Source organism: Cygnus atratus, chromosome 2, assembly GCF_013377495.2.
Source record: "Cygnus atratus isolate AKBS03 ecotype Queensland, Australia chromosome 2, CAtr_DNAZoo_HiC_assembly, whole genome shotgun sequence".
Lineage (NCBI taxonomy): Eukaryota > Metazoa > Chordata > Aves > Anseriformes > Anatidae > Cygnus > Cygnus atratus.
Window position 1 is genome coordinate 132,563,445 of NC_066363.1, and position 72,089 is coordinate 132,635,533.

Sequence of the window (72,089 nt, forward strand, 5' to 3'; positions counted from 1 at the left end):
GATATAGTGATGCAATGTTAGAAAAATATTTTCCATGTCTAAGGCCTTAAAATACTTTGCTATAATTTCTGGAGAGAACCTTTGTAAAAAGCACGTGGTTGAAGCTGGGAAAATGCGCAGCCAGAGGCACATGGAAGAAGAACGAATAATGAAACTAGCTGTACAAACATTAATGTTTACAAAAGCAAACTGAGACATACTAAAATAAATTTCAGGTTGCTGCCACTGTACAGTCTGCTGTTCTTTCCACCCAGCATGCTACTTGCAGACCTTAGCTCTACAGGAAAACAGAAAAAATAGACTGGTGATATAGCGTGTTGTGCACACTCAGTATTGATCATATTGCCCCCCATCAGTAGAGGTGTTCCAATGACAAGCATGTGGCTAACATTTAGCATGTAGCATTTGTGGCACCATTTTGATGAATAAAAATGTTTGCAGAAATCACATTACTTGTTTTTAAAACAGTCTTGTGAGACAGGGAGTAGAGTGCAGAATTCTCTGCACAACTACACTAACGTTAACACCGGGAGGGGAGTGACACCACAGGTCCTCAGGGGACACTGGTGTCAAAGACTGGACTAGATTTAATTGCTTCTCATTTCTTGTCATATGCCTTTCACTGCAGTTGTGCTACACTGGAGGAATTTACTTTCTGAAAAGCTGGGAAATCTTTGCTATTCCTGTGTGGGATGTTAGAGAAATCTGCATATATTGCTTGGTTATGTAAACTGCTAGTACTGACTGGTTTGAGACTTCTTGCAGGTATTTCCTGATTTGCATTTTCAAATATTTAATCCTTATTTTTTATATTTCAGGCCAGCATATTTCTTCAAACTGGCAAATAAAATCTCCTAAAGAATTACAAAGGTTACCTTTTGCAGCCCCATTTTGCAGCAGTGAACTGATGCATCATTCATATCGTCAGAGAATGCACCTTAGTGTGCATTCTGAACACAAGGGAGTCATTGATTTTTGTTTCTTGCAAACCAAAAGCATTCCCAAAGTCTAGAATGATTGTTCAAGTCTGTTGAATGGAGAATTTCTTGAAATCACTAATACAAGGGAAACAACATAAGCCATGCATCCAGCAAATATGAAGAATCAAAGAGAATTATTTGTGTTCTCATCTGCTTTCCACAGTCAGAATCACGCTCTCCTATGATGACAGTGATTAGGATCTGCACCTGTGGCAATTCAGGGAGGATACACAAATACTACTGTTGTAAGGGCCAAAGTTTGTAGTTCCAGGTCGCTTGTGTAGTCCCTACAGGACAGGGCTTGCATACTCCAAGTACTAGGTCCCAATCTGGGACAGCAGCAAGAATTTCAGTGTGCACTATTTCTGAGCTGTTTTATAATGTGTTCATTATAAGCCATGACCATTACGGTAGTGGCAGAAGCTGCAAATACCAGAGGGCACCTCTCAGTGTCACTCTTTGGTATGATGTTGCTACTGCTTCCAAAAAAGCAAAAAGTGCAGCACAAAATAATAGCAGTCACTGTCTTCATCATAAACATGAAGCATAATTTCCTTATTTGCATCTAACTTAAAACATCAAGGCCCTTAACAGCCTTATTTGCAGTTAGGAAGATGTGGGGTGTTTGTGCCAGAAACTACTCTGTCCTTGTCTAAAAATAACAGTTCCATGACACAAAGGGTTTCCTAATAGAAAAACCTCCACTAAAAGTTAAGTTGATAATATTGGATAATTTTAATGCTTTTATAGGTAGCACTGAAACACCTTTGAGGTCAAGAATTAAGAGCTTAGTTCTGCAAGGTTTTGAGTACTTTGGCTCCATGTCCCAAACATATTCCTGTACTCCAGCACTGCTATGGGTATGTGAGCAGAGTCATTAAAATGAGTATACGAGATTTGAACTGCAGAGTTTGATTGGATCTAGCATCAATCAGCAAAACAAAACATGAAGCCTTGGCATTGATTCAGGAGAAAAATAGTTTTCTTTTCTTTTTTTTTCAAAGCACATAATGTAAAGATGTGTTGGGCAACTAACAAATTTGTAGAGAATGCAGAATAAAACCATGGGGAAAGTTGAAGAAAAGAGAAAGGCTGAGGGAAAGAAAGACAGAATGGTAAGAATGGAGGGAAAGAAACTAAGAAAATCTTTTGTGCTGGGAAGTCCACTGCACTGGTTGAACTGGCAGATCAACAGCACTTCACAGTTTCTTATATTGCCAACTTTAAAGAGCAAAGGTGATGTAGAAAAACCACAGCCTGAGCTTAAGTGGTCATACTACAGAAAGTTGCATATTGTAGAGGAGCCCATGGAGACGCACTAGTTTAAATTCATAGAAATAGGACTTACAACACAGAGAATGGAATCTGAGGATTTTTCCCATATGACTGCAGCATGTTACCAACTGCAAAATGATGTGCTGCTCCCTAACTGCATCCTCAGATAGATTTTTAAAGATTGCATTGTAGGATCACTGCATATCATTCTTCTAGACTGCTTCTGTGGGGTTTCTTAAAATAAACAAACAAACAAATAAAAGCCTTTTGATATATTGCTAATTTCTTAAAGTGTTCTTCTGAGAATGCTAACATTTCCAGATTATAGTGTTTGTCAGTTACAGGAGGCTTTTGAATATCTATTTTTTTATTCTCTGCTGCTAACACTTGCTCTTCAATATGTGTTGCTGAAATTTGTGTACTTGACAAGCATGGGATTCCTTATACTGCCTCCTTTATAATTATCCACTCCTTACACTTGCTACACACACATAAATGTTTATACTTCTACACATCAAGTCATCTTTTTATGACCTACCAATGTTGTTTTCAAAGCTTCAAAGCGGGTTTGTGGTCTCAAAGTGAAATCTTGACTCCATTAAAGTGAAGAGAACCACAGGTGTTGATGGAAATGGGATGCTATGCTCTGACCTTTAGAAGTGCACAAATGGTATGGATTCATAAGGAGTAACTTTCTCAGGGCTTTGGGGGACATGCATCTCTCCAGGGATTTTTGGAAGATGATTAAGAGCTGAAATCTCTGCTGTCTGCAGAGGGCATATTTCAAAGGCTGAAAACAAATCCAATGATTTCCTTATAAAATTCTCTTTTAAGAAGATGTGTCTCACTGGAAAATATGTCTGAAGTATTTCTGATTTGCTGCATCATTAGCTATGTGACATATATCATTGAGATGTCTTTTGTAAAGCTCTTATGAACTCCACCAGCCTCATTTCAGCATTTCTGTGGTCTGGTTAGGACTGCTCTCAGGTAGATGATACTGCCAGAGTACCATACAAGATGAAGGTCATACACAAAACTCTACCTTGATATAAAAGAGTTGCCAATCTGCTGGAATTTCTGAATAGACACGTCCACAGCTTATAAAAGCAAACAGTATAGGTCAGATTCTCATACTTGGATTATTTCAAGTCAGACTGTGCCAGTGTGTATAAAAGTAGACAGCCCAGCTCAGATTTGGATTTCATTGTGAATGCCATACAAGCAAATTCCTATGAGAAAAACAGAAGAGTCATCTCCCTGCAGAGTTTATGCAGTTTAGTTTTTCAGATCTGGATGATATGTCTTTAAAAGGCAGCATGTTTTTGTGGTATCAGATCTATGCATGTTATTTAGTAAATTTACTAATTTATTTATTTTTGCTAGTGATATTAAGTCCATATTAATTTTAATTGACTGACACAAGGAAAACTTAAGATCCTTTTGCCAAATCTGAAGTCTGGTTTACTGTTTTCATGTTGACTGCCCCTCATGGATTAAATACCAAGTTCTGCAAATGGTAATGTAAGTTCTGAACTGTAGCAGGAGAATGATGTAATTTTTCAAGCAAATTCCTAGAGTACGAAGACTGCTGAGCTATATCCCTCCTCAAATGGAAGTACACATAAAAAATCTGCCTAATGCTTGTCTAGATGTGCTAGACTGTGTTTTTCAACAAATAAAGTAATGTAGCTAAATAACTTGTTCTGTATAAAAACAACAAAATTGAACAAATATGCTTCTCTTTTTCCTTTGGCAAGTCTTCCAACATAGGTCTGGCTGTTAATGGGGGTTTCCATTCATGCCTACAATGTTTTCCATAGCATGGCATCTCAGTGAAATGGAAGGCATATGACAATTTGGCTTTCTGGCTACCGCATGCCACCATGGCATCCCTCAATCAAAAGCACTGAGTGACATACCTTTTTTGCACTCCCTGGCACACAATGTGCAATATGTTAAAAAAACACTGTTGCCCCTTCCATATTTTGTATTATCGGATTCCTTTCTGTTGTATTGTTTTCTTCCACAAGCTATTAAATATAGTGGAAGATATTTTATATTTAGATTGGCCACAGGGACTGAGTAAATGCTTTTGCTTATTTAACCATGTGCTCATCGTGGGCACGTTCTGTGCTCTGTCCGGTAAAGCCCTTTGCATGAAATCACCCACGGGAAATAGCCCTAAGCATGGTGGAACCTGGAAAGCTTAGCTTTGAGCAGGGGAATTCTTGAATTACATCCTGCTGGCATATTTACTTCTGTGTGTCCCCTTACAGTCAGCCATTCCTAGCTGTCATGCTGGCCTTTGGAGACTGCTGAAAATCAGCATACTGAGGTGGGACAGCACTTTGGTTGTTCTAGTTATGTCAAGGTATTGGACATGCCAGCCATGGCTGGTGGGGTCCAAAGCTTGACAAAGTAAGTCCCTTTTCCATGCATCATTCTCCTGTGAATGCTTTCTATGCCCTGGATAAAGCCATGGCTCTGAGCCATTTTCCAAACTCTGTTTATTTCTCCTTTCCTTACCAAAGAAAGCATCTTCGACATCAGGTGAGGTATTTCCGTAAGTGAAATGAGCTTGATTATGCCTTTGGTTGGTCTGGCAGAAGCAAACATTGCATCTGAATTGCAAGTCCCTCAGAAAGTGTCCCATTGCTATAGCATATTAATTAGTACTGGTCCTTCTCTTCCAGTCTTTCATTTAGGAGACAAAATCCTCTTTTGGACGAACAGCACCTGCTTGCTTAGGTATTGAACAGGGCTACTGTGTTTTATTTATTCAGACAAGATTTTGAGGTAAACTGTATCCTGTGGTTGGGTATCAGCTTCAGACAAGTGTTTCTACAACTGCTGTGTGGGGTAAATTCTTTCACTTCTGGTCACACGTCATCCCACTGTATTTTTCTTCAGTTACAGGAAGGTGTGATGCAGGTACTTGTCTACTTTGCATACGTGATTTTATTAGTGTAACAGAAAACAAAGATTGCTGGTTTATATGCACTGGGATTGGATTCTACTTTTTGATATTATGTATTTACAGATACAGCAGGGATAGGGAGCTGTCTGGCAGCTATCTTTCAAAGCTAAAACATCAGCAGCATTCTTTAACAAAATCACTTTCCGTGCTATGTCACTTGCTTTTTATTTGATTAAGTCCTCACATCATATGTGCTGTATTCCTGGACCATTCTATAAAGACAGTTTAAGAGAAGCCAAATTTAGTATTTATTCAGCCTGCCCTTACAGTTCACCTTGAAATCTCCTATCAATGCTCAAATCACTTCTACCTTCAAGAACAAAATCAGAACACTTGTAACAAACGCACAGCTTTGCTTCTGCAAGTAAAATCATGACTTTACTAATAATGACTTTACTAATATTTTTTAGACTGAACCACTAATGCTGACGCTGAAATCTGCCATTTGCTTCAGTCGGTTTGATTCAATTCCCTAGTCTTTTCATCTTACTTTTTCTTCTCTGATTTCTCAAATCTTTATTTTTCTGATGAAATAGATATCAACTTGCTATGTCATACAGTGCTACCACTGAGTACTAATGCATGCAGACACGTTCACGAGTAAGCATTACCTGATGAAAACATACAGTAAGAGACTATTGGATTCCCTGCTTTTTTGCAGTCCTCTTATGTACTCACAGATAAATAACTTCAGTGAGATTTTAAAAAGTGCTTAAGAGATGTAAGACTACTTTTATGGATGGCATCCTTAAATATTTCACACCTGAATAATTTCACCTCTAAAATGGTATAATATAATTTCTTTTCAGAAGATACTGTGAGGATGCGTTCATTAGTAGCATATTGTTGTACTGCCGGTGCAGTACACATACTGCAGCCGGGTTCACAGAAATCCTGAAGTTTTTCATGAATGATATAGGTTGATTTTGTTGTACTCTCCCCTTCACTATTTCAGATGCCTGATGGCTCTCTAGACATGTAAGAAAAAAAAATAATATTAAAATTATTGCAATGCAGCTTTGAATGCACTAGGAAAAACTGTTCTTAAATGTTTAAAATTGTGGGCTTTTCTTAATTATAATGGCTTTTCTGTAACAGATGCATTTACTTTCTGGAGGAAGTGATGTTATTCAAGTTAGATGATAATGAATTTCTGAGCCAATGTCAGAAAAGAAAGATGAATATGAAGATAGGTCCTAAGGGATGCTAAGAGCATTTTATTGTGATTACCTTTTAATGTAGATAAAGCTACTACAAATTCTTCTTGCTCTACCTTTGATGATGAAACCTAAAGGAAACGAATAACAGCACCACAACATCAATGAAACAATATGATATGACTCTGTCTGGGGCTGACTCCAAGTACCTACGTTGCTGATCCTAGCATTTTTTTGTCACTTACATGTGTAAGTCAGTGCCTTACATGTGGAGAAGGTGTGTGCAACAGGACCAGCTCACTGGAAGATGTAAATATGAAGACTTTTGCTGTCATCATGGCACTCCTTAATAGAGAAGATTGTGCAAAATGTCATGAAGAACAATGAAATGGAACACTAGGGAAAGCACTGACTTGCACTTTTTAGTGTGTAATACAAATCATGTCCATTACCTTTATAAATGGCTCCAAAAAGCACTCCTTGTATATCTGAAGTTGATTAAAAGTCTCTCTGAGCCATCAATAGACAAGCCTACTAAAGCTGTCTCCCTATACAGAAAGAAAATAAGCTGTTCCAATTAGAATTTCATGAGCTCACAAATGTTTCTCTCTAGGAAGATAAGGTAGAAACCATTTGAAAAGGATTAATGTCTAAGCTTTCTGAATTAAAATTGCAACAGGTGTCAATTTTACATGCCTGTCCTTGCAAATGTGTCATTATCCATTTGATTGATGTCAGAGTAAAAGATTATATTTTCTTTTGTTTCAGAGTTCCTTTTTTTTTTTTGAAAGTGAAAAGATATAATTTTCCATCCCATTGTTTCTAAATCAATTCCCAGTATTTTCTTATTTTATTTCTGTCTAAGAAAGATAGGAGGAACTACATTTTTTAAAGGACACTTTGGTTATGAGCACATCATTGTATCTTTAAAGGTGCTGATAGGTACACCTCTTATAATACTGTATAAGCTTCTAAGGTTTCACAAGTTTTAATCTTCTCTAAAGATACATAGAGAATATATAAAGATCTATATGAATCTTCTCAGAAGCAGATTCCTAAGAGAAGAGATCTTGTTCTACCTTCCTCTCAAACAGGGGATATCAACTTATGATTAACCTCAGAGCAAGAAGAATTTACTAAGCAAGAAGAATTTACTAATTAAGTTTAAGTAAATCATTGTAGTTAACCTGAACAAAGTCAAAATTTAGCTATTTATTAACCCAGCAATGTAAGTAAGCTATGTGTGGAGACTTTATCCTCTAGCTGGTTGTGGGATGTAAAATATGACCAAATTAATTTTATGTTCTGTATACTGTAGCTTCTCAAGCTCTTCCCTGTACCTCACCAATTCAAGGGTTTTACAATTTTTACCATCTCTAAGCTGCAGTTTTTTATGTTCATTCTACTTTCCAGTGCTGATGGGCACATGCTGCATTTGAGCAACCTCCCTGAAACTATGTTGGAAATCTCCGTGGTGTGCAACACCTCTTGGCAGACCCCCAAACATTTATCTTGAGATATTTAGCTTGAGGTATGCAGTTTGAGATAGTATTTAGCAGGAGGCCGATATGGTTGTGGTACTGCTAACATGGAGTGACAAAGTCATGGGAGATTGTAGTCAAGGTGGCATTTGAAAGAAAACCTTTGAGCATTCAACAAAAATGTAGGGAGAAAGCCAACTATCACCATAACGATCACTGACTCCCCATCATCTGAAAAACAGCTGTTTTCCTGACCAAAATATAGATTGCCAAGTTGCCTAATGTGGCAAATGCTTGCTTTCATTTAGAGGCTGAAATATGCAGCCTCTATTCTGATTTGTCCCAATGCTTAACAATAGTCTATGAGATACTCAGTCTGAATTTCAGCCCGTTAGGCCTCACCAATGCTCCTTGTTGCCAGTGTTAGCAGAGGGTAATAGCTGTGGAGATTGGAGGACCGGCCTTCGGGTGTGCAGCTTTCCATAGAATCACATCCCCCCTACCACCAATGTCACCCACTAAATCATGTCCCTAAGCGCCAAGTCCAACCTTTCCATGAACACCCCCAACGACTGTGACTCCACCGCCTCCATGAGCAACCTGTTCCAATATTTGACTACTCTTTCTGAGAAGTGTCTTATAATTTCCAACCAATTTCCTTCTAATTTCCTACTTTTTGGTAGGCCCTGCATACCCAAGCCAACCGCGGGCTCAGCAGCCAGCAAATGCATGGTCTTGCACCCCATCTGGTGTAAGGCTCCCTGTGTACATGAGAATCGAACGGACAAAATCAAACTCGAATTTGACCAAACTGTAAGGAATAGGTTTATATTGCAGCTGACAAAGGCTAGCTTTGCATAATGACATGGCTTTTCTCCGACTATGATACATCCCTTCAGGCATATAATTGTGTCTTTTGGGGTTGTTAATATGGGACCATGTGTGAAACCAGTTTGAGACAAACCCCTGAGGTGTGCCCACGCCGTTACCTCGCCCAAGCCCACAGCCATGGCTTCCTACCCCAACCCCACCGCCCGCCGCCGCCTCCCCCCTTCAGGGCGATGCAGCCCCCTCAGGTCTGGCGGGGCGGGGCGCGCTGTGCACCGGAGTCCCCGAGGACTCACAGCGTCCCGCCGCCAGCCCCCTGCCTCGCGAAGGGGGGACGAATATCGCGTTTAAACCCACGCTCGTGGCTGGGCTGGGGGACGAAGGGCACAGCCCCGGGTCTCACCGAGCCGCCCCCGCCAGCAGCCCGGAACCGTCAGAGCCGCTCTCCCCGCCCCCACCGCCCCCTGCCCGCCTCCGAGGGGGGGGACATGAAGCGGCGGCCGTCTATAAAAAGCCCCCGGGAAGGGAGAGACGGGACCACCGTGCCGCCAGCGCCGCAGGGGGACCGAGGCAAACGACAGGCAGCGACACCATGGCCCAGTCCGTGTGGGGCTACGACAGCGACAACGGTGAGAGGGGCCTCCCTCGGGTTGAAACGCCCCGGGGGGGAGCCCGGAGGGCAGTTGGGAGTCTGGCTGGGAGGTGTCGGTGACCTGCCCTTGTGTTTCCACCCAGGACCCGAGCGCTGGCATGAAAACTACCCTATGGCCAAAGGTGACAAGCAGTCACCCATCGAAATCAACAGCAAAGATGTGCGGCACGACTCTTCGCTCGCTCCTTGGCATGCCAGTTACGACCCCGGAGCAGCCAAAACCATCCTGAACAACGGACGGACCTGCAGAGTTGTCTTTGATGACAGTTTTGATAGATCAGGTCAGCTTTTGCTTTGGCTTTTGGGGGTTGTCAGGAATTAAAGCTTACATAGTGCTTGTAATCAAAACACATCCCACCGTAACTAGCCCACATGGAAGAAGTTATTTGGGTAGGTGAGGTGTGGTCCAGAGTTTATTTCTGTGCATCCTGCCTTTTTTAGTTTGAGCACAGGTTGGGCAGGGAGGCTGCAGCTGCATGGACACCCCTGTCACACAGATTCAATGGAAAAGGGAGACTGAGTAGCAGCTAGGTATTACTGCTAGCAGTTCCCTAAAGTAACCTTCTGCATGGACACCAAGTCCTCAGGTGTTGTGTAAAATGAGAGAATTTTATCCAGAAGGGTTTAATGTGCTGTATTAAATGCTTCGTAAGCACAAAACTTGTATGTTTTCACAGGCTTTGATCTAGATTTCTTCTGTTTGGTTCACATCCTCGACAGTCAGGTTGATGATTGCTCTGTTTAGCCATGTGGCTATTTCAGATTTTGAGATTCACAGTGTTCCAGTATATTTGAGCACTTAGACATTATGGTTATTTTTTCCAGGGAAGGTATCCAATTCACACTCATTCTGTGTCTTAGGTATAACAGAGAAACTTGTACATCCTTGTCTTGGCTACTTTTTCTAGTTCTGCAGACATCTCTACTACATATATTAACATTAAATCGCAAAAATCAGCCTTTGAATCTAGAACTTTTCTTGGCAAAAGTTACCTACATCATTTTCGTATGAGCAGCTACCCAAAACTGAGGTTTTACTGACTTTTCCAGGTTGGAGAAATGGATGTAGTCAAATCACAAATGCTGTTACTATTTCCCTTAAGAATTTGCAAATACTTACTTCCTTGAATGCAAAAGGAAGCAACCAATTAAAAACAACTTGCTACAGCACCTCTTGCTGCATAGGACATTTTTCTTGGCTTTTCTTGATGGTCATGGTCATACTTGTTTAAACAGTGATGGACAGTCACTGAAGCTACGTGAACTAGAGTAGTATTATCTGAAAACAAGCATGGCAATGTTATTTTTGATAGAACAAAGCAGGTAAACAGAGCCCAAAGCCTGAATGCCTATTTAAGCAAAATGCCAAAGATGGAATTTTTAACTGTGTAAACAGCAGAACTACAACTGTATGTTCAAAAGGGAAAAAAATATAATTACAATTAAATGAAAAATCCCAACAGTTATCATCACTGCATATTCATGCAGTAATATTCAGTACATATTCTGCAGCACCAATAAAGCATTGCACCTACATTAAGTATGCTGCATGCAGACTACATAGCTTAGTGATTGTGACTATCTACTTTGAGTGGTAATTCCAAAACTGTTCAGCAAGTTCTGGAAATGTTTAGATTCTTTTGACTCAACCTTTGACATTTGATAATGATTCTTTTCCCTCTGCTTTGTAGAAGCCACTTCAGAAAAGCCATGAAATGGCTTTGCTATTTAGTTGAGAGATCAGTCTTGCATCTCGAGTTAAATTTTTCAAAACTGGATTCCAGAGGTGTATTAGCTTATAGTTCTGAATACAAACAGGCAGCAGCAGTTAAAGTTAAAAGTAAATTCACATACCATATAATGTGAAGACATCTCAAGAGTATGCAATATTGATATTGACTTCCTTCTAACAAGAAGGAAAACAAACTAATTAATGGAAAACAGTAACTTTCCGTTGCCTTTTTTTTGTTGTTGTTTGTTTGTTTTTTTGCATCAGCTTTGATGGCATTTTTACTGTGATTCTGTTCTTACAAAGCTATATAATTAATGATATATATCAATGGTATATTGAAAGGTTACAATCACTCCTGTTTATTCTGATGAGTTCATTGTTTCCTTGGACTCCTCTGTTTACGATTATAGCTACATGTTATTTTTCCACATCTCACAGATGATAGAATCTAAACTATTTAGGACAAGGACCATCTCTTTATGTTTTTGTGCTTTAATGTCAATTACTGTTATTTCTATATAGAAGCCTTAGAAAAATAATAAATTACACTTCTGTTTTAACATGGAATTCTTGTCCACAAGCATTACATAAAATCAATCCCATGACTTAAAAGCATATAAGGAATTAAATTGATTATGAACCTTTCTGGATGGATCTGATGTGTCTTCTTTGCAGATTCCTGAAGGCAGAAATGTTTAGAAAGAGGTGGCTCAGGAAGGTGTCTGCCCAGGGAATTGTGTTGGAGAAAGACCCTGATATGGTCAAGACGGGTGCAGCCCTTGGTGTAGCCCTTCCCGTAAATCATTTTCCCTCCCCATTATCTCTTGCTCCTCTGGACACCCAATGTGAGCTCCCTGCACCTAATTTTCTGCAGGCTGCTGAGTAGTAGATTTGTCTGTTGGAATCAAATACAATGTTTAACAGCTCTAAAGAGCCACAGGAAAAAGAATTTCAGAAACACTTTTTTGGTCTAATCTCTTGGAAAAATCTTTCAAGTTAAAAAGGTTTATGTTTATGCTGGAGATATCTGTGGACCCTTATGGAGTGCTGTTTCGAAGCACTACACGGTATTTGATTTCTCAAAAGGGCCATTGGTAAGAAACCACTGATAAATGAGTTTCTAACTCTGATACTGATTTAGCTTGTAAATGTAGGTTGAACACAAATTCAGCTCCTAAAGGAAAGTTCCTCCCTCACGCAAATTCCGGTGTAAAAGGGCAAGCAAATACTATTAAGAATTTGGGCCATAGAGTCTGTGTCATTTTTCCTATATTCAGAAGTGAAACAAGAATAATAATCAAGTGATATATCTTCCACTGAGGGCTCTATACAGTATTGAGTTAGTTAGGATAATTTACTTATATATTAACAAAGTCAAAAAAGTAAGAGGAAGGCATGCCTAAAACCTGAAGCAGTGCTTTGTTTCTGCCTCTCCGCGCTCTGTCAATGGCTATGACACATGCCAACTTAAAAGAGAAACTGCAGAGTTAAACCTTCTGCTCTGTGTTTAGCACGTCTTTTATCTGTAGGTATTCCAACACACGTGATATCAAGAATTAATTTGACACCATTGGATACAAGAGGTTTTAAATATGTTAACTTTGAACTTCAAAGCTATTGTTAGAAGTTCAAACTTGAATGCTATTTAAGCAAGGTCTTCTGGCACTGCAGTTGTGAACTGCATTATCGGCTTTCTGTGTAAGGAAACACGTCTCATTGCTGCCTTAGGTAATGAATGAAAAAATACATTTGAGAGCTTATCCTCTAGGCAGTCCCTGCTGAAAAAAGTCCCCAAACCTAACAGAAAGAACAGGAGTGGTGTTTTGAGAGTCAGGGTTTATGCAAATTGCTGATGTGTGGTAAGCATTATTTGCCTAAGAACATTTTTTCTTTTTAGAAGCATCCAACCACGCTGTAACCATAGTTTGCTTACAGACTAGTTTGTAGGCTGGCGTTGATGGAGATTATCAATTGCAGTGCTGAGAGGTGGGCCACTCACAGGAGCCTACAGGCTGCGCCAGCTGCACTTGCACTGGGGTTCCTCTGATGACCATGGCTCTGAGCATGTCATAGATGGGGTGAAATATGCAGCAGAGGTAGGACTGAGTTTTAACAGTAGTCTTCAGTACTAACTGGAATTTGGTTGTGCATCTGAACAGATTAACCGTTCTCCCTTTTACAAGTATTTATTTTTTCTTTAAAATCTGTTTATTTCGTTTCTTTTTTCTCTAAAATCTGTCTATGAAACTTGTGAATATTCATCACTGTGCAGTGGAATATGTTGCACCTGCCAACAAACAGGTCTTTACAAATATATACTAACATGAAATTTGCTTCATTGAATGAGTTTTTGCTCTTTTTCTATAATGTTTTAAAAATCCTTGAGGCAAAGTGATATGTTATTTCCAAATAGAAAGCTCTGTTTTCTGCTGATGCTTTGTTGGCTGTTAATAATTTGTAGCATAACTTGAATTACTAAGTTAGTTTCAGGAAGCGTTATGAGTAGAAAAAAGTGGCGAAAAGTGCACTTGATAAGTTGAAGTTTAAAATTAGATCTACCTTAGAACTGATTCAGGCTGTTAAAGTGAGTATGTTCCAACTGCCAAACATGTGTGCTTTAAAATCTGTCTGCTTTCAAGAACTGTGGTAAACAGATTTTTTTTTTTGTATATAAACTACTATGCCATTGTTGTCCAGAGCTGCTAAAACTAATGGCTGGTTTAGGCCCTGAAGACATCAACAGGTAATAAATGTGACAGAATTCACTAGTGATGCTAGGCAATTACTAGCAAGTTCTTCCTTAATTTCTTTCCTCTGTCTTATCTGAGAATAGGTTCAAAATATATACCTATGTCCACAAAAGAAGACTGCAGCAGTGTTTTATGACCGTAAATCACCTATATCCTCGAGGTGCAGTGCTTACAGGGGCTCTGCCCACCCATCATAGGAGAAAATTCTGGTAGATATTTTACAGGGTCAGTGTGCACATGTGTTGCAGAAATGACTGTGGGTGATGCTTTGTTTTTTTTTCCTCACATTCCTTAGCCACAGCCAAATTGCAATAGTATTCTACTTTCTGTGACTGACTACAGACAAATTCTGCTTCCTCGGGCTACTTTTTGGTTAGTTCAAGCACAGACTTTTTACTTTGCTTTTTTTTTTTTTCTTTTTGCAGTATTTGGGTATTTATAGACAAGAGAAGAATGCCTGGAATGTATGACATTTTGCCAAAATGTGGCCAAAGATACATGGCTACTCTACCTTTATCCTTAGCAATTATATCTTTATCCATAAGGGAAAAGAAACAGCATTACACAAGTTTGTATTCCGGGCAAGTTACTTTGCTGTTATTTAAAAAATAAATAAAATAGTTTAAAAGAAAAAGTTAAAAATTTGTATTCAAAATATGCACCAGACTCCTATTGTTTTGTATGGGACCATGTTCCAGACACTGCTTATTTTCAGACATTGCTGGTTGCAGCACTTGTAGCTAAATACAGGAGATTTTCTGGAAGGAGATACAAAACTTAAAGTATATCCTGAAAATAAGCATTGTTGAAAGCAGAAATAAGAAGGAACTGCCAGGTTACAATCTCTACTCCTCTCCGGTATGATGTGCAGAGAGCAGTAAGAGTTAAAAAACAATAACAAATGTACTAGATAAAACCCAGAGTAAATCCCAGAGCTGATATCTGCATAACCTCAAGATCTACTGGAATGAAGTGCATGTCAGTAGGTGCTTTATGCACTGCATGTTTGCATGTCACATGCTTGGGTTGAACTGTGTATAGCCAAATTGTCTGATGAATTTTTAAAAGACATTGTGTGGTAAAGTCCATTTTCTTTCCTTTATGCTTCAATCAAATGCAAAGTGGTATATATAGAAAGTGCGAGCACGTGGAAGCATGGGAACATGAACTGGAGATACTTATGTGTAGTTTCCTTTTTCATGTTCATTCCTTTACTTGCTGTCTAGTGGAAATTTTGTAATATGATGTAAGAGATCGTAAGACTGCACCACTGGCAATTTCTTGCATTTCTAACCAAGGTTTTATTGATTTTTAGTTACACATGGTACACTGGAATCCAAAACATGGCAATTTTGCTGGAGCTTTGAAACAACCTGATGGTGTGGCTGTTGTGGGCATTTTTCTGAAAGTAAGTGGCAAACATTCAGTTCTCAAATATTTTCTGTATTTACTGTCTTTTTACCTTTAGTTTTCCCTACACTGTATCGTTTTACAGGAAAACATTCAAAGTGATGCACAGACTGAAGTCACATATGTCCTTGGGCCCTTCAGATTGCATGCACTGACCCATTCAGAGCAGACTTCTGCCACCATTTGTGACACCAGTGGCACATATCACAGGTGGTATTGAACAAAAGACACAGAACTTCACGCCTGGGACACCTGCTAACTTTGTCCCTGATAGCTGGTCAGCTCTGTGCTGTGATGTGTACTGAGTGAGGAGGACAGTCTGCATAGGAGGAGTGTTTCCTCCTGCCCTTTGTCTGCTAACAGGTATTATATCTACCTGTTAGCAGGACTATGTTGACTGATTCACTCCCTTGATCTCTTGATGATCCCTACATGAGCTGAGAATCAAAAGGAGTTTAAGGAACCTGCTCCAAAAGACCAAGTACTTGAAAGAATTGATGGTAAAAGGAGTTCACTGAACATCTTAACTTTGAAATACAGCAGGTTAATAAAAAATATTAGAATACTGATATTTTGCAATTGATTTTTTTTTTATGAACATAAATCAATTCTAGTTTCAAACCTGTATGTGGTCTAGGACACTCAGAAACACTTACATGCAAACAACCCAGTAGGATAAATCATGCAAACTTCAAATATGTGGTTCTCATTGTACTCACAGGTGTGATCTTCAGGTTGAGCACAGTGTCAGATACATCCCCTTTTATTGCCTAATCACTGCTAATTTGCATTCATACAAATGTAGCAAGTGGATATAGTTAATTTTACAACAGTACCCCTGGACAGACTAAATCCAATGTCATTTTAATTCTGTTATACTGTGAACCAGCCTGACATTTTTTCTTGTAGTTGTTTTAAACTGATAGTGATAGAATTTCAGCACCTGTACAGATTCTCCCTTATGACTATGTAGAATCACAGAATGGTTTGCATTGGAAGGGACCTTAAAGGACATCTAGTTCCAACCCCCCTGACATGAGCAGGGACACCTTCCGCTAGACAATGTCCTTTGATTATTTTTCCTTTGTCATCTTTTTTGGTCTATTCTGGATTAAAGCTTTGTCTTGTAAAGCACAACTTACAAAGTAAAACATTATGTTCCTATTGACCATGCTAAGGTCAGCTAAAAAGTCTACAAAATAAAGTAGTATCGCTCTATCTTCCCTGGCCTTCTTTCATTTTTTTCTTGCTCTTTGACACAGGAGTCATTGTTCTGCTCTGGGTTTGTCTTGTTTCATGACTGGATTTTGAGTATTGCTAGAACAGAGATTGAATTATCTTCTGAATAATGGAATTTAATTTGTTTTTGTAAAAAAGACGTCATTAAAAGCATGTCTTATGCATACTGTCTTTACTCGTAGATGCAGAGCCATGTCAAAGCTTTTGGTGGTGCTAAACATCATGAACACAAGCAATAGAATGACCCCATAGCTTTAGGAGTTCATGACATGATTCTCATCATATGTCTTACACCAGATCTGATCTGACTGCGTATTTACGGCAGGATATTCTGTGTCTGTAAGAGCTCCATATGTTCAGACTACCAGCACTTTGCTGAGTGCCCATCTCACAGCAGTTGTGGGTTGCTTCCAAACTAGGAGCCTAGTTCTGGACCCTGTGGCGTCTAGTTGACACTGGGTGCACAGTTTGTTGCTCAGACAGTGGGAGATGCCTTGTGGAGTCTTACAGCACACTTTTGATTTACTAAGCCAGTTACTTGAGTCTTCTATTTTGGACGTTCTTTTAACATACACAGTTTTGTGCCAGTCTGTATTGGATGCTTTAAGGGTGTTGTCCATAGTTTGTGCCCGGTGGGCCCCGCCAATAAGCACACAGAGTTGGAATCCACACGGATGCCTTTTTAATTAAATAATTAAGCTTGGGACTGCAAGGGTACTGCTGCCTAACTTGATGGATGTGATATACTTCTACATACCGTGGAACACGATGAAAATATACTATACTTGTACTTTGCATTACAGGTTGGAAAAACTCCCAAACCAGAAATGAAGAGAATTCTTGAAGAAATAGATAACATTAAGACCAAGGTATCAAAACTCTTTCTTTTTTTTTTTTTTTTTGTGATAAAATGTAGCTGAAAAGCATCAGCAGTAGAAATCCAAAGTTGAGATTCATTCTTTTTAGCATCATTCTGGTACCTAACATTAGCACCGGAGGTGATAGATTGGACTGTAGAGCAGGACACTTTTTTTATTGAAGTAGGCATATAACTCTTCGCTTCTGTAATTATTCATGCTGTGGATGATATTTTGTCAATCCTTGCATGCATAGTTGATAATCTTATTGGCACTGCTGTGTGTAAATAAGCTAGTATACAAACACCAAGAAGAAATTAAAAGCTTTTTGAACTTGAGGTCAGAGGACAAAATGCATATCTAAGGACAAAAGTCCATACCTATTACATACATAAAACTGCAGAAGGGAATTTATTTGCAGAGAATTATGATGCTACTTCTTAACGTCATTATTTAACATAAACCTAACTCCTAGGTCTACCTTACCATTCTACTTCATGAAAAGCCTCATGATTCTATCTAATGATGCTAAAACTCATTTTTATATATGATGTTGAACATATCACCAGATCACTAGGACTCAATTTTGCAAAGTTTATAAACATTTTCTTGCAAATTTAGCAGAATTTCTTTCATTTACTTTAAGTATATAAATACTTAAAGCATGTAGGTTTGTAAATACTTACTGTCATTGATGTGAGGGTCTGCTTCTAAAATCTGTTATCTTCTCACTTAGTCTTATTAATTTTGTTTCAACCTTAGCTTAGCTTTTCTTAGCTTTCATTATATTTCATTTCTTTCTACTGAGGGAATTGAAGGTCAATTTTATGCCACCTACTTTGTCAATGATATCAATCTTAATATAGTTTGAGCTTCCTCTCGTAACCCTTTTGTCCCTTTTTGGCCATTTACATGCAGAAGAGCTTTGCTACAGTTGAAAAAAGTTTATAAATGGCCCTTTGAAACACTGTGTCTCATATAATTATGACGAGGTGGTAGTGATAACTACCCCATTACATCGTATTCAGGACTGCCTCACAGGCAGAATTTATGACTTCTAACTGCAAAACAGAAAAAATAGAAGAAATCTGATTTCCTACAGATACTGTTTGTTTTGATTCTGAGAAAAGCAACAATTCTAGAAAAGCAGAGAAAGATAGGTCATGTGCAGTCATACAGATCTTGTATTTTATTTCTTAAACCTTCTGTTTTTGTCATAACATACATCTTACTGAGACTTATTTTTCAGGATAGATTAATGGATGGTATCATCAGTGTATTTATCTCACATGCAGTCTCAATTGCTGTGATACATTACAGAAAGAGGAGTTTCTTGGACACTGTACTGTATTTACTGAAAAAGCACAGTTCTGTTTGAAGCTATTTGCAAACTCATCTTGAATTTACAGAATAATTTTGTCAGGAAGGCATTTGGAATCTTGATGCTATTCCTTCTGCTGGTATTTCGTGCAAGGATGTGTGGAAAAGATTTCAGTTCCTCCCATTACACTTTGTAGGGTAGTTCTCTGTTTCTATCTAGAGAAGATTCTCTGTTAGAGGAGCAGGAATTTGGAAGAACAGATTTAGTTTTCCAGAATTGCTTCCTAAATACCAGTAGAGAACTAAACTTTCTTGTTTAGTTCGTGGTCACCTGCAGGGGAGACAAGAAAATCTCATTACACTCCTGTTGAGATACTCTCTTGAGTATGCCCTTTGGTAGAAAAGAAAACCTTTTAGGAAATGTTGTCTGGTGTCTGCTGTTCTTCCTTTTCTGTTGATATTCACCTTTAGTAAAAAGGCATTCAAAGTCCTGTACCCTTCCAGGGAGTATTTCAATTTTTTGCTTTCTGTGTAAAGTGCCAACGAAAAGATTAAAAGTGTCACCATAGCAATGTAAGTAGAGAACAGGTTCAGGGGGAGAAAGATGCAGATTTATATTCCTTGAGATAGAGAAGAAGGATGAATCTTAGATAAGCACCTGGCCACTGTTCTATTGGATAAAAATGGTACCAGAACCTGCAGTGCCCTAACTTTTATCCCAAATGACCCCAAATAAAACAAATTTTGATAATCACTAATTAGTTTTGAGGGCACGGGGAATAGAAAAATATAGCAATGAATTTGCTTTGGTCCTGCACAATTCAGGTTGTAACTTCTCTTAATTTATTAATGGAGTCAAAATTTCAGTTGTTACTAATTTCAGGGCAGATACTTAACGAGACGAAAAGGAGGTTGATCTCTTGCATGAATCTTGATATTTAACTACTTCCCCTATAACATTGATGCTGGTGTCTTTCATGCTGTATATGCCTAGAATTACTTAAGAGATTTTCCATGTTTTTTAAGGGGAAAGAGGCTCCTTTTCAGCACTTCGATCCATCAATTCTTTTCCCCAAATCTCGGGACTACTGGACCTACCATGGTTCGTTCACAACACCCCCCTGTGAGGAGTGCATCACTTGGATTCTCTTGAGGGAGCCCATTGAAGTCAGCCCAGACCAGGTAAACTCCAGCTAGTGCTGCTACTCCTTTACTAGTTCTCAACAGTCTTGCACCATGTCAGTGTAATGTTCTGTAAGCCATATGTTACCTGGCATTTTTTTATGAGGAGAGCTGAAGACTGTGAAAAATTGGCTACAAAAAGAGTTAAGCTGAATTGAACTGCAAAGCTGACCTTGAGAATTGGGCTGTCTTCCTAGACATGATCTGGAATAGCTTCAGCAGGAGTGTTTGTGGGATCTTGGAGACCTGTGTAGGCAGAATTGCTCCAGAGGCACAAAAGTCAGTCCTCTCAGCAGCCTCGGTTCATTCTTTGTGCTTCAACATCAAGTGGCAAGTAAGAGTAATGTCTAGCAGGTTTAAGAAATTAGTGGTCCAGGAAAACTACTGACCTCCTAAAAGTTGTCAGTGAGAAGAACCAAACTAGCTAGAACCTGTAAATCCTAATGATAATACAAATTAATGTATCGGTTGTACAATTAAATTCCTCATCTGCCTCAGTGTTTGTTCTAGGCATCAAGGGACTGTTTCCAGATGAATTTACATGTCCGCTTTTTATTTTTCTTCCTTGCAGATGGCAAAGTTACGTAGCCTTTCCAAGAATGGTGAAAACGAAGCCATGAACCCACTGGTTGATAACTGGCGTCCACCTCAGCCTGTGAAGGGCAGGGTGGTGAGAGCCTCGTTCAAGTAAAGCTCTGTGGAGCCTGAGTTGAGAAAATCCCTGCATTCTAAAGCATAGTTAGTTTTTGCTCTCTACTGCTTTTCCACTGGATCGAGATCTGTGTTTCTCAGCTTAACATTCTGAGTGGTAAAACTGAATCTGATTTTTAAAGCAGAAGAAGATACTCTATGCAATCACTAACCTTATGAAGGAAGTGTGAAATACATGTATTCCTTGACCTCATGTTTTAGCATTTGTGATAGTGTTACTTCTCTGCCACGTGGTCTTGGAAGAAAAACGGGCTCAGTTCCAATACTTAAAATGAATTTCAAAGGAAATGTGCTAAAGGCAGAAAAATGAACCAGTAGCTCAGGAAAGCAGAAATAACAGTGGGTCAAACAGTACATGAACAGGAGCTAAAATGCCTGCTCCTACAGCATCTTTAGTAGATAACTTCCTCAGATGTCCCACATTGTGCAAGCATCCAAAGAGTAAACTCCTCTTTAATGTACCACATTTTTCTTTTCCTCTCTTGTTCATAGTTTGTTGTCCAGGATTCTGGGGATACAATCAGGCATGTTTGGCTTTTGTGTGTGAAGACAAAGATATACCTTGCTGTCATTGCAGCATTTGCTGTCTTTGCCATGTCCTGCAGCTGCCCATTGATCTTTCCTTGATTTACTGCTACTGTTACTTCACCCATCCAGCCCTAAAGCATTGCTGGTATCAGGTTGCCTTGTATTTAGTACAGCAGCTTTAGGATTGCTGGGGGGTGAAGTGCCTTGCTCCTGCTGCTCTACTGTTACCTCTCAGGATGATGGATTTTATCTTTGATCCTCTGCCTATTTTTTTTTTTGGCATCTTAGTCTACATATTAATGATTTCACCTATTAGGGATTTTGTTGCATATGGAGAGGGTCTTTGCTGATGACTCGTGTCATTTGTCTTCCCTGCTACTAAAAAAATCCAGATTGTCTCCTAAGTGTTTGTTTACTGTGACTCTGCATAGTTGGAGGCTCTAAGTGAAGTCTCTTTAGCGCTGTCACTTTCTGGGGAGGCAGTTCAGCTGGCACATATGATCTGAGCAAAGAATGACTGGCAGACAGAAACATCTTCCCCTGTCCTTCACAATGCTAAAATGCTATCATTTCGGCATGCTCCCCAAACAGTGTAACACAACTACCATCTAGGTTAGCTCCACATGCAGAATATGTGAGTAAATATCTGCTACTTAATATTGACCATTGGGATGACTTCTCAGCGTGGTACCAATCAGAAGACTGGGTAGTCAAAGCCATGGTGAGTAAAGTTTCCTGAAAATTAAGTTTGGGAATTATCTTCCTCTAACTCATGAATAGGTGGCAAAGAGAGTTCTAGAGATACTGCAACAAACATGTTCACAGTGACGTACATAAGGAATATGTCAAAACTTGAAAAAATCAGGGGTACAAGTGGCTAGAAGAGGCATTCCCAGTCACCCTTCACTATTTCACTTTTCATCTTTGCTAGAAAAAAATGTGCTCCAGTGGTGAAGTAAGGAACAGGCAATATTGGCTAAATTTTGCTGTTATTACCAGCACAATTCAGTGAGAATTCAGGGATAAAACTGAAGGTGGATTTTGATCCTTTATACTCACTTGGAATTTTTCAAATAATTTTTGAATTCCCACTGAGAATTAATATTTCAGTTTACTAGAAGCTTATTTTGCTTAGTATGAAACAATTTTATTTTAAAAACCAAGTTCGTGTCAGCAGAAACTGAAGTATTGATTGAATCCTGTTTACAATTGTTTTGCCATTGACTTATTATCAGAAGATCAGCTTTTGATTTTAGGAGTGCAGCACTTGCAACAGCATTAATTTTAAGAGTCTCTTAGATCTTTAAACTTTTGAGTCTGTACATCTCAACACATAAAAATGTTTCTATAGAAAGCTCATAAACAACTTTTTCTATTATACTGTGTCTTACATGTAAAATTTATTGTTATATCCTTATGCAGTTGATCTTGGTGTTGAGAAAGTTTCTACGTAAATAACTGAGACAAGAATTTGAGTCTACCTACCTAAAAGGCATTGACTGTGATGTTTTAATTTCTTATTATTGGGGCAATAAAACAGGATTAGTTGCCTGCACTTAAAATAATGGCTTTTGTGTCTTCCGAGAACCAATAAACTGACTTAGATAAGAAACTGATTTGTTCTGGTTTTATTGCTGATGCTGAGTGGTGATGGAAAATAACAAGAACTTACTACAAAACCTTGCTACTGTTTTCTTTGATTCATTTGATTGTAATACAAGGATGGACAGCCATTCTAGTAACTACCTTTTCATCTGTTGTAGTTCGTTTTAATATCTCAACATGGTTTCTGTGTATCCAATCAAACAGATTCTCAAAAACATGAGACATCAGATAAAACACTTTTGCCTTTTATTTTTATTTTTTGCCTGGACTCAAATAATCTGTTATATTTTTCCCAAGTTCATGCATTCATGTATGATCTTGAATATCACTAACTTGAATATTAATTTTGGTTTTCTTGGAAGAAGCACATGCACCAAGCACATGCATAGCTGAAATAGTTACATCATTTTGAAATTTCTTTATTCATTTATACTTTCTTAAGCACACAAAGTAAACTTTTTAAAGTGAAATAATATCTTAATTGCCCTGGTACTATGCAGTTGCTCCCCACACATCAGATGTCCTTTACTTTATTTCAGTATTACCTGTACTGCTCTTGAGTGGCAGACTAGACAGAAGCATATCAACTACTGGCACAGTAGTTGTGGCTCCTACAGCAAACACATGCTTTGTACATTGGCTCACAAGGAAGTCCTGCCTGAAATATAGGTTATTCCCCTGTGCATTTGCTCTCATTCTATTCTGTCTTCAAACTATTACTCCGCAGATTTACTAACTTTATTGCAAATATGCTTTAGACTTTGCATTTGTCTCAAAGAATAAAGAGTGCATAGTTCTGTACCATTGCCTTTCTCCCTTTGATGGATTGCATAGTTTAGTATTGATAACACTGGTTAACAAAATAAGAATATGTTTTGTGGACTACAATCCTGCTGTCTTTTCTACCTTAAATAGAGAAAAAAGCCTCTGGACACACAAATTTTAAAAAGTGTAAAAAAAACTATCCTAATCAGTACGATGCAGTAAATCCTTGATTACTTTTATGCATATAATGCATTAATTTCAGCGGTCCAGAGAAATTGCTGAAATAAATTACCATCTATTAGGTTTTGAGAGACATTGAAGACCTTGCAGCATCCCACACCTCACAAGAGCAATTGCTAGAGAATTAGAAGTTTATTCCTGCAGTTTCAAAGCTTTTTTACTAGCTGAAATAATTTCCCACAAGCTGTGGCTGTTTTTCAGTTGGGTGTGAATTCATAACTGTACCATAAATTCCTGGTATGACCATTGATATACAAGCAGCTATGGTTATGCATTTCTACTACAAAATGAAAAGAATATATATTATTTTTACTGTATCTCTAAGAGAGAGTCCTGCATGCACTTGCTCATATTTATCTTCTGAGTAATCAGAGTTAAAGAACGCTCATTTTGTCAGTTTAACAAAATAAATCAATCTGTTTCTTCCTGAGGCCTTTTGTCCCCCAGTAAATTTATCTATATCGTATGTGTTCCACCTCATCTATCTGCCTTTCTTCTCCATGAATTTTCCAATTTATCTTTGTATATATTTCAGTATAAAGCATGCATTCAGGAATTATTTTTATTTCCAAAAATGAGAATTTAATAGAATATATTATAACACTTTCCCATAAAAAGTACAGCTCATGTACAGCTAATGATGAATTACAGAACAAATCTGACTCACCTTGTCTTTAAGAATACATTTTATAAAGTGTCTTCAGTTTAGGGCTGCTGTACAGATCATCAGTATGATCTGCAAAAAAGTGCAATAAAATGAAATGGACCAGCTCAGGGTTATTTGTGAGGGAGAGACAGAAAGATTGTAAAGTTTTATGTTTATTAAAATTCAGATTAGAATACAGATAGAGATCATGTGATATTAAAAAAATGACATTACAAAAGGAATATTATTATGGTAATTTTTGACTTTCTAAATTTGGACTGGACAGCAAAATACTTGTATGAATATGCAGAACCCACTTAATCCTGTATGTAACAAATGCCAGATTTCTTTATCAGTTAATCATGATGGGATAATGTTCTATGCAATTACAGTGAGTAAATGTGCTTGTCATTTAAATTAATCTTGCATGGATTATTGCAATTTGCTTCCATTCAAATTACAAAGAAGAACAAATGAAAACGCATCTTCAAAGATTTTAATATCAAAAAGGCAAGATTTCAGTATTTGTGTCAAGACAAGTTAACTGAATGGAAACGTCCATGCACTTAAATGAGGAAAAGACTTGCTATTCCGTAATCAAAAATGCTTAGCAAGAGCATAGCCAGCAGGTTGAGAGGAGTGGTAGTATCCTTCTCTTCAGCAGCTGTGAGGCTGCTTCTGGAGTACTGGGTCCAGTTTTTGACTCCCAGATAAAGAGATGACATCAACAGAGTGTTCTAAGTCCAACGGAAGGTCAGTTCAGGGGGCTGGAGCACAACATGTTGCATCCTGATGCTGAGAGCTGGGTTTGTTACAACTTGAGAAGGTTGAGGAGACACCTTACAACAATCTGGAGGAAAGGGGAGAAAAGTTAGACACATCCCAAAAATGCACAGGGAGAAGATGAGAAGTGGCAAAATCTGGAACATGGAGAATTTTTAGATATAATGTGAAAAGAAAAAAAAAAAAAAAAGCAGAAAGGTGGTCAAATATTTACATCTATAAACCAAAGAGGCAGTGGCATCTCAGTTTGGAGATGCTCAGACCTTGACTGCACATGTTGTTGAGCAACATGCTCTAACTGGACCTGCTGGGAGCAGGAGGTTCCTGCTCCTGCTCCTTCACTGAAGGTGTCAACTCCATCAATTGTTTTTAGGCATGAAAGCAAAACGGTGCCACACTAATTTATTCTATTGACTTAAAGTTATGAAGAGAGAAGAATTACAAGAAGTGGAGGAGGCCTCACGAAAAGTCTAGGGAGAGTAGGGGACCGGATTGCTGGAAGATTTCAGCATTTTCAGAATTCATGGTAGGCTGCAGAAGAGTGGTGATGGAAGATGGAAGAGGAGAAAGAGAAGAGCCTCTGAACAGATAAGCATTGCAGAGCAGCTAAGCAATGGCAATTTTTTGCAAGTGAAAGCAAATAAACTGCCTTCCATGAGGTGAGAGCTTGCACACGTTTGGGCTAATAATTAATATCAGCTACTCTATATTAACCACTTACATACAGGCTTTTACTCCTTGACACAGTAATTTGCTTGCTTCCATTTGTTACCAAAAAGAGGCAAGCTATGTAACCATTGCTGCACAAAAGCCTGTCCACTGGAACTGGCTTGCAGGAACATTTTCATGAAGCCTCCAGTTCTGGGCTCCAGCACTGACTCACTGCATGTTCAGCAGCAGACATTGCAGGACCTATCGTGGAGGTGAGTAACCAAATGCAGGTGTTGGGAATTAGAAAAAGGAGGGTCTACTGTCTCTCTTTTCCTTAAACTGAGCACCATCGAAAGGCTCTGAACCCCCAAAGTGAGGCTCGTGACATAAAGCAGAACAATAGGTTTTGTTTGCTTGTTTGTGTTTTAATAGACAAAATTCAGGTATACTAAAGGCAGAGTAGAAATGTGAGTATCTCAAACAGATCTGTTAGGAAGGTACTCCCTTCAGGCTTTCTCTGAGCCAGGAAATGTCTGTATGATATGCTAGGCTGCAAAAAATAACACACAGTCCTGTGTGAGTCCCTTTGTAGCCTCTTTCCTCTGAAGTCCGGCGGTGCCTCTCCTCATCGCTCCCCACAGGACTGCACTGGTATGGCTTCCTGGGTGCTGTGGGCCTCTTGGCAGAGCTCCTTCCTTTGACGTGACCCACTTGGTCTCAGGGAAAGCGTTATTTCCAGAGGCAATGTGAAGCAGCCAGAGCAAGTAAAACGGGCAGTCTGGAGAAGATCCAGCTATGGATATGGTACCCAAAAGAAGTAACTGAATACTTTATGTACCTCTCAATACATATATATAAGAGAATGGGTTTTCAGCATTGGTACAGTATTAACTTTGTACCCTATTTTCTATCTTACCAAAGCCTGTTTTTCTGAGCGTAGCTCTCCCACAACCAGTATACCATTAACAAAAGGGCAAAATATTGCCGTATTTTCTTTAATTACACAATGTGCTTCCTTATCATCATTATTTAGAACTCCTTTAAAGTTTCTTGCTAGACTTTCTAATGTTCAGTTTTCATAGCCCACATGGTGGAGCCAGTTCCCCAACATTCACAGTGTCTGATACTGCTTGTAAATAACATGAGGCCTGAGCTACAATGTGGTCTAGATTTCCTCTGGTCCATCAGGAGTAATGAAATAAGCATTGAAACAAAGGTATTGAACAAAAAAGATCCAAGCATCCTAAAATTTTCTGGGGAATGTAGGATCATCATACCATCTACCTTCATCAGTGAAATTATACTTTTGTCTACAACAGTCACTCTTCCTCCATCTAGCCAAAGTGGGGCTCATTTCATGCAATGATGGTGGTGGTATATTCATGTAAAAACAGCTGATCATCTGAACATAACCGATGTGTTAATAATGGGTAGAACGTGGGGTAAGAGCATGCTATACAGTAATAGATACCATACACCCATGGCTGAGTTAAATTCCACATCCGATATTTTGATCTTTACTTCCTGCGTAGGCCAGTCCTCATTTCTGTCATTCCTGCCACTAGCATGTCCCCCATACAGTGTCCAAGGAGCTGGTCATTCTCAAAGCCTCACATGCAGCACCTGGAGGACTCCCAAAATAACAGTGGTACAGGCTGCTTTCTCCTCACCTAACTTCCCACTAAACACACCCTGACCCTGGACATGCCCCCTCAGGCAGAGAGGGGTACGTATGTGTTTATGTCTAACAAGGAGATGAATTCTTGGGCTATATGCTGCCTCTGGTTTACTCTGAGGTTTGATTACTTTGGATACAGAGGGCCACAGACCAAACCCTTCGCTGAGCGGTGCTTGCAGTTGAGTATCCTTTACCCCTATTGATTTCAAATAATTACAGAGAGTACCAACCTTTATAATGAGTTCTCTCATCCATAATTTCCATATGCCAAAGGTGAGCCAACAACACCAACAACTTCGCATTAGGCTGATGGTTGGTTGCATTAGGCAGTCGCCTGCAGAACAAAAGAGAAGTGATCCTTCCACTCTGCTCGGTGTTGGTGCGGCCCCACCTGCAGTACTGTGCCCAGTCCTGGGCCCTCCCGTACAACAGGGACATGGATGTGCCAGAGAGTCCAAGGAAGGGTCACCAAGGTGGTGAAGGGCCTGGAGCACCTCTCCTGTGAGGAGAGGCTGAGAGACTGTTCAGCCTGGAGAAGGGTTGGCTCAGGGGGAATCTCATCAATGTCCATAAATACCTGAAGGGAGGGTGCAGGGCAGAGCCATGCTCTTCTCAGTGGTGCCCAGTGACAGAACAAGAGGCCATGGGCACACACTGGAACACAGGAGGCTCCTTCTGAACACCAGGAAGCACTTTTTCAATGTGAAGGTGACTGGGGTGCCCACAGGTTGTGGAGTTTCCCTTGGAGATCTTCAAAAACTGCCTGGACACGGTTCTGGGCAACCTGCTCCAGGTGTCCCTGCTTGAGCAGGGGGTTGGACCAGATGGCCTCCAGAGGGCCCTTCCAAACTCAGCTTTTGATTCTGTGTGATTCTGATGGCGGAATAAGAGCTAGAAGAACAACAGACAAATTCATCACAGTGCCCATGTTGCTTCTGTGTCCTGCTGGTGACTGTAAGGCTGGCCGCCTATATCCAGAAAAGGGTGTTCATTTCAGAAATTTTAATTCAGGATTTTAAACTTCTGGTGTCATGACAGAAAAGGGAAAGGCATAGCATGAGAGGAAGCTTCCATGCTCAGTTCAAGGAAAAAATGACTGCTTGAGACTAAAAGAAATCTGAAAGGTAAGGCAAATGCTTCTTTCCATTGTACAAGTTTTATGTTTGTTTAGAAGGGAAGCAAATGGCTGCAGTCCTTGCAAAGAATTTTGTACGTGATTAGTTGCTAAGGATTGCACAATCCAAGGAAATAAAGGAGAAAAGATAGCACTAGGATCTCCCAGAAGGGAGTTACTGTGGACAGCTTTATGGCAAAGTGTGCTAAGATGAAGGTGTTCAATTTGACTCAGAATGGTTTTCCTTACCTTGACAAGTGTGTAATCAGTACTTGATGACTGGAATCTCAGTCCAGCACTATTCAGACCTGTAAATCAGACCTGTATTGCTGTACCACATAAAGACCATTCATAATACTAAACTCCCACCATAGTCATGTTTAAATAAACCCCAAAAGTGATCTGTCTGTTGATTCTTGGCATTCAGTGGAATGAATCCCTCCTTAGTGAAGAAACATCACAGATATTAGGCACTGAATACATTCATTTGTCAAATTATAGAGCTTAGCTTTAAAAGCCAGCTATGTTAACAGCATCCTTGAAATAATCTGATTATTATATAAAAACTATAGTGGTGTTTGAGAGAGGAGAGAAAGAGCAAGCAAGAGAGAAATAATGTATTGATATATTTGCCAGATGGGGTGTGTGAATGTAGTTCAGATCACAAACAAAAGATGTTTGGTGAAGGCGGTGAAATTCTTTGCCACTCTAGCCATTGTTGTACACCTGGTGGGGCACACAAATATTTGGCAGCCACTGTACTCTTCATTCAGCAGAGGTGTGGATAGGCCATTACACCAGCTTACCGTGGTTTCTATAGCTAGAGGTGGTTCTCCTACACACTTTTTTCTATTTTCTGGAAATGACAGAGGTGACAGAAGCAACAATATTCAGCTAATAAAAAGATCTAAGGTCTTCTAAGGGAGCTGAAATAGTTTTGTGAGAGAAGGGAATGGAGATACAGGTAATGGAGCAACTTGGAGAAACTTGAAAAGGCTAAAAAGGAGAAATGCTGCATGAGAGAGACTGTCCCAGCCTCATCCACAAGCTCACTCCCCTCTCACACATCTTACATCTCCCACACTTTGCTTTCAAAGTTCCTTGCACTGTTTTGATTATTGCTGGCTGCTGTCAGACCCTCCTCCTACTTCCGAGCCATTCAGAGAGAAGATCCTAGCCCCCATCCACAGATCCTGTTTTGGATCTTGAATAGGAAATTGGTGACAGCTTGAAGGATAGTCTACCTGGAGCTTCACGAAGTCTAACAGCTATTCACCTACACGACAGAGAAGACAGCTGGATGAAATTCTGAGAAGAAAAGGTGTAGGTGGGAAAAATATCAATGAGAGAAACTGAAACGTCTTTCTCTTGGTATTAAAAGCTCCTTGTAGATGGCCCATCCCATGCCACTGATTTGAAATGTAATCTACCCATTGGTTCACTTCACCATGTACTGATAGAATCATGGAGCAATTAACATCACTAATAATGTTTGTTGCTCAGCTTCATCAGTGGTACTGATCTTCATGTCAGGACCTGCAGTATGCAGGGGCCCCATGAGCAGTCTGCAGTCAACCTAATACGGCTTGCTACCTAATACGGACCAGCTACCTGTTACATGCCCTCATTAAAGGCAACTGAATCCTGCAAACTGCAAGACAGAAGCGATTTCTCCTCCCCAGGCTGTTTGCTGCTGTTCCCATCAGGCATCCAGGCCATAATGAGGCTGGGTTACGTGCACCCATGTGCACACACACACACATTAGACAGAGAGCAGTGCCTCTGCCAGCACCCAGAAAAACACCAACAGTACTCCCATAAACATGACCACAAGGGATTGAGCTCACTTGCTGATGTATACACAGCCTCACGCTTCATCCACATGCACACACATCTGTAGGTCCCTCAAAACCTAGACCAGGCTGTAAATTCGACCAGGCTGTAAATTCGTCCAGGCTTCCTGCCCAGCCCCAGGCTATCTTTATCCAGCTCCGACCTTGAATATTCTCAGGTGCAGCTCTCCTCCTGCTCACTGGCTAGTCCAGCTTGATGTGCACTACTGAATCATGCACAAACCCTCCCACACAGAATAAGGAGGAAAGTCACAGTAAAGATTTTAAAATAGAGTTTAATATAAAAACAATGTTGTATTTATATTAATGAATACTCCCTACTTTGATACTTGGGCTATAAGATCCTGCATTTAAATAAATGTTGATAGCTACAGACTGGTAGCCATTTCTTTCTAAAAATCTCATATTTTGCCTGCATGTTTACATAATGCAAAGCCTCTGCATATAAGTGCTTTTTTTCTTCCATAGGCTCAGTAAAGTCCAGCTAGGATATGTAATTCCATTCTTAAAGTCCCAAAGAATCCTATCACAAGGTAAGAGGAGTTACGGATGAAAATCTCTCAATGACAAGCACTACATTAGTTGCTGATCTGAGTAATTATGAGACCAGGACTGAAGGATGCATTGCACTGCATGTCAGTGAGAGGCTGTCTAACTAGCTCTTTCAGCCTACATATCCCTTTTCTCTCTGCACATGATGTCTCAATCATCCTGCATGGTAATGAAAATTTCTCTGCTGAATTAAAAAACAAAGACACTCCATTAAAAATTCACTTCTTTCAGAGAACAGTGATGGCTTTTTTTTTTTCCCTTAACACTGCAGGCTTCGAGCCATTAAACACTAATTTAATAGCTCCCACGGTGTTGTGCATTGTCTGTGTAATAAATCTCTGTAGGAGAAAGAATATAATCAAGGAACAATTTTTCTTGTCAGACATCATAGAGCAATGGATGGCATCAGTGTCTGCAACATACCTAAATTTATAGCTAAACAAATGCTACTGACCCTTGAATAAACAGATCAAAGTTGATTTGTTGCCCAACAATGTGTAAGACCTATAATTGTAACAGTGATTTCATTGTCTCTGTCAGGAAAGGTAGGCAATGCAAGTTTAGAAACGATCCTTTCCATGCCTAATGTCTTAGAGCACTTTGCTAGACCTTCCACTGAAAAGTTCTGAAAAAGGCATGGAATGAGTGAAATCTAAGGCTGAAGATATGGAACGTCTTCCGTCTTTAAAGTAGTAACTGAGCTAGGACTTACATTAAAGAGGTTATGTACAGTATTAACTAAAAATGAAAAAGATTACTTACACTGGTGTCCATCATCAGATTATTTCAGTGCCACTGTAAGAAGTCTCATAAAACATTTTGAATGTTCCCAACCAGAGTTCCTATACCTTCTCCCCCTAGTGTTATTTAAAAAAAAAAAAAAAAAAAACAAACCATATTTGCTATGGATTCAGTGATTATTCTCCTTACCTCAGAGTTGATGAAGAGTGAAGAGCTCATGCAGAAAATCCTGCCTGGCAGTTCTTTATAAAAGCAACTTCTCGCTAGACCCCTGTTTGTGACATTTTACTCAAGGATATGATCTGAGTTACAAAGAGTTTTGCTTTCTGTTGTTTGATATTTCAATCAATTTGAACTTTCAAGGGTTAATATTTAATAGTACAAAACAATTTAAAATGTATTATTTAAAATTAATAAAAGTGAGAATTACCAGTTAATTTTTGGAAACCTGACAAAATTTGCTGCTTGTGCTATTTTGCTGAGCTCTCTGTCATCCATGCTGGAAGCAAGGTGGGTGTTTGCTTGTCACAAGATCTGCCTAAAGGGCTAGTAATTTTTAGATATTTCTGCTATTTTCTTGCTCTGTAATTCTCTAAATGCAGTACAAAAAGCAACACTACATTAGAGATGTTTATTGTTTATTTCTTGTTGTATTTAAACATCTTTAATCAGGAACTGAAGTTCCGTGATTCAGAAAAGATTTGCCTGGAATAGCCTCACAGTAGCATCTAGGCCATGTAGAGCAATAAAGCTTCAAGTTAAACAGTGGATCCATTTCTTACAATAAATACTTGCATTTGTATCTCTGTATTGTATGATTGTGAGGGGTAGTTCACAATGCACTTGTTCATGTGAGTAACCTCTTCACTTGGCAACATTTACTGTGACTGAACTGTTGAATAAAAGGTATCCTCTTTTAAAGTTGTCGCCCAGATAGACATCATGAATGCACATATCTCCATGTCAGTAAGGAAACTCAATACCTTACGTGGCAGAAAAAGGAGTAAGTTAATTCAGTTTATGAGCGTATAGAGAAAAAAAAGTCAGGACTGGTAAATAAGCATCATAGCAATGAATGGTTATAATCAGTCACAAGAAGAGAAGCTGCTGAACATCTCCTTGCCTCAGCTTCTGTCTCACCATCTGGTCTGTCTGCTGCATACGAAGTGTCAAGCCTCGGTAGTCAGAACTGGTGGTGGAAATAAGCAAGAACATTCACATTATCTGAAATGGGGATGTGGAGTTTTGCCAAACAGCTCAGGTGGATAGGGCACCAAGGTAGTATTACCTAGAGAAAGCTTTCCCATAGACTCCTTGTCACTGGGAATCACTATATAATCCAATTATCCTGAACATTAGTGTTGGCTGGAATTTACGATCTAATTATTCCATCAGGATATGGACACTTAGTTAATGCATACAAGCAACTTTGTTATTTACAGTTACCCCATTTGGTACATTCACTGGATGGCACCCGAGGAAGGAAATTGTACGGCTTTCACCGTAATAGAAGATAAATCCAACTCCATAAACATAATTACACTGGCCACAGCCCAGAAATCCTTCTCACTCATTTTCCAAAATAATCTATGGCTCAGCGTTATGCATCTGGCTTCAAATCTTGCTGTGGACATGGTTCCTCCTCCTGCTTCTCTCTCTGTGTGTACTTGATAAGACCAACAGTCCTTGCGGGTTCTCTCTCTGCTTAACTTGTCCCAGGGTTGTCTCTAGTAGCAGGTTTTGTTCTAAAGTTTGCTCTCATTATTTTTTTTTCTTAAAATTTTGGGGTTTTTTTGGGGGGCCCTTCCACCATCAATCTTTTTCATTGAGATGTCTTCTTGCTTACCTGTGACTGGTCTAAGAAAGCATGCATCCCTTTGCACAGGAGATGGTCAGTGCAGGCTGCAAACTGTACAGGCTGGTAAGAAAAAATACACGTTAGATTTTTCACAGAAGCAGCCTGACCAGAGTTGCCAGACTTGTTGGAGGACTTTATGAGCTCCCGGCTCTGGGCAGAGTGTCAGGTAGACTTTTGCAGGTGAGTTCTTTCTACATGTTTCTGGGTTATCTTGCATTAGCATCTCCTTTACTGTCCTAATACTAGCTATTATGGAGAACTTCACGTGGTCCTCTGCCCACCCAGTAATATTCTTCTTGTGTATTTTTTTGGCTGTTCAGCTAGCCTGCTTTATATTAAATGAAGCAAACTTGTTGCCTCTGGCAATTACACATGGGCAATGTGTGTGTGTGAGTGCGTGCGGGCACAAAAGCAAATATTTTCCAGGGCTCTGAAAGGAATTGAAAGGTAGCAGACAAAACAATGCAGTCAACAGAAATGGCTGGATGGCATTCAGAAAGTATCCAAATGAGCTCACAATTATGTGTTGTAGCTGCACTGCATTGCAAAGTGAGTAGATGGGAACATATGCTGAAATACAGCAAGTGTTTTACCAGCGTTCCAGCCAAGACTGCCAACACATTTTGATCATTCACCTAGATGTGTTTACTTGTTTTGGTGGGTTTTTTTTGTTTTGTTTTTGTTTTTTCTAACTCCTCCACATATAAAAACCTTTACTTGAGAAGGTGACAAAATTACTGATACTAGCAAACTTTGCATTTTTTTCTTGTTCTAGTATAGAATTCTGTTCATGAGGGCTTTTAAATAAGGTATGTGGTAGAGTGGAGAAAGCTATAGCAGCTAGGCAATTCTGTAGATTAGTACCAATAAAAATAGAATAATTGCTGGCCAAAAGATATTTTATAAGCCATCTACTCTTAGTCTGCCAGTATCAGATTCTGCTCTTTGACAATAGAAACTGTGGGAAAACAGGGAAATTGTGACATATTAGCAACCTAATTTCACTCAGTATGCTGCTCTTTTTATTTTGGTAGACAAAGATCTGGCTGTTAATAGGTTTCCATTCATGCCTACCATGTTTTCCATAACCTGGCAAAAATTCCAGTGAAGTAGAAGGCATATGACAAACTGGCTTCTTGGCTGTGACATGTCACACCAACTATGGCATGCTCAATGAAAAGTACAACGTGAACATCTCACACATGCCAGTCTGCTGCAAAACAATATGGTGCTTTCTGCAGCTTCTGTTTTGTTGCGTTATTTGCCACAAATTCATAACTAAAATGGGAGCTATGCTATATTAATATTTGTACTAGGCACAACACAGTCATTCTGAAACTGTTCTGCAATATGCTGCAATCCTTCTGCATGAAGGCACCGATGTGGAACAACTGAAGCAGGCATATCTTACTTAGCCTGCTCTATGGGCTGAATAACACCAGCTTCTCCTTGCATGTCACCTTTTCCAGCCACTAACCATCTTACTAGCACTCCACGGGACTCAAAACACTTTGTCAATGTCTTTCTTGTGCTACTGGGCTCAAAGCTGGCCTCCAGAAGCAGTTGCGCAAGTGTTGAAGAGAGGGAAATTATCACTTCCCTCCCCAGGATGTCCTGGTGCCTGAGCTTGCTCCTGCCCAGGACAGGACCTTGCACTGCCTTGGTTGAACTTCACAAGGTTCCCATGGGCCCAGTTGTCTGGGTGCCTCTGGAGAGCAGCATCTCATTTCATCCCTGAACTTGCTGAGGGTGTATTCTGTGCCACTGGTCAGGTCATTACAGTTTTGCCATTAAGTAAAATAAATGTCACACAGGGACACTAGTAGATACTCTACTGCAGCAAGCCTTGTTCATAGTATCTCAATAAATAGCTACCTTAATTTCATTTGAATTATCATCATCTCTTTCATTTGCCTCTTTCATTTTGATCATAGATTTACAAGACTTTAAGGAGGGAGACTATATACTGGAGGATTGCTGCAGTGCATTTCTGCTTTTACTGGACATATTTATTGACCTTGCCATTGCCTCTTTTCACTTCTGCACTCACAGACATCGTGTTCTGCCTTTCTTTTCTCCTTTCTGTTTTATCCACTCCTGGCAACCAGGCTATCTTCTGTCAAGTAAATAATCCTTATGCCACAAGTCTTTTTCCATCTTTTTCTTCACTGCTGCCCCTTCATATTCAGCCCCCTTTCTTACTTCTTCCTGCTTGTCCCAGGAATTCATATCAGCCTCTGCTATTCTTTTCCCATACTCAGCTCCCATTGTCCTTATGGCCTAAGCTATTCTCTCTGCCACTCAAGAGAGGTTTCACATCTCTCTTCTTCTCTTTCTTTTTTTATTTTTTCTTCCTGCCCAGCCAATAAATCAGTGAATGATTTACCTGTAAATATGCCTAATTGGGAAGATGAATAAGGAAAGAATTCAGTTTATAGCTGGGCAGTGCTGTATTAACTGGTGTGACCAGCTGGCTGTTTATTTGATCTGCAGAAAACTGCAGAGGTATTTTAGCTGCTAGAGTGCTATGGTACTGCCCATTCTGTAGATATCACATTACTTCCAAGCAGACAGACAGAGAATGTCATCAAGATGATGTCACAACGCTTAGCCAACTCAGTTATGTGATGTTGATCTCCACACAGTTTAGAAATATGCTGCAATTCTGAAGTTAAGTCTTTATAAACCAGTTTTAGGCAGGCTTGTATATATAAAGTTGTGTGTACTAATACATATCCCTTTTGTTAGCACATCTCCCTCGTATTTTTACTCTCCTGGATATGTGCATTTTCCAGATTTACTGAATAACATGCCTACTGTGCAAATACCTGTAGCAGTGTAGCTTACCGGCAGCAGTTCAGCAAGGAAGCTTTCCTAGTAGCTAATAATACTGGGATTTTATCCCCTTCAGATGCTTTCCATGTACAGATATGAGACTAAGATGACAATTTCAGACTGTATCTTTTTGAAAAGCAGTGCTTCATTCACTCCCTTAAAAGAATGTGCCATTGCCATCAGCAATATTTTCAACTGGTTTTGACATTAAAATATGAAATTCATATGGTATCCCCTCTACATATATTTTACCATAAAAACACAGCTATGCTGAGCTATAATCATGACATGACAGATTGGAAAATATTTTCTACTTAATACTTCTTAAGTTAGTTTTCTGGGTGTGATCAGCTGATTTCCAAGTTTTGTTTTGTTTTGGTTTGGTTTGGTTTGGTTTGGGTTTTTTTGGGGGGGAACGGGAGGAACTATATTCAATAAAGGTGGAGGATCTAAAGAATTTGTGCATGTTCCTTTCTTCAAGCAACTGCTTTGCCAGTGTTTTTCAGAAAGAGCTGGTAGCCATTCTTCTGAAGTAGGAATTCTTTGCACCCTTTTGGTGAACCCCAACTGATACAAAGTACCTACAGATCTCAATATGTCTCTGCTTAAGTTGTTATGTATACTTACCACCAAACTTCACATTTAAAGTTTCTGGATGTGATCTGTGAAGGTACTGTGAAATACCTGCTGGGAAATACCTGCTTACAATTCAGAAACCATAGATAGGTTGGTTCCCAGAGGTCTCGTATCTATACATTCTGCTCTTCACTACATTTTGTAAATTTTATTATAAATTTATTCTGGGAGTAAAAGAGAAGTGAATGGGTGGGTTACTGTGCTCATTCTCTTGCAGAAGCACTGTTCTATAAACGTAGGTATAACGCCAAAGAAGTAAGTATGGCCTCAGTAGACATAGCCTTTTGACAAAGGCTCAGTACTTGGGAGCAATGCTCTTCCATTACCTTGTTCTCCCTCATACAAATAAGATAGGAATGGGGAAGAAGAGTGAAGAGAAAAGGAAGGAAATACTGGCTGGAAAAGAAAAATGCTTGAATTAAAAATGCAATATATATCAGTGTTTATATGAATAAGCCAAATTTGGGGTTGTGGTATAAGTGGTAGGTAGCATGTGATGAAAGAGAGTCTGATCTTGTAATTGCTGTTGATCTGCCTCATAATGGAAGAAGGAATTTCTCTGATTTAATAGTGGACTTTCTCAATCACTCTTTATTTTTGTTTCTTCACTTAGTTTTGAAAAGAAAGCATGCAAGGAACAAGATTCTTTGGATGAAAGTCCTGTAATAAACTAACTCAGCAGGAGCTGATTCTTCCTAGACCTCATAACAGGGATTACAAAAATACCACAGACGTATCCCACCCTCCACTTTTTTATTATTACAGAAAAAAGAGACTGGCAATGTTACACATTAAAAAACCTTTTCACTTGCTATATAATTTGACCCTCTAATGTGGCTACATAGAGCTATAGCTTAATAGCTTCTTTCTCATGTTCTCAGCACAATGTCAGCTTGGGAAATTTCAGCAGCTGGAAATGAAAGCATCTGAGTTGCTGAGATTCTGTGAAATGTGAATAACTTGGAAGAATAGATGCATATTTATAATGAAAGCAAAATTTGCACACACTGATTTAATGAATTTTGGAAATGCATAAATCTAGATCCAGGTATGAAGACACATTTATGCTAATGAGAAATATAGCAATTCTTAGGCTGATATTTTGAATATACTTAGCTTTTTATTAAAACTGTTTTGTGTATGCCTTGGACCCAAATTCAGAATAAGCTTCTAATAATTTCTTCATTTATCCTAACAAACCCTGGTTTTAATCATGATTATTATTACATGGAAAGATATCTAGCTGAAGTCTAAAGTCCAAACAACATATGTATAAGAAGCAACTGACCAGCTTAAATCTCTTGGCCAGCTATGTGCCTTTGTCTCTCTGAACTGGAATTATTCTTCTACTTGTTCAAACTGAGACTACGCACTCCTGAGTTAATGATTTTCTGTCTTATGCATATGTAAGGAGAAGTGAATAATCAAGAGGGATGGAAACAATATAGAGAGGTAATAGTCTTCTAATCAGCCAAGGACCTTGCACTAATTCCTGGTCCCTTGAGCAAAGCCTAGATAAAGTCATTTGGGAGGAATCACTATGTCAGGATAGCTGGAAATAGCAACCTCCTCCACTCTCTGGAAGTGGGTTATGAAACATGAGCAAAGACAACCTATTATCTATTTCTGGAAGTAGTTTTTGTATCTGTATAGCCATCACCATCAGTAGCATCAAGGCTTTGGCTTGAGGATCCTCTCAATTGCAGATCTACCCTCCCACTGTGCTCCTCAGAGTTTTTAGCTTACTGACACAGAAGACACTTTTGTTGAGCACTTTTCCATGACATGTAAGCAAAGTGGATTCATGTTTTGCTTTCTCTTCTAGGACTTTTTCTCTCATTAGCTATATTGCAGAACTATTTCAGTTCAGATATATTTCAGTCTTTCTAAAAAAAAAAAAAAGTAAGGGGCAAGATTTGTACAATAATTCTAAAAGTGCTCAGGTTTGTCTTTCCTCTAAATTATCTTCTGATAAAGACAGGCATCAGTGAACGTGCTCGGGTAGTCTCCCTTTGAGAGAAAGAGAAAGAGCTGGGGACCTTAGACTGGGAAGTAGCACTGCTGTTTAAGTCTATAAAGAGGTTGGATTTCTTTTCCAATTTTTCCTTATGTGTGTTCCAATCCTAAGCCTGAGAATTTTTATCAAATCATTTAATACCAAGGACTCAGAATAAATAGTTTATATAAGCTTCAACAACTTACCCTGGGAGACAGTCATCTGTTTAACATTTTACTAGATATTTTCATTTCAGACATACAGTTTAAGGTCAATGTAAACCAAATAAAAAACACGAACTATACATTAGTGGAGAAGAGTCACCAAATTGCATGAATTTCACAGCAGACATGTTCAGACTCCGTTTTTATGAAGAGATGAGGTCAAATTCTTATTGTCCTAAGACTCGGTGCCAGAGCACGGATGAGCAGATGGCTCAACTCAGATTTCATTCTTGAATGGAGACTTTGATTTCAGTGTACATGCCATGTGGGTAATCTTACAGTAACACCACAATAGCTATTCTATTAGAAAGTTTATAGGGTTCTGTGTATTGAATGTGCTTATTTATTTATTTATTTATTTTTAAAGAATGGGTGTTGTCTGATGACTTCTTAACTTCACTTCTTGACTACTTTTATCTCTGAACTTTACTATTATTTCTAAAATGGATTTTAAATCAGAAATCAAATCTGATTGTTTGTTTGTTTCTTATCTGACTTTGTTATTATCTAAAGCTGTGGTATTTATTAGTTCCAACACAAGGATAGGACCCACCAAATTGTGACCTGTGATCTGCCCTGAAATAAACTGCTGTATCCCATCAAGAAATTAGGACAACAATATTTTCTGAAAGTCCAGGTTCTAGTGATCTGTGCAGGGGATGAATCATCAAGCATCCTGGAATACTATTTTTTACTGTGTCATTAATCTGCTTTGTAATCATGAGCTACTGTTAGTGCTCCTGACTGCCTACCTCCTTCCCATCTGTCTCTCAGGCCTTTGAAAGAGGTCTCATTATATGTTTGTGTGATATCTAGCATGATAGGTCCTCTGACTGTTGCTGCTAGACATAAAGACTAAATAGCAACAATAATAATCCTAGGATGTAATACAGCCTATAAACACATATATGAAGGAAACACATTTTCAAAGAAAAAAAAAAAAGTAGGAGCCTAGCTGGGATCCAGAGGAAGTAGCTTATGTTCTCAAAGTAAAAAAAGATACTCTTTAAACCTTATAAAGTGATGTTAATCTTAGCAATGTATATGGAGAAAATATGTGGTATAGGAAAAAATAATGAATGACTAATCAGAACTCCACAGGGAAGACACATAGCCATGCATTTTAATCAGTGAAATATCAGTACTCTGGGGGAATTTTTATTTTATTTATTTTTTTTGCCATAGAGAGTGCCATAGAGATCCCATTGAGAACATGTTAATATATTTTTTAATTTTTCTCCTATAACTTTCTCCCATAACACCCCTATAGCTTTAAAAGCAGTTATTGCCATGCTGTCTGCAAAAGTATTTCACTGATTCCAGTAGTCTCTGCATTGCAGGCATTGGTGTGTATATTGTAATCTCGTTTGTGGCAGACTGGAATATGTCATTGTCCAATACTGAATGTCATTTTTTTCTATGAAAGCTCTTTGTTTCAACCTCCTCTTTAGACTAAATTTAATTGTGACTGTTCTCTTCTATTCAATCTGTGTATTTACTTAAAACACTTCTCTAGTCTGTAATGTGTAGAGAACTTAGGCCATGTCCACCAATAAAAAAGACCAACAAAGACTTTTAATAGTTTTCTCATACCAGAAGAGGAGATTTTCTGCTAGTAAGGTCAGTGTTTTTAAGTTATTCTTCTCAGGAACTTTCTAAGAAGGACAGGCGTGAATATTTCACCCGGAGAGATGTGTTGGGGGACACTGTGCACCCTTGCAATCTACTAGTTATTATCTACTAATCTACTAGTGCACATTTTCACTGTAAATTCATAGATGCCTACCTAACAGTCCCAAAGTTTAATCCTGCCCCAAGGACATGGCTGAACAGGAAAAATGGTCTGATTGTGAGAAATGGGTGACCTGGGACAGGTTCCTTGGTGGGTGCAGGGCACATATTTGAAAAAACGGTGAAGTTGGGGAAATATTTGTATGTGGCAGGTGAGACACACTGATTAGCTTCAATGCATATGTCTATACTCATGTATATGTATATGAACTCCATTTATTTTTTTCTCTCTTCTTCCTAGATATTTTCTCACTGTGGTTTCCTTGACTTACCACTAATTTGGTTTTAAGAAGCAACATAAAATTGTTTTCACAAAAATAGGCTGAGAACCTGGAAAATGTGAAGAGAGATTGGCTCCAGCTGATTGAATGCTGGACTGGAAGTAGATTTGCTTATAATTGTTTTCCAGGGTGCTCTTCATAGTCCTGGGCTACTACAGATAGACTGTGATTATGTTTGCAATGTAGCTCTATCTAGAAGACAGGCAAGTGTCTGAGTCACCAGAAGATGCTGTGGATCTAGAGATTTGTCTGTAGGTCATGATAGTGAGAAAATGGTGGGAAATAGGAGTAACAAAATGAGGAAGAGGTGGGAAATAGTATGTGTTCTGTAGAGCATAAATATGTAGCTCTTGTGTACGGCGTTCATGTCCCCACTTTTCCTATTAAAAAGCTACTGGACTGCCTTGGGAGGCTCGAAACCTTCATCAGTTATCTTGCCTTTGTTTGTGGCACATGCATATGTATTTGTTCTTTGATTGACTTTGCTCTTTAGCTTCAATAACTCTTCTCATTTCTTGGTGTTTACCTCTCTGATGTGTATCTACAGAAAGCTGTCACTTCCCTCTTCCCCCTGTTTGCTATGCAAAGCACACTGAGCTTTTATAGACTCCTCTTGTAAAAGAGGTTCTTTGGTGCTCTGGTCTCCACAGCACCTGTTCCAAATCATCTTCATTCTGCTTTACTGAGCACACACACCAAGAAGCACAAACCTATTTCAGAGGAGGTCATACCAGCATCTCTCCAGCTCCAGTGAAACTACCCGGCCTGATAAGCCCCAGTTTGTACCGGCTTTTTGCGAGCAGTCCCTGACCATGTTTACTGACATTGTATGTCCAACAAATCCCACTCTTCCCCCTTCTCTTTCACTTCCACTTCGGATCAGAAACAAACAAACAAACAAACAAACCTGTCAGCCAAGACCATGATTCAGGACCATTGTGTTTCACTTTCTGCTACTGAATTTCATCCACTGTAGCTTACACAGTGTTCAGGGGTACTGGACTTTTCCATATGACAACCCCACGCTTACAACCTGTGCCATCTGCATTTTTCTTTGATGGACTTGTACTTTTTCCCTACTTCATTACTACTTATTAAGATAATTCCACTTCTTGTTATTCAGAAAGTCAACTAAAGCATAAACCACAGGAGTTCACCTTTCAGTCCAATATCTTTTCTTCTGCCCAGTTAGTCTGTCACCCATTTTACAACAGCGTCTGTATCTACCTCACCTAATAATTCCCCATGTGACAGAATAACAAATATTTTTCAGAAGTTATTTGAGTTATGCGCGTCACATGCGTGTCAGATAAGGAACATGCACATGCTAACATGTATGCTTACAATTTTAAGTGCACTTTGATGCATAACACCCTGCTAAATGAAAAGAGAACAGAAGCAAAACAAACAGATCCTATGCTTAATTCGATAATGGAGACTTTATTTGCAGCAGTCAGGAGCTGGATCTTCAGCTAGGATGATTTCCACTTTCCAAGAATCCTTGCAGTAGGAAGCAGCACCTTTTTAAAGGCCAGGGACAACCGACACCACAGTTTTTGTGGGGAAGGTGTTTATGACAACAGTGGGAGACAGGGAGCAACACTGGATTCCAATTGTATATGTGGAAATTTTATAGGGAAGGGTGTGAATCTGTGATAACCATTTGCACCCAGAAGCTGTCAGACACAGTGCCTCATCCCCAGATGACCTCCAAACCGGTGCTGCACTGTGGATCGAGTGGGAAACATGTTGCTAACGCGGTCCCCTCAGGAGACACCCAGCCTGATCTAACCTGAGGCAGTCTCACGGCAAGTGGGCTTTCCAGATAAGACCACACAAAGCCCAGCAACCTCGGAGAAACACGAGGGCAAGTGGCACCATGGCAGAGCATCTGGGGCAGGTCTGTATTGGCTGTGCACAGGTGAAGGGTGTGCACAGGTGTTCTCCTGTGTAAGGATGAGAACTGTGGCAACAGAACCCGTAACACTCCTCAGCCTCAGCCCGAGGAAAGTCCAAATTTGTGAAGAAACTGGACTGCTTGCTCTGGCAGCCCTGTAGCTCCTTCACACGTTTCCACATCCCACTCAGAGCTGGGGCAGACGGCAGCAGAGCCGTCCTCTCAGCAGCCCTTCCCAGCACCGCCTCGGTGTGCTCCAGCCCCCGTGCCCCACCCAGGACGGCCGGGAGCCCCCGCACCGCCATCCCCTCCGTGCTCCCCACACATCGGAGCCTCCCCACACAGCGGATCCCCAGCCGCCATCCCCCCGTGCTCCTTCACGGCGGGGCGGTGGCGGGCGGTGCGAGGGAGCGCGGCTCTCCCCGCCCCGGGGCCCCGCTGTCCTTCTCGGCGGGGACGGGCATGGAGCTGGCGGCAGGGTATAAAAAGCCGCCGTCAGGCCCGGCCACTGTCTTGCCAGAGCCGCCGGGAGGGGCTGGGGTGAGGTAGCGGCACCATGATCAACCCCAACTATTACCCCTGGGGCTACGACAGCGACAACGGTGAGCTCCTGTCCGGTACCGGCTTTGCTCTGCAGTGGGGTGCCTGGGGCCGAGGCTAGGTGTCCCATCTGGGTCACCACCTGGGTGTACCCCGTCGCGTTTCTAGCCACTGCCGGGCTTTGAGCACACACCTTTCGTTTCTTCCCCTGGTGTGTTGTCAGGCACCTGCTACGTGAGATCTGGGGGGTGCTGTGTGGGTTTGGGTTCAGCTGAATAACTTGTGGTGTGTAATATCCCAGCTGGAATGAGCTAATTGTTTGTTACACAGCTCTTGACAGGCCATGACTAACAGCCAGGTGATTAGCAACCCACTTGCTAATACATTTTATTTATGTTCCATAGCACGGCAAAGACAAACTTGCATTTGTTGTGAAACAAGTGCAACTCATACCTAGCTGGAAAAGGTTTTCATGATATTTCTCTGTATTTTTTTCTAGGACCAGAGCAGTGGCACAAAAATTACCCTATTGCCAAAGGGCGCCATCAGTCACCTATTGAAATCAATAACAAAGAAGTGCATTATGATCGCTCCCTCCTGCCGTGGTTCGCTAGTTATGACCCTGGTGCAGCGAAGACCATCCTCAATAATGGGAAAACCTGCAGAATTGTATTTGATGATTCTTTCGATAGATCAGGTTAGTTACGTTTTTACCTTGAGCTGTTATGGTATATTAGCAAATATTTCTCAAATTGTGTGAAAGGCAGAGTGCTCTGAATGCTCATGGCTGTAAGGAGGTCTTTATGTAGCACCTGCATGGCACATACAGGATACTGTGACCCCAGTGCCCTGCACAACTGGTGGGAAAGGCCTGTGACTACTTTTAAAGTCCATGCCTAAAATCCTAGGGAATGGAGAGGACTGCAGATAAGCTTGTTGCAGCATGAATTAAAGTGAAGGGTAAATTTCTGCACTCGCCACAGTGCTGTTGTGTTGCTTTCCAGGGGCCCATGCAGTCCAGGCTTTGCCTATGAGGACTGAAATCCATTTGAGGCTATTTGACATGACCAGCAGAACATCTGAAACTATGTATATGGCTGAAGTCACAATACTGGAAAACTGTACCCATGTAATTTCTGGTAAATGAAGTATTGAACCAGATATCGCCACTAAGTCACTTTATTTAATCAGTTAAAACTCACTTTGACATTCATAAAATTTTGTCTTAATGAGGATAAGAAATTCCAGTATTTCAGTTTCAATGTCCAAAATATTTTAATGTCCAGAATCTTTTATCTCATCACTCACAGTTAATACAAGAAGTAATGTGCTGCATATATAATGCAGAGCTTTTAAGAGTTAGTGGGGATATGTATTTTGAAAAGATGTGTCTGTTCTGTTCAACAGGTGCTAGAAGTATTTAGTTTGCGTTGGCATAACCATTGAAGTTTCATGTTGACACTGTTGGCTATATTTCAAAGGGAAAACATCCCATTAAAGTATGAAATGGCATTAGTACTAAGATAAAAGGGAAAAATCAAATGCATACCTCGTTCTTTATTCTTATATCAAGGTCAACAGAATTGTGTTATTATTTATAGCACATGAAATGGTAAGAAAAGGAAAAAGGAATGTCAATTTCAGTAAAGTATTAAAAAGTCAATCTTCTACACTGAACAGACTAATTTAACTACAGTATAAGCTTCATTATAATATAACTAGGATTGACTGCTATAATTACTAAGCAGAATTTTGCTTATAGGTTTGTTGGTCTTAAATACCTACATGAACTAATTTAGTTTAGATTAAATGACTTGGGTTTCATAAAAACTGAGTATCAAAATGTGTGTAATGGACTAGGTAATACACTATCAAAAGTCACAAATGACTACGCCATCAAGAGTTTGATTACCTTTCTAGCAAAGTAGTAATATTTAGTGTTATTTGTATAAAAATATTATTCTTAGTGTCAGATAGCTACCTGTCTTTACTTATGTTTAATGCTGTGGCATATGGGAAGACCTCCATGACCATTGCTTACTTTTTTTTAACCGTCTCTTTTATTTGTTGGAACAGCATCAGATCTATGATTCTATATATCAACGGTTGCATCTCTTGCATTACTGTCAGTTATTGTTATAATTACTCAGATTGTGCATGATAGGGAGTATCCAGGTACAGCAATGTATAACACAGATGCAAAGCTGTGGCTACAAAGAGAAGAAAGGTTTGAAACTTTCTGAATTTTTTTCAGATAAATTGCACAGTATCTGTTGTGTTCTGATCTCAGAAATAAAAAGTGACTCACTGGAAAAAAAAAGTAGGTGTATTTCTCAACTCTTTGAAGGCAAGAAACATTCAGTGTTTATTGTTATGCCTTTTTGTGTTATACCATTGTCTGTAGAGTCTGTGGGTGGTGTTCCTTCTCTGATATAATGCTAATTGCAGGACAAATTCCACTGTGCATACTCCTACTGACTTGAGCAAGTTTGAAGCTTCTTGGATATGTATAGTGACTTATTTTCTGTGTAAAGAAACCACTTGCTGCGTAATATATATAATAGCAATAACATCAAAATGAAGTTTTTATTCCTTTGGAACAAAACCATTCTATCTACCTATCTATTTATCTATCACTTTAGCTGAAGTATTTCTGAGTTAGCCAGAAAACTAAAGGCTTTCTTTGTTTTCATAACTTTTTCAGTTACAGTGGTCATACTTGTATCTGTAGTTACATCTAGGTTTTTAATAGTGATAGATGAAGTAGATGTAAACATTCCCTAATTGCTTAGTAGATTGCAAAGATGATAAAACAAATTACTACGCATCTCTCTGAGTTTTACTTCTATCGTGTCTTCTCTGCCAGAAAAGCTTTGAATATTCATCTTTTGGACAGTTTCTTAAACTCAAATTATTGGAGAGAAGTTTCTGGGAATAGTATAATCCAATGTAATTCACCTTTTATATTGTAAAGGGCCCTGTTGCTGTTATCTTTGTAGCTACTCCAATACAAGCAATTGGGGAGTTTATCTCCAGTTATTTATAAATTATGCAGTACCTCAGTGCAGGCACACTTTTTTATAAGGCTACCCTGATGTTTTTTGCAGAATCTTGAATTTTGAAGAAGTCGGTGGGCATTACAGGAATAGCACAGCTAAATCCCTGTGCTTGTGTACCCCAGTAGCTATGCTGCCTACCACTATACTTCATGGCTATACTGCGTACTTCTAAAGGCAGCAAAGTTTTTCCTTTGGTACTTAGCACATTTATCATTTGTGGTGTCTGCAGGAAGGTATAGTGTTAAGGAGCACTACAGAGCTTGGGTGCGGGGGATTTAGGAGCTGAGTTTCTATAAACTTTGGACTCACATGCTATTGTTGGTGGTACAAATGCTTGGACAGTCAAGGGCCTTCTGAGGCTATGGTTATGAAGTGGGTTGGCAGCTTTCTGCCCCTGGAGACGGGGATGCCAGCCCTACCTGAGATCACGAGGATGTGGGAGCTCACTGAGAGCAGGCTCTGATCCAGAAGCACAGAGCTGAAATGGGGGTGTTGCAGTCAAGTAAAGGTCTCTGGCAGACTGGCAGAACTCCTCAGGGACTTCTCTTTTTCCCTGTCTGTCCCCTGAAGAGCACAAAGTTCAAATATGAACAAGAGCAATTCTTCTGCATATCTATTCACTGTTTACTCAAGGAAAATTTCAATGAGAAATGTGGAAGTATGTTCAGAAAGCTTTTAGCAAACACATTTGACCCCTGCAATTAGTCAGTGTGTTTAATAACTGAGATCCTGTTTGAGCAGAGGATTTAATAATGGCTAAAATTTGTCACTGGCATTACAAAGCTGTAGTTTTTACACTGTTACATTCTGTTATAAAGCAGCATATATGCTGTTACAAAGCATAACAAAGGTGATGCATCTTTTTCAGTTGTCAAGCAGTGATACCTTACTAATTTAATTTCACTGTGGTTTACCAGTTCATTTTATGGATGCGGCAGCACGCAAGGGTTGTAAATCTTGTAGGAGCAGTTAATTTTTCTTGTGTTTATAAACACAACTCACTTCATGACTCTGCTTGGTTCTCTCTGTTTTTCCATTTGACTTTCAAGGTACGCCTTCACAGCCAGCAGGGAAGACAGTTGTGTTGGCATAACTTTGCCAGTCCTACTTTAGCGAGACAGAATTTGAGCAAGTGCTTCAGACTGACACAACACTTTTGTTAGTGTTTTGCAGTGCCTGGTAGCAGGCACTGGTGAGGGTCAGTGTGCAAGCCCAGATAAAAAGAGCAGTAGGACGAGAGTTTGCAATGATAAGGGTCCTGTAGGCACTAAAAAGTGCTGAATTCTTTTCTCCCTTGCTTTCTTGGGCTGGTGGTGCACTTTCCTGCAGTTAGGCCCTGTTATTCTGAGGGAGTCCCATAATTTCTACTTACTGTCATGTCATATATTTTCTAGTTATTATACTACACACTTGCAATTAAATTAAAAAACAAAACAACAAAAAAAAGTTTTGGGAGATATTGGTTTAGAGGCATCTTAGTCTTTGCATCATTCTATCTGCTGAAAGATTGCTAAGCAAAATCCACTGCCTATTTATAGATGAGTGAAGCAGGAATGTGTTGGCATGAGGTGATGCAGAGCTTCACCTAATGCCCAATTGTCTGCTGATGGCCCATCTGTGGAAATAATGACACGTTTTTACCTTAAACTGGATTATTTGATCTTAAAGATCTATTTTAATGGAGAATCGATGGCCTTGTCAGCTACTACTGTTACTGTGTCTGCACCAGCTGTGGTACTGAATGACTGTGGGAACAAGTAAAAGGTATTTGAGAGTAGCAGCTTGCTCTTAATATTCATTAAAGAATATTCTTGATGTCCTTAGTACTTTGTTTCTCGAGGTGATCAAGGATTTCATCCTTTATCTTTTCAGATTTAAGGATATTTTTCTTTACTGTACAAAAACCTGTTCCTGAGAACTGCTGAATGGTTTATAGGAATGTGTATTCACTTCTATCTCCAAAAAAAGTGAATGAGAATTGAATACTTATTAGTATTTGGTGAATGTTGAGAAGTTCTTTCCTTTTTATTGTGAGCTCCTTTCAAATACACTGCCTTCATCTGCTGTGTAAAAATGCTAAGATTATCTAGAGTGCAGGCTATTGCTTGTCACAGGCTGAACTTTTCTTTAGGAAGAGTTTGCATTCTCAGTGATTCCTTTTCTGGCTCATTTGCTCCCTTCTTCCACAGCCAGAGGGAGCAGCCATTATAGCAGAAGCAGCATCAGTATTTTTGTAGCTTTTTAAACAAAGAAGTCATCATCTGCTGTAACAGATGCAATCTGTAGAATTTTGCAGGAATTTCTTTAACATCCAGCATTTCAGTAGCTGATCTTAATCATGGCTATTTTTGTGTGCTTTCATATAGGTAAATATTAAATTTAGGTGTCTCGTGTTTTTTTAATATAGGCCTAGCCAGTAGAGATGGAATCACATGGAATCAGTGGATTCTGGAGAGCAATTCAGGTCACCATCTGCGGAGTGTCTACTTAAGGCAAGCAGAATTACTTCAGAGGCTTGACTGTTCTGATTAGGGGCTTAATTCAGTTACCCAAACATAGGTATCTCATGTCATTTTTGATGACCTGATGTAAATCACTTTGCCTCCAGATACAGCTTTACAAATGTACAGTTCTCCTACAGATCCTGTATCATATCTGCCAGCCCTGTGTAGATAGGCATAGCTCAGATGCTCACATTTATGTAAATTAATTAAAACAGTGGTCTCAGTTGACTATTATGGAAGCCAGGCATGCATTTTCAGCTGCCTGTGAGTGGATGTAGCTGAAAACAGTAGCCTGAAGTGCTCTTGCAGATATCCAAGAGGTATGCAGTGCTCTGAGGATGTAGGAGCTCTGTACAGTAACTGTATGTAAATATTTTAAATGTATATTTCATAACAAAAAAAAAGAAAGAAAAATACCTGAGTCTAATGCTGATGCAGATTATCAATTGCAGTGTTGAGAGGTGGGCCACTTCCAGGAGTCTACAGGCTGCGTCAACTTCACTTTCATTGGGGTTCATCTGATGACCATGGCTCTGAGCATGTTGTGAATGGAGTGAGATATGCAGGAGAGGTAAGACTCACTGCTTCTTTAAAATATGTTATAAAGTAGGATTTTCATTATTGTTCAGGGGGACAAGAACTGTCATTTGTCAGCATTTCAAATAGTTCTATTATCTTTATCTATCTGTGACATTTTCTTCTATAGATTCTTATAAATGTGAATTGCACTGATGTAATTCTTACTGTATAATAAAATAAAAATTTTATGTGCAACAAAAGTTTCCATGTTTTCAAGCCATTGTAGCTTGAAACAGAGGGCATCAAGACTGAATTACTGAGAAGCAATGGAAACTTACTAAAATGCTTTTCTGAAGATATAGTATTATGGCTAAAGTGTCAGATTGTAGCCACAGAAAAGAGAAGGAATGCCTTACATTAATTTTCTACCTTTAGGATGGTAAGGGAAGATGAGGAGTGTAGATTAATAATATACAGAGCATACATTTCTATAAATTCTTTACTAGAGTTACTGTAATTTGAAAACTAAATGGAAATTAATTACATATTGGTAGATCACTTCTGAATTGTGTGTTCTGCCTGCCTACTTAAACATCTTGTCTATGTTCCTCGTCTTTAAGATGAGACTTCTTTTAACACTGAGATGTTTGTAGTTGATTTTAAAGCAAAATAGTAGTCTAAATGGTAATATGACTTGTATAATTCATGTAGGAATTGTGGTCTAATTTTTTTGAAGGCTTAATCCTCATTCTTTATGGCCCCAAACTTTCACATAAACATGAAGAACTCTAAATTCAGCCTCTAATGGTTTGCGATTCAATAATGGATCTCTTTGTTTGTTTTTCTTTGTTTCCAGCTACATTTGTTACACTGGAATCCAAAATACAGTAATTACCTTGATGCTGTGAGAAGAACAGATGGTATAGCTGTTTTGGCCATTTTTTTGCAAGTAAGTAGAAGCATGTATTCCTTCTCTGTACTCCAACTGTACACATTCCTCTTCTTGCAGGGTTAAAAAGCAAAACATTTTGAGTTTTTTTTCTATATTTTCTATGGATTATACCACGTTGAAGGGCTTGACTTTCAATAATGCGTGCTTTTCAAGTTATAGAGCATGAGTCATGATATTTCCAATGGTGTTCAATACTCCACACACTTGTCCCAGCGGCTGTAGTGTCACCATGTGGCTGGTGGCAACTGTAAATTCAGATGCATTTTTCCCTGCTTTAGGGACACAATATCAATAGTAGCCCTTGGACCAATAGCAATCAGTTGGTTTTTGTGCTAGTCATGGACTGATTTCAGGGACAGATACATCTCCTAGGCTTTTCATGAGCTTTCTACTAGGCAAAATGGACTAATCCTTTTTAAAAATCCTTTTTCGGGGCATGCAGTCTTAGCCTGAAATACCAGCCTTTGTTATTTCTTGTTTAATCAATATTCACCAGAGATAGAGGGACATCTGTGTTGAGATCAGCAATTGCAAACAATAGATCTGACCATGAAGTCGTGATTTTAAACTAGAATGAAACTTTTTCCAAAGTTTGTACTTGAGTCTGGAGAGTTGGTGGTCTTTCTTAGGCTAAAATTCACTGTCAATAGGAATAATGATAATAGGAAATTACCTGTGATGCTGGGTTTCTCTACTGATGTAATTTCCTCATTTGGGTCATAATACCTGTTAGGGTACAGAGAGAAGGTACAGAAGGTACAGATGGCATACGTATCTTACTCAGCTGGTAGGAGTGACAGGTTGGGTTGTTGTATTATAATTTTATAGTTAATATATGTTTGGATGCACATATTTAAAATATCAGAAAAGAGAGAACTGATCATCAGAACTCTGGTTTGCTCATGCTTTCTTCCTCACAGGTAGGGAAAACTCCTAAACCAGAGATGAAGAGAATTCTTGAAGAAATAAATGCCATCAAAACAAAGGTAACGATGGTGGAGTTTTTTTGGTTTGTTTGTTTTTTGTTGATTGTTGGGAATTCTCAGGACAAAAAACATCAAGAGGCATGACTTCATAGTTTTCAAATTCTATGTCAGAGCTAAATCTTTACTTAATCTTAATTAGAGCTGTTGAAAATGTTGTTTGTTTGTTTTAAGGGGAAAGAAGCTCCTTTTCAAAACTTCGATCCTTCAATTCTTTTCCCTAAATCTCGTGACTACTGGACATACCATGGTTCTTTCACTACTCCACCTTGTGAAGAGTGCATCACTTGGATTATTCTTAGAGAGCCTATCATAGTCAGCTCAGACCAGGTAAACTTCAATTAGATGATATTTTACCCACCTCTTTTTAGTTACATGTAGTAAACTGATCTTATCTTTTGATAATGAAAATGCTTACTGGATTCTGTGAGAAATTGCTTGATTAAAAAGACAGTAAAGAACTGAATGCCTTAGAAACTATCTTGGGGATTCATAGGGAATCTGCAAAAATCTTCAAAAGACTGCAGCCTACAACCTAATATATGCAATCAACCTATTAGACCCACCTCCTTATCTGTCTCTGTATGACTTCTGCATTAACATTCTCCAATTACTATTCCTCTACTGGGAACAACTGATTGTTTCCCAGCCCATGTCAGAAAGGTTGTTCAAATCAACAAACATCAGAGACCTTTATAAATCAGTAAGGTCAGAACACAGTGTAGTTGGTAAGAGTTTATAGCTGCAGGACTGGTAGCAAGCAGTAGTTACTATTTATGAGAGTTCTTGCTCTCATGGGCAAGAGATCCCTTGTGACATCAGCTAAAGAAAAGAGGTAGTTCTCTTTCTGTTCTTGTCTCTGTGTTCCCATGGTATTAACTCTTGCTAGTAGTTAAGGGTGGATCTGGATGTGGCTCATACACTTTATTTTACACAGAGCTCAAAACCCAGACCCACTGTAGGAAAGCTCTAACCATTAACCTGTGTTCTGCAGCCATTTAAATCAGAACACTGAAACATTTGGCTGAAGGTTATTGTTGGGTTCGCACCAACAACTTTGATTATGCAGGATTTTTTCAATCATTTATGTTCTCTCAAGCTTCCTTAGGTAAAGCCTTATTGTTTTTCATGATGTTTGAGGGCAATCACTGGAAAAATTACAAAATAAAGCTGCTATGAAAAAGTGACCATATGCAACAAAATGCAGTGGGTCAGACTAATAATAAACAGGTACCATAACTATGTTGCACTGAGTGAAGCCAGAGTCCACAGAACTCATCTAATGCAGCTTGGCATTTCCAACTTTTTGAACATTTTACTGTGTAAATGTGTTTTATGGTATGCTTCTTTCAAAAACATGTTTTATCAGAATATAAATTTGATAGGTTTGTTGAATCTGTCAGCCCCACCTTCTGGATGATCTCAGGTACCCAAGGAAGTTATGGAAGTGTTGTGTTACCTGCTTGATACTCATGCTTGTATTGTTACAAAGAGGAGAAGCATCAGAAAACTATAATTTCGCATTAACTTGAAAGCCTTCTCTGGTCATTTACTATGAAGCGGTGTTTCTTGTTAATGTTCATTCCCCCCCCGTCCCGTTTGTAGAAATTTGAATTCTTTCTTTCATCACATTTCAGCCAGTGACTAATACCACACAAGTCAGTTTTCTCATCTGAGATTATTCCTCTGTTTAGCAGACTGTAATGATATGATATCACCAATTTCAAGACTCCACAGTGAGAAAATGAACATTAATCAAGTGACTGACATGTTAAGTAGGTGTTATATATGGACACATAACTTTTCATCTTAGGTCCTCAGGGTGATAAGACATTTCATTGTATTCACTGATGTCCATGTATCTCAAAAAAAATCTGTTTGCTACTACTTTGCATTTATGTGGCTCTTTATCTTTCAAATAATAGAACTCAGGTATGATGTGAACCTTAGCTGGCAAGGGGTGAAATATGGTAATGTATTCATATAACTTACGGCTTAATTTTCCACATCTTGTGGATTTGATCTGCCTCCTGTTTCTCTGCCCATCCAAAAATTAAAATATATGGGATACTTTGAAGCTGGTACTTGTGTGGAAAAATACTGGCTCTGGCTGGTTTCTACAAAATAAATCTGCTTAGAGATTTATATTATAGAAGATCAACTACAAATTTTGTTAGGGAAGGTGTAGTCCTTACTGAGCATCTCTGATTTAAAATGTGTTTTGCAAGGAATATCCGATCACATCATTGATCCAGCTTCATGAGAAGAGTTTCTGATCACCACTGAATTTGGGTTATGGTCTTTTTTCAGCTTATCTGAAGTTAGTGAGTCTTGGGAGACATATAGGCAGATCTCTAACTGACCCTACTGCAGAAAAAATGGAGCATCTAAGGTAAAAAGGAAGTTTTGACATATAGATGGGACATTGGCTCCTGAGATAATTCTTTTCAGCCAGAATTAGCACTGTATGTGAAGTGCTGTATGCAAGTGCAATAGAAAGACTTGCCTTACTCCAGAGTGTCTGCAGTCTGAATAATGCATTCATAGGAAAGGATCATGTTACCAATTATTTCTAATCCTAGAAGGTGTACCACCATCACAGCCCTGTTAACAGTGCTTATTTGAAGTGCATATGCATTTGGATCACTTGGATGCTTTTGCAGCCAGATGGTAGTAGCATATTAGCCACAAGGATAAGTGCAGGCACTGGTAATCAGTACTCTGTAGGAAAAATCAATTCGCCAGAAATCTCTGAGATGTACAGAGGGTGGCCTAGCTGCTCAGGTTACATTTAATGAAAGGATAGGAACTTAACTGTGGAATTCCTCTATCCAATTACAGACTGATTTTTTTCACCTTTATGTAGTTATAGCCTGGATATATGTATGTATGTATTTATTTATTTATTTTAACTCAGTGTAGGGTGTCTTCCACAAAGCAAAAAGCATCAGTCTCTTCTCTAACAGTACTTTTTCAGCATTACCAAAACTGATGAACTATTTTTATCTCTCACAGTTCTCATACAAATTGTTCCTCATCTGAAATCTGGAACTCAGTTTCAGATGAATAATCCAGCTGATGCACATTATGCTGATGAGGAATGTGACCCTCACATATCATTTGTCAGGCAAACTGAGATGGTTGGCTTTTCTGAGCCACAGAGTGAAGAGCAGCGTTGAGATGTGTGAGCTAGCTCAGTCCGTAAACTGGAATGAGTATAGTCACTGTGAACACAGTTTTTACAGCCCAGACAGAAGTTCCAGTTCCACTGGGCTTGAACTCAGTACTATATAAGGTAGGTACATCAGAGTACTGAAGGCAGTTATGAGCCAATTTGATGTGTGCCACACATGGGGTTACATTTTTAAGTGTATGCACAGAAAAATGTATGCAATCCTCTTCACAGTAAGCCATTCAGAACGTGAAATGTCAAGTGTCTGAATCACAGCTGATATGCTTCCTATCTATTGTCATGCACAGCAGTGGCAGCAAATGAATATAATGTATCTGTGAGTGGGTGTGTTTTGCTTCCTTTGAAAATCTGAAAGTTGTAGAGGAAGACCATTATGCAGTTTTGAAGAGGATGGGCAAAATTTTTACAGCATGCCTCAACAGAAATATACCTTGATTTGAAAAATGACTAAAAAGGGTGAAGCTGCAGACACCATTTACAAACTGTCTGAAAACTTGACCAAGTCATCATCCAGATTTATTCCTGTCACTAGTAATGAATTTTTTCTGTTACTGCAGCAGAATTTATCCTCTGCTACAGACCCACAACAGAAGTGAACAATTAGTTTATAATTTAGTTTAAAATTTAGCCTTAACACCTTTCAACTCCAGTGGCTGCTTAACAATCAGATGTTAAGGCAGGGTTAGAGTAGAAGTTTATTAGGACATAGGCTACTCTATTCACATATTCCGAGGACTTCTTACTATTTCTGTAGCTGTACACAGTTCTGTAGACAACACATAAGTGATGGTACTTAACTTCTCACAATCCTGTTCACATAGGACCCGTTGTTTTGTTTCATGACTATTTCTAAGAATATCAGTGCTAGAAAAAGGTGAGTACAGTTCTTGTGGTGATGGTGTGAAGGACATCCTCACAACTTTGAAGGAGGTTTTCTCCCCAGCTTCTGGGGCTGGGTGAGCCTCCTTGGTTTAACTGTTGGGCTGTGGATTTGATCCTCAGGGATTTCTGTCATGACACTTCGATATTGCTCTCCTGCAGATGGCAAAGCTCCGTAGCTTATCCAAGAATGCTGAGAACGAACCTGATCTCCCCCTGGTCGATAACTGGCGCCCAACTCAGCCTCGGTATTTCAGGATGGTGAGCGCATCATTCCTTTAGGACCTGGTTCAGGTTGGTTTTTCCTGAGTGAGGTGACCTCTAGAACTAGAAGATGGTCTTGTTTTGGGTTATTTGTTACATTTAGACGGAACTCCAGCTGTATGTTTGGAGGCTGAAACATTGAGTTGTAAAAAGGGAATTTCACTTTCAGAGGGCAAAATTTACATAGGAAAATCCTATCATTAAACTGGAAATAGAAAATCTGTTTGGCTCTTCATTACTGCTTTGAAATTAGCTTTTGGTATTAGTATGAAGGACAAAAGAAGATGCTACTAACAACTATAAAAGCATTTCCTATTGCCCACATGTCCCTTGGTGCTTGTCTTGCTACAAACTAAAGATATTGCAGTTGTTTTCAGCATAAAACCATATTTTTCAGTAATTGTTTTCAGATTAAGCATATTCTGCTCTGAGCTGCACCAGTTTTGCACATTAATAAATGAGATTGCTCTTTTGGTATTTGATATTCACATAACATATGAAAGGATAGAAAATTGTTTCATTACCATTGATAGCAAAATCAGCATTTAACAGGATAGGTAGAAATCTATTCTGAAAGTAGTATTCACTGAATTATACTTAGTTAAAACCATGGAATTGGGGAAGAGTTGTTTGTATTTATGTCACAACTGGTTGTCTGTATTAAAAGATTAATTTGCATTTTAATGTTGTGGCAATCAGTGACATGGATTTTGAGGACTTTATCTTAGTATCCTGAATATATATGTTTTTTCATGTATGCAATTAGCTTTTATGTGTTAAAAGGATATTAAGATAGCAAGAGTTATTATTTTTTTAGTATTTTTTTAGGCAAATTCTTTGTTCATGTGCAAATATAATTGATTCTGCTATCAATGAGATTTGTGCATAAATATCTGAAACCACAGTTTGAGTCTTCTAATCAAAAAGCAGTTGACCAGGGTGTTCTTGTCTTTTGTTTTGGAATCAAGAACAATGAAGCAGGATTGTAAGCCTATACTTGAAATAAAAGTATCTCTGCATTAAGAAATGCAACATTAATAAATACATCTACTTAAGAATTTTTGTTTTGTATGTTTTTTTTCCAGTTTTGGGAACATACAAAAATAATAATTCTGTAGAAGTACTTGTTGATGTCCTCTGTAATATGCCTTCATGGAAATTGAGGATGGATGGTATCTTTTTCAGATGTTTCTTTGAACCACAAGAGTACTGATATTTTATGTGACCGCAAGGAAATAGCATCTTAAATGTGCTACATGCTTGAGAGATCTATATCAATTCTTTTAATGAGATCACACTATTGTGGCAATGGCTTTCATGTAATATCATATGAATCAACCAACCCCTTCACAAGCTGATTGTACAACAGAGAAGTTCAATGTGTATTTAAGACTGTTAATCTGAACCGTAATTAAGATTCAGCTCCAGAAATAAAAATTAGCTACTGCTGTGTCATGAATAGATTCTTAGCTGCCACATTCTAGGGCAGGAGGATGTTGCTGAGCTTCTTGATGTGACATGGGATATGCATACTGTCTCCAGATTCCTCACTGTGAAAATTTCTGTGAAAACTTTAGCTGCAGGGGTAAGAACATGTCCTGATGCATACAAGTATGAGAAAACAATACTATAAACACTTCTTTTCTCCAGTCGGTTCTGTGGTGTATGTCCTGTGAATTAGAAGATAGGCTATTTTATAATAACAACTAAGTTTTATATCTTAAAGCTTAGAGTAGGCTTTATCTTTCTTGCAATTTATGACAATGCAAAACTGGGACATGCAATCTCAGGTTTTTTTTTAATTATATGGTGCTTTCTCAGACACACTTTGTGAAGGAGCTGTCTGGGTTCTGTAAATGAAGCTGAGGTCAGCCTCATCCTTTAGAATCACATTTACTAGCTCTTTTAAACTTGCAAGCCGAGTAACCTCTCTAAAAAAAGTGTCATTTGAATTTCTCATGCAGGTGCTTCCATAGTACTTTTACTCATAATTAGTAAAAGGTAGAATAAATTAGGCTCAGGACTGTTTTCCCTCAGTTGCAGATATGAGACTGTGTGCGCATATGGGCTTTAGCAGTTGTTTTGCAGACATCCTTCCTAAGTCCAAGGGACTGTCTGAGGTAATGGATGACATCAAGAACACAATGGTTCAGCAAGCATCAGGAAAAAAAAGAAAAGTGTAGGAGTAGAAAGAAAACAGAAAGCTAAAGAATGGGGGTGGCAGGGCACTGAAGTTGTAAATTGAGCTGTAAATTGAAAGTATGGGGAGATTAAGGAGAGGTTTGAAGGCAGCAAGGGAGGAAATGTGGGGTGGGGTGAGTCAGCACTTAGAATGTGTTCATGTCTGATGCAATTTTCCCTCCCCTCTGGCCACGTTCATTGTTATTTTACAGATGTCCTCCCATGCCTTTAGCTTGCAGCTTTCTGTAACTATAAGAAAATTAATCACTGATATGACTGAATTCATGAACACGGGTCACTGTAGTCAAAACATCCCACACATCTCACTTCTATCTGCACATTTCCTCTATGGGGGTGTAGTTCTAAGCACAGTGAGAGCAGGGAGCCCCAGCTCTCTGTTTTTTACCAGAAATACCTGCTAAAAAGGGAGAAAAAAAAATTCATCTAGGTCAGGTAGAAAACAGTGAGTTACTATATTTTATTTTATATGGCTTATATGCATGACTATATTTGGCTGTATTAAGTGCTAATGAGGAACAGTCCCTTTAAAGCAGAAATGCAGACATGAGACATTCAGCCACACTGCAAGGTTCATTGACAGCGTCTTCTCCGAGTCCCTGTTCATCTGCTCCAGATGTCCCAGATAATTCAGCTGGGTCTAGGTCTGTGGTGCTGCAAGTCTTCCTGAAGCTTGAAACGCTCTAAAGGCACAGGTGTACCTGCGGTCACTGGCATACTTGAAAATGAGTAGGAAGGTATATATGGAAAGAATCATAGCTTCTAAACCAGAAGCTTCTGGCTTTTAAACCAGAAGCTCCACAGCAGTGTTTTCCAAAGCAGAAAAGACCCTGAAGGAATAGGGTGAAGTGGGAAGAGTCAGGACACAAGACAGTCAAAGCAGCACAACTGACCTTTGTGTATTTCTGTATTTGCTCTGTGTTTTCAGACTTTGATTTATGCTTAGCAATTTGCCTCCTTACTCTCTTTCAAGATACCCAATGTAACATCAAGACTAGGCAAATATTAGTATTATCTGTGAATGAGATAAGGGGAGAAGGGTGGGAAAAGCAGATAATAAGATACAAAAAAGAGAGGAAGATTAATCCCCCAAGTGTGTCTGAAGATTGTTTTATTCCTTTTTATTATGACTTGTGATTAAATTACTTCTCTGAAAAATCTGAGGTATCCAAGTAAATATCTCATTCTTTTTGTAGTATTTCTTAGAGAGGAAGATGCTAACTTGTGGCAGCAGCTGAATAGAGTGGTTTATGCAGCCTGATTTACGTTGATTTGGTGGGGAATTCATTCTGTCCCCCAGCTACCCTGGTTCTGTTACCTTATTCTGCAGAGCGCACTTACGGCTTTGTGCAGGGAACAAACACACTATGCACAGTGGGACCAGTTTCTAAGTTTTGGGCTTGTGGATGAATCACAGTGGTGCTCTGCAGTCTGTGCTGCTTCCCAAGTAGCAGTCGTGGGCTCTCTGCATTTGAGCTTTTGATTTGCAGTACACATGGCGCCAGATCTGTTCCCATAGTCTCATCTTATCAGCCTGAGTATTACTAGATACTCCCCCCATGGAAGACAACAGGATCACATTCTCACTGAAGTACCTCAATTTACATTCCCTCCTCATGTGCTTGGGGAAAATGTCTAGTTTTCAGCCACTTCAAAGATAAGTATGTGGAAACTCATTTCATAGGTGTAATTTCACTCCCCGAAACTTGTGGGTTTTTTGGTTGTTTTGATGTAGGGTTTTACTGTGACATCTTTTCATCAAAAACACAGCCCTTACAGCTAGAATCAGGCTGTTGTGTATTTTTTGTGTTCTTGTAATAAAGCATCCTCTGAATATTTGTGATCACAAGAAATGATTGGCACAGATGTTCTGTCCTGTTCACAGGCAGTTTTACAGCAGTGACAGCTCTCTTGGCCTGAATTCTTCAATCTGTCAGCTGGAGAAATCCATCCTTCTAGAAGGACATGCGATAATCCCTAACCATGGTCATTAGAGAACATATCACGCCTCCAGTGGAACACACTGGCTCAAGCTGGAACATGTCTGGCTTGTTTTAGATAATGTTTGACTCCATTGCCTCAAAGACTTTTTCACATAGAACTATGACTCTGTGCTCTTAAAGCACTATCCGTGTATCAATCTATCTGAATGTATATCCATCCATACATGAATCACATGCATGCTATGTAAATAAGCATTATTACTGTTTGGGTTTTCAGGACTCCTGAAACATGAAAGGGTCAGATTCTGTCTCTTGAAACCAGGAGTGTACCTCATTGGTAAGTGGTGACACGGGCATACCAAAGGCATGGGACTGATTAAAGACCACTTGAGGGAACCTGAGCAAATAACTTTGAGAAAGGTGGCTGTGGCTTTTGTCCTTTATATGCTACAATGAGACAGAGACTTGGTGATCCCACACGGAAGCACAGGGCAGCTTGGATTAATATCCACACTTACACAAAACACAAGATGGTTCCCTAGTTGCAGAGCACATGTGGTCGTCTGAAATAGATGCAATGAGACAGATCCTTCTTTGCACTGAACCTGCATTTTTGCCTTGTATACTTGTGGGAAAAAGTGTGTGCAAAAAGTGTTGTGTGTTTCCTGGGTTTACTTCTCTTAATGCCAGTGTACTTGTTCTACTCTTCAGTAGTGGGGCTGAATATTGTCTAGAGTTTGTGATTCTCTACAAAAACAAGGTGAGGAAAATGGATGCAGAAATCTGTGGAACCATGTCAGTAAGTCTCCTCTGGAAACACTTGGAAATCTCTAGCCCCAGGATTTTCTGCACTGGGTAATATTCCAAAGATTATGGTACATGGTAGGAAGGTTTCATGGTTATTGCAGTTCACAGTAAATGATCAGATCAGTTTTGTGGCTTTCCAAAATGCATTGACTTTCAGAATGTGTGTTCATGAGAAGAATCAGAATGCTAAGGAATATACACTAACAATGTGAGTACAGCCAGTAGACTAGGACATAGGCTAGGCCAGAGACAAAAAGGATTTGGGGGGAAGTTTTATTATCTCCGTATAACCATCAACATATGTGTTTCATTTGAGAGGTGAAGCAGCCAACTTTCTTGGCTCTGGGAACCACCATATCTGCGTAACACTGAAAAGTAAGAGAAGGAGAGTGGATATGTGTCCCCACAGAGCCTTCTGCTTTACTGCTTTCCACAGACTTGGCTTTAGATTATCTAGCAGCACCTGTGTCGTGTTAAACCTTGGCATGGAGGCAACACTTAAACTGCCGACTAACCACATGCTGCTGAATAGCCTGTGAGCCATCACTGGTATAAAGACCCACTGTTTTCATAATTGGATTTAAGTTAATTGTTCAGTTTCAGAAGGGGATTAAACTCTCCCTCTCTCACACCATAAAGTTGCTGAGGAAGTAAGTTCAGGAGAGCATTTAAGTGAGTTCCACAATAAGTATTGTGCTTACAGTGAATCAGAAGCCTGACATGGACTTTAGAGATTTTAAAAAGAAAGCTTTTGGCCTTTGGCCTAAGAAAGCTCCAATTTTGCAAGCCTCATAACAGGAGGTTGAGTTTTTTTTTTTTTTTTTTTTTTTACCAAGATAAAAATTCACTGCCTCGACTTAAGACAGAGCAGCTTTGCAACAACTGTTACACATCACAAAACAAAATTAAACTCACTTATTCCTTTCTCCAAGAGGTAGTTCCCAAAGGCTGCCTGGCTGATTGGTGTAAATCCTTGGATAGGGTATGAAAGCAGCTGCAGATGATGTCCAGTGTGGTCTAGTCTGATAGCAAAGGAAAGCACAGGGTTATGCTCAGAAAACCAACACCATATGTGGTCAGATTTTCAATTCATCCCATCAGTAGCAGGAGTGCTATTCCAGGTACCCAAGCATTCAAGGAGATCTATGCCTCTGAATAGCAGGGTATAGATTGAAATATCCTTTTTTTTTTTTTTTTTTTAATTGGAGAGTTATATAACTTAACAATACTGTAACTGCTGAGACCACTTTATGTAAGACAAAAGGACCAGGTTGTCAGCCCAGCTAATCAGAGAGACCTTAGTGGCTCTGTAAGTTTAAATTCTGATTTTTGTAGTACACTGTCATCAGTTTTGCTACTGCAAAGTGTTGCTGCTTGTTTTCAGATAATTGGCTGCAGGTTTTTTTCTGATAAAATATGTGAAGGTCATTCCTTTTACTTCTTTATTTTAGTAAAGACTGCTAAGAAAACAATTCTTTGTTAGAGAAGCAGGGAAGATTAAAATAGTTCCCTATAGGGTACTCAATAATTACAGCTTCAAAGCACTGGCAAAAGCCCTGAATGTCAGGAATTAAGACCATTTTGCACATCTGATATGCCAGAGATTTATGCTGTCATCATAGGGGAGCATTCTTCACGTAGTTAGAGCTATGGATCCTCAGAGGTCCCTGACACTGATTGGGGTAATGATTCCACTTGGGATCTCTGCAGGCTGAGTAGGTTATTTTGTTGTGAAATCTGACACAAGCACAAGTGCTCAAGTCAACTTCCAGCCATCAGCACCAGACGGGCTCACAATCATTTTTACTCAGTGAGATTTTACATTACTACAATATAAAGCTACTGCAAAGAACATAATGATACTTTTATTCATTAAAACTCTATTGCTTTATTATGTATCCCAGTTATGTGCTGGCTTATGGTTCCCCCAGTGCTTAAAGTCTACTAGTGAAGGGGCTCTGAGACATAATTCAAATAAAAAGATGCTGATAATACAGAAAAACATGAAAATATGAGAATTTTATCTAGTCTTCAAATAATCCAAACATTAGAATACTATTGTATGAGTAACTATGCTTCTAGTAGTTTACTGAAAAGCATTTTATTGTAGAATTAATAAATCGTTTAGCTTCTGTTGTATCACCTAAATTCCTCCTTATTCAGTGCAGTAGTTACAATAGAAGAATTAAATAATTTTCTGTTGGACATGATTAGGAAAGCTTTGTCCCAGTCTAACGTGGCTTAGAAGCACTTCAGGAGGCTGTGCACTTCTTTCGTTGTAGCAGGTGTGCTAACACTTGCTGCAGTATAAGAATGCTGTTCTCTGTCATCTCATTAAGGCTTTTTGATTTTTGACTGATGCATAAATCTAGATGGAAGTAGTTGATACAGTCTGCAGGTAAATACAAGAGAAAAAAATGTATGTTGTGTTTTGTCCAAATATCTCACAGTTTCAGAGCAGTATATGACAATCATTTGAACTCATTGCTGGTATGGCAAAGTAATCTAAAACTAGCTGAAAGCATGATGTTTTATTTAAAAATTTTTCTGTTTCCCTCTTCTATAATGGTTCAATAGTAGCATTGCTACATATACCTTCTCAAAGTATTGAATGTCTGGACTGATTTTTCTCAGTAGCTTCATTTATGCTTCCGCCTGTGTTTTCAGAACTTTATCTTGTGATTTGGTAAGTTTTAGAGTGCTTGGGTTAAGACATCTATACATGATTAACTTTAATCGTGTGAGCAGTCCTACTAGCTTAACAACATTTATAATGGATTAAAGTTTGAATAACTGGAATCTACTGGCAGGGTATTCCAGGGAATGCAGAGGGAAATAGATGGATGTGAAAGTGATTTAAAACAGGTGTCTTCCTAATGTGCCAGAGTTGACAAGGCCTTTAAGACAGGCAATGGAGATAGATTTTTTTTTCTCTTTGCTGATTATGAGCAGTGCTGTAAAGTTTTGCCATGCTGCAAAACTATGCTAACTATTTTGTGTATATTACATAACACCATTTCTCTCCATCCCCAGCTCCCGTCTTCACACACACACGCGACCTTCCCTTAAGTGGGTATGCATCCAACACCAACGTGCACCGGAAAAACTTGCTGTTTCAGAAGCAGCAGGTACAAAGATGAGAGTGGTCTACAAGTGTGTACGTAAGTGTATGAGGGAAAGATACTTCCAGGGAGGGTATAAAGTGGTGTTTCTTAACCAGAGATGTGGCTGGAGTACAGCAGAAATCCAGAAATCAAGCTGCAGCTTTTCCAGTTACAAAGGAAAAAACAAGGAAGCAGTGGTGATGGCCTAGGGCAAGGATGGAGAAAGTGTGGGCGTAGTGGAAGGCTGGACTGGGTGTAAGGTAGACCATGAGCTATTTTTCACAGTTCCAGCTAAAGCCACAAGAAGACTGGGGATGTGATGTGAAATTATCTTGAGGGGAAAAACAAAAACAAAAACAAGAAAAAAATGGATGAGGAGATTTTGCTTGTTAAAGCTGTCTGCAAGGGTGTGGGGGTGGAGGTGGCCACAGAATAAAGACATGTAGAGAGGAAAGCAGACATCCAAACAAACAGGAAAAAAAGGGAGATGGAGGGTGGGAAGACCGAGTGAAGAAAAATGAAGTGGGAAAGAAGGAAAGAGCTTGACCTGTTTTACTCGGGGATTTTGACTGTGATTGCATGCAGCCAGGAGGCAAATCTGAAATGACTTATTATTTTAAATGTGTGTAAAACCTGCGGGGCAGGTAAGTCCCAGGATCCAAAGCATAGTCCTGGTCTCCATTGCACCCGAGTAAACTGTGAATAACTTCACTAACATTATCTAGCAACACAAGTTGATACATGAGAGAAGAATCATACCTAAAGAACAGACTTTCATGGCTGAGCAATCAACTTTGAAAGTGTATAAAGAGTGGAGGCTTTTTTTGTTGTTTGTTTTTCATGTGACTAACGTTAAGACATCTGTCTAACTTAGTTGTCTACTTCAGGTCAGGAGTGTAGTATATAAATGAACCTCCATGCCATTTCCATTTATTATGCTTTGGTTTGGATTGTGGAGAAGTTCTGCATGAAAATGAAATGCAAGATGTGCTCCAGAGGGCAGCTGGTGCACTCATGAAATGCTCATATGAAATATCATACAGCCCTTCTGCTCTTCGTGTCAGCTCCTACTGGTTCACTCTACTTGCTCATGTAGACAGAGCATAAAAGCCCAGTCATGGACCAGAAAACTGTTGTGTTAAACTATGTCAAAATGCAGGGAAAAATAAGATAATCCCTCATCTAAAAACAAGACAAGACAAAACAAAACAAAACATCCAAAAGACAGTACATTTAAAATGAGAGACAGCAGACATGAAAGAAAATGATGGGCATTGTACCAGGGTAGGCCGTGGAACAAATGTCTATTTACAGTGTATGAAACCAAGAGGTATTCCCTTTATCCATATGCAGTTAATGGTAGAGCATGCGGAAGGACAAAAATGGGTAGTTACTGGTGGGAGCCCATGGAATGGTCAGATGGTGTGAAATGCATGACAGGAATGTTCACTGGGAGGCCAAGCATCTCTGTGTATTTATTCATGACAGTACACGAAAATTTGTTTGAAATAGTGAGGGTTCTCAGTTGTATCTCTTTTGGGGCCTTGAAGCTTTCTGGAATTTCCAAGGAATGCGATACAGGAAACTGGATCAGGACAAAATTTAATACAGATGCATGGATAACATCAATCACCTTATTCAGGAGTGGGTATCACAGAAAAATATGTGTTCCTGACCATTTTCTTGGAGATGTTTTCTTTTTCCAGGTAAATATATGAGAAAATCCCATGGAAGAAGAGTGTAAGGAATATTGCTTCATTCACCAGCATAATACTTACTCCTGTTTTTGAAGAGGAAGCAGAGCACTCAAGCTCTCTAAACCTCTAAGGCAGGATTGCCCACTGTGCATTATCTCATATTTACCTTATATTTGATTGATCTTGATTCTCTTTCCTCTGTGGAGGAATTTGTAAGAGGCAAGTGTTTTCTGTAGGTATGCTGCCAGGTAAGACTTTTCTCTTATGTCATGCTGATACTGTTAATACCATATTCTGACAGAAGCTTGGGTTCTCTAGATCTTACTGGACTTTCTTATCACAACATTTCATTGTTTTTATTAAAACTAACTTCTAGTGTTTGTACTTGGGGCTTAGGGTTGAGTATCAGCTCTAGTGGTCCAAGGTCAAGATCAAACATATTTCAGTAGATAAGAAATGTCAGTCTGATGAAAGCTCACAACAGATGTATCCAGCATTTTTACAATCAAATAATTCAAGTTGAATTTTCATTCTTCGCTTCTTTTCCAGTCACACTATGCCTGAATATTTAAAAAGAGATGCAGGTGCCATTTCCACTACCTGGGTGAATTATTTGAATTTGAGTTATTTTAATAAAACCGTAATAGTCTTGGAAACTCTGACATTAAATGTTTCCATATCTTGTCTGCACATAACAGTTGTACTGCTAAGTCCTACAGTGTATTGAACTCATTCCTTGTACGTATGAATATGGATCAGCACTGAAGCTGTCTAATTTTTTCTTACATTAACAGATTTTTTCTGCCAGTGAAGGTATTGTTTTCAGCAGGGTATGTCTCATTCATGACAACATAGTGCTAACCACGTGAATTGCTTAAATGATTGGAGAATAATCTCATCAAGGACCACATATATATCCTGTATCAGTATAACAACATCAACACTAACAGTGTTTTTAGGTCTTGCTAGGCCTAGAATTTTAATAGGCATATTCCAGAGCTTTTGGGAGTTAGGGTAGCTCTCACCATGCCACAGAAAGGAGAAAAAATCAAGTAAATCTGCATTCAGGCATATCTTGATTAGTTATGGTGGAAAACTATAGAAAGGTGGAAAGAACACTTCTGCAGATGGGGCCTGTGGAACCACATTTGAGCTCTTTCTGCTCTGGCGGATATTCCAGAAAATATTTGGCTGTTGCTGGGGTTTCCATACATGACTGTGATATTTTCCATAGTTTGGCACACATCTGAGGTTGTTTTTTTTTTTGCTATAACCTGATACCTTGGCTATAGCATTCCACAATCTGAAAATGTGGCATACCTCTTTCATACTCATATACATGCTAGGTATCTTAAACAACAAAAAACTGTAGCTTTTGTCATATGTACAGTAGTAATTTTCCATTTTCTCATATTCTTTTCTGGGCTGAGAGGTTTAAATAAAATTCACACTACCATATCCCCCCATCTTACTCCCCATTAACTTCAGCAGAGCTAATGACCTGTAAATACTGTGTGATGTGCTATGTCCCATTTATACTTAAAATATTGCCTATGTTTTTGCCTGTGTTATAGCCCACTAGAACATTACCCAAACTTTGGAGATAAACAGTTTGGTTGAGACAGTACAACATTATTTTGTTACATCTGAACAGATAGAAAGAGAATGACCATCAAGATCAGTATAAGGTTTTGAGAAAGCAGCCAGCTAAGCATCTGAGGAGGATGCTATGTGTTTATTCAATACAACCCTTGAAATATTTTGCAGTTCTGAAACTGGTTCTTTGTAAGCCAACGTCAGGCAAGAATATTCACAGAAGTAGAGTACAGTGAGCAACTCCTAACTCTGGCTGAAGTTTCATTTTTTGAAGTCATAGAATTGGTGTATGTGTTTGTCCTACATACGATTGACTTTGCTTTGTAGTAGAACAGCAGATAAGCACAAAAGCTATTTCAGGCATTTCACATACCTGACACTTATAGCCTCCATCATCTTGCATGTGCAAAGAGGAAGTGAAGATTGTCAACATAATTTCTTCAGAGACAAGATATCACATAGCAATAACTTTATAATAAATCAGCTCATTTTTTTCATGTCACTTGTATTTACAATATTTTGACATAAATCTGTAAGCCAAAAATAATTGATTTCTCAAGTCCTATACTATGTTGTATCTTTTTTTTTTTTTAACTGTACTTTATAATCATGATGGAAATACAGTTTATGGGAAGAAAAACTCCATATTTAACTTTTATTGAATCTAGTCTGGTTGCGACCAACTGATAATTATGTTTGGTTTAATTTTTAAAGCAAAAGCAAGAAATGAATACCAAAATTGCCAATATTTTTAGATCTAATTGCTAATGCTACTGCTAAAATGTTTTTTTTTTCTTCCATTTCATTACAGAGCTGCCCTTCTTACTTTTTTTCTCTTTTCTTCTAGCAATGCCAACCTGTCATTTGATTAGATTTTATTCTTTTCTCAAACTAAATCTTATCACATACTTAAACCACATTTCTTGGAGTGTTACTATTTGGCACTATTGTTTGGGATCATGTTCTTAGGACAGTAAGCACCTTCTGTATATGGCAGAAATCCTTACTTTTCTTTCCTGTTCCACGGCCTGCTTTGGTATTCCCAGGTGAATCACATATAAGAGGGATACTCAAAATCATAAGTTCATTTAGCCGTTTTTGCAAGTCTTGCCCCTAACTTATTTCTGCCTTTCTTGACCATTCAAATGCTGAGAAGGACATAGAAATACTCTAAGTTGAGAAGGAGCTGCTCCCTTTAACAACTGTAATGTGTCTGGCCTGAAATACTGAGAGTTAAGTCAGTTACTTAGTTGGAAGTTCATAAACCTTTCAGCAGTGGTCCAGCTCCTGCTTGAAATACTCTGACCTTTACTATCATGTTTCTTCTGAAAGTTTGTGGTGGTTCCACGCTGATGGGCAGCTAAGCTTGACCACACTGTTCTCTCACTCCCCCTCCTCAAAAGAACAGAGGGAGAAAATGTGATGAAAAAAGACTCATGGTTTGAGATAAAGACAGGGAGATCACTTACCAATCACTGTCACAGGCAAAACAGACACAATGTAGAGAGATTAATGTTATTTATTACCTCCTGATAACAGACCAGTGCAATGAGAACTAAAAGCAAACTAAAAACATTTTCTCCCTCATCCACCCTCTTCTACCACCTCCCCCTGAGTAGCGCAGGGGAATGGGGTTATGGTCAGTCCATAACGCTTTGTCTCTGCTGATTCTTCCTCCTCGCTCCCTTCCCCTGATCCACATGGGGTCGCTCCCACGGGATGCCGTCCTTCCCAAACTGATCCTGCAGGGGCTTCCCACAGGCAGCAGCTCTTCAAGAACTGCTCCCACATGGCTCCCTACCACGGGGTCCGTCCCCCAGGAGCAAACTGCTCCAGCACGGGTCCCCCACGGGCAGCAGCTCCCCCCAGACCCCCTGCTCCTGCGTGAGCTCCTCTCCAAGAAGAGAGAAAGAAAACAACTTGACTTGTCTGTTCTTAAAGAATATAAAAATTATAAAAATAAAGTATGAGATAGTCCACATGAAATTTCATAATCTCGGAAAGGTTTCTGGCTCTTACAAGGTGAGAAAGACACTCTTTCTGTGGGATTACCATTTTGCTAAAGTTTATTAATTCGAATTGTAACAATATAAGTGTAGTGGGTTCACATGGTAAGATTTTGGTAGTGGAGTGGGCTGTAGGAGTGGCTTCTGTGAGAAGGATCCAGAAGCTGCCCCATGTTACATAAGGGGCATGACGCTGGCCAGAGTCAAGCCAATTAGCGATGCTGTTTATGCCTCTGTAAGTGCATATTTAAGAAAGGGGAAAAAAAACTGCTGGGCAACAGCAGCTGGGAGAGTGAGGACTGAGAAGCAGCCCTGCAGCCCCCAAGGTCAGTGCAGAAGGAGGGCAGGAGGTGCTCCAGGCACGCAGCACAAGTTTCCCTGCAGCCTGTGGAGAGGTCCCTGGTGGAGCAGGCTGTCCCCCTGCAGCCCATGGGTCCCACACGGAGCAGATCTCCACGCTGCAGCCCGTGGAGGAGCCCCCAGTGGAGCAGGTGGATGTGGCCTGGAGGAGGCTGCGGCCCATGGAGAGCCGTCGCAGGAGCAGGCCGTGGTCCGGAGCTGCAGCCCGTGGAGAGGAGCCCACGCAGGAGCAGGGGGTCTGGGGGGAGCTGCCACCCGTGGGGGACCCGTGCTGGAGCAGTTTGCTCCTGGGGGATGGACCCCGTGGTATGGAGCCATGTGGGAGCAGTTCTTGAAGAGCTGCTGCCTGTGGGCAGCCCCCGCAGGCTCAGTTCAGGAAGGACGGCATCCCGTGGGAGGGACCCCACATGGAGCAGGGACAGAGAGTGACCATGAAGGAGCAGCAGAGATGATGCATTAGGGACTGACTGCAGCCCCCATTCCCCGTTTCTCTGCTATGCTCGGCGGGAGGAGGTGGAAGAGGGTAGATGGGGAAGGTGTTTTTGGTTTCTTTCCTTTGTTTCTCACTTGTCTAGTTTGTTAGTAAGAGGCAATAAATTTTACTAATCTCCCTACTCTGAATCTGTTTTGCCTATCATGGTAACTGTAAAGTGATCTCCCCGTCCTTATCTCAACCCTTGAGCCCTTCTCATTACATTTTCTCCCCTTTTCCCTTTGAGGAAGGGAAGTGAGATAGCGGTTGTGGTGGAGCTTGGCTGCCCACTTGAGTAAAACCACCACAATACGTTCCATAGACATGAGCTGAAGACAAAACATGATATAATGCATTTAATTGATGGCATATAATAAGAAGTGAGTTTGTTTTAGTCAGTGGTTCTTGTTTGAAACTGAGAAGTTTTTGTTCTTCGGTACTGAGATTTTTAAATCACTCTCATTTTTCCCCTGCCTGGTTCTCTTGTAAGGAAATAAAAAGAATGAGACTCCTCAGAAGAGGCTGATAATAGGCAGATCATTCTAGATCAGTATTTCAGGAGTTGACACTTTCTAATATATATCTTTTTTTCATAACAACAACAACAACAATAAAATCAGAGCAAATTCAAAACTGAGACCCATACTCCAGCAATATAAAAGATAAAGTGTGATGAAAATGAGTCATTTCTGGTGAAGGGCAGCTATATTTTGTTTTCCCGTTTTAAAAAAGTATAAAAATCTCTTGACTTTTTACTTCTGCATAAGGCCATTAAGAGAGAGAAATGAATATCTGTGGTAACACTCTCCCTTATTACAAACATTTACAGGCTGCTATTTGACCCTCCAACCTGGCAGAACAGCTCTTTTATAGCTTTTTACTCATGACATTGGTGTGGGAGTTTTCTGAGGCCACAGCCGAATGTGTCTGAGCAGCTGTTCTGCTAGGGATCACTGATGATCTTTGTGCGAAAAAGGTGATTTACTAGAAGATTAAGTGTATATTTGCTCTCCATACAAGCCTCATAGTTTACATGTATTCCTTTGTTTATTCTGGCAGACCTATGAGATGATACAGATGGGTTTCACCGCAGACACCTGGGTGTCTCCCTGTGTCTTGCTCTGTCCAGCCAGGCCAGGATGCGTTTCCTACAGTGCCTTCACAGAGTGTAACCTAGCCCTCAGACTATAACTGATACTAGTCTTGCATTAAAAAATTATTTCAGACTAATTGCGGACTCCAGTGGCTCAAGCCACTGTGGTACTACATGGCTTTTGGCAGGTTCTTTTCGTCTGGAAGGTGGACCATGGAAATTTCTCGCAGAAAGGCTCAAGGAACAACTTGCAGTAAGCAGGCACTGACCATAATGAATGCAGCATCTTTAGGAACTGGGACTTGGGGGGGGGGGGGGGGGCCCTCATAACCATATGAAATTTCCTAGTGGCAGGCTACTTGTCATGGTAATGGAGTTGTGGTTCCTTTTCTCTCTGTCTCTCTAGTCCTCTGAATACTTAAATTTTTCTTCAAGAAATCAGCAGCTTTGCTTCTCGGAAGATAAAAAATCTCCCAGGACCTAGTTATTGGCATATTAAACTTGGCTGGCAAAAGTTTTAAACCCACTTCCCCTCCAGCTGGGTAACTGCAAGGTATCATGCATTCCCAGTGTGCCAACAATCCTTTCAAAGAACAGTCACAAAATCTGCATTTGGAGAAGATTTTATTCTGCAGTTTGCTGAAAAAAAAAATGCTTACTATGTGGATTCTTCTTGGGACTAGCAAGGAAT

At 39.4% G+C, this 72,089-nt stretch overlaps 2 protein-coding genes across 2 annotated transcripts; both read left to right on the top strand.

Annotated features, from left to right (window-relative positions):
• Positions 1-9,293: 9,293 nt before the first annotated feature.
• On the top strand, positions 9,294-22,688 carry LOC118247823 (carbonic anhydrase 3-like). Its single transcript, XM_035546122.2, has 7 exons — positions 9,294-9,330; positions 9,437-9,634; positions 13,063-13,181; positions 15,151-15,243; positions 17,288-17,353; positions 19,688-19,843; positions 20,415-22,688. The coding sequence occupies exons 1-7, from the start codon at positions 9,294-9,296 to the stop codon at positions 20,532-20,534; spliced, it is 789 nt and encodes a 262-aa protein (XP_035402015.1). The 3' UTR covers positions 20,535-22,688.
• Positions 22,689-43,784: 21,096 nt separating this feature from the next.
• On the top strand, positions 43,785-56,139 carry LOC118247925 (carbonic anhydrase 3-like). The gene is made up of 7 exons (XM_035546352.1): positions 43,785-43,830; positions 44,268-44,465; positions 49,784-49,902; positions 50,707-50,799; positions 51,723-51,788; positions 51,960-52,115; positions 56,020-56,139. Exons 1-7 carry the CDS (start codon positions 43,785-43,787, stop codon positions 56,137-56,139), a joined length of 798 nt encoding a protein of 265 aa, XP_035402245.1.
• Positions 56,140-72,089: the final 15,950 nt, after the last annotated feature.

Bases quoted from the DNA above. Each gene is read 5' to 3' on its own strand.
- LOC118247925 (XM_035546352.1), top strand. From the start codon at position 43,785: ATGATCAACCCCAACTATTACCCCTGGGGCTACGACAGCGACAACG. The intron at 43,831-44,267 runs GTGAGCTCCTGT...ATTTTTTTCTAG, and splicing joins GGGCTACGACAGCGACAACG to GACCAGAGCAGTGGCACAAA. The intron at 50,800-51,722 runs GTAAGTAGAAGC...TCTTCCTCACAG, and splicing joins TTTTGGCCATTTTTTTGCAA to GTAGGGAAAACTCCTAAACC.
- LOC118247823 (XM_035546122.2), top strand. From the start codon at position 9,294: ATGGCCCAGTCCGTGTGGGGCTACGACAGCGACAACG. The intron at 9,635-13,062 runs GTCAGCTTTTGC...TATCAATTGCAG, and splicing joins TGACAGTTTTGATAGATCAG to TGCTGAGAGGTGGGCCACTC. The intron at 19,844-20,414 runs GTAAACTCCAGC...TCTTCCTTGCAG, and splicing joins TTGAAGTCAGCCCAGACCAG to ATGGCAAAGTTACGTAGCCT.